General features: G+C 36.4%; 2 protein-coding genes across 2 annotated transcripts; both read left to right on the forward strand.

The window, feature by feature from the left end:
• The first annotated feature begins 18,567 nt into the window (after nt 1–18,567).
• Nucleotides 18,568–19,497, forward strand: LOC111903683 (uncharacterized). Its single transcript, XM_023899435.1, has 2 exons — nt 18,568–19,045; nt 19,121–19,497. Exons 1-2 carry the CDS (start codon nt 18,568–18,570, stop codon nt 19,495–19,497), a joined length of 855 nt encoding a protein of 284 aa, XP_023755203.1.
• Nucleotides 19,498–24,650: 5,153 nt separating this feature from the next.
• LOC111903682 (spermidine synthase 1) lies at nt 24,651–27,965 on the forward strand. The gene is made up of 9 exons (XM_023899434.2): nt 24,651–25,097; nt 26,183–26,259; nt 26,354–26,476; nt 26,589–26,693; nt 26,779–26,851; nt 26,920–26,991; nt 27,074–27,269; nt 27,348–27,477; nt 27,554–27,965. Exons 1-9 carry the CDS (start codon nt 24,941–24,943, stop codon nt 27,620–27,622), a joined length of 1,002 nt encoding a protein of 333 aa, XP_023755202.1. The 5' UTR covers nt 24,651–24,940; the 3' UTR covers nt 27,623–27,965.
• The last annotated feature ends 44,124 nt before the right edge of the window (nt 27,966–72,089 follow it).

Genomic DNA, 72,089 nt, shown 5'->3' on the forward strand with positions numbered 1-72,089 from the left:
AGATCAAGTACCACCCAGGCAAGGCCAACGTGGTAGCTGACGCATTAAGTCGGAAGGAGTACTCTAATCGTCGTGCGAAAACTCTCTCGATAACCATTCAATCTCATTTGGCCACCCAAATTGCAGCAGTCCAGTCAGAGGCCATGAAGACGGAAAATAGAGCAAGCGAAGCATTACGCGGGATGGAGAAGAACCTAGAGGCAAGGGAGAATGGAGTATACTACTTCATGAACCGAATTTGGGTCCCTAAAATTGGAGGATTTAGGGAGGTTGTTATGAAGGAAGCCCACAAGACACGATACTCCATTCATCCCGGTTCAGACAAGATGTATTTGGACATTAAACAACACTATTGGTGGCCTAACATGAAGGCGGAAATTGCGACCTATGTTAGTAAGTGCCTTACGTGCGCCAAGGTAAAGGTGGAGTACCAGAAACCCTCAGGATTGTTACAACAACCGGTAATCCCTGAGTGGAAATGGGAGGGGATTTCTATGGATTTCATGACCAAGCTACCCAAGACGTCGGACGGACTGGACACCATATGGGTAATAGTCGACCGACTGACGAAGTCTGCCCATTTCCTGCCTATAAAAGAATCCTACAAGATGGAAAGATTGACACGATTGTACATTCGAGAGATCGTGAGACTCCACGGAGTACCAGTGTCTATTACCTCGGATAGGGACAGTAGATTCACCTCGTGTTTTTGGCAATCTCTCCATAAGGCACTATGAACTCATCTCGATATGAGCACCGCGTATCACCCACAAACAGACGGTCAAAGCGAACGAACCATTCAAACGCTTGAAGACATGCTTCGCGCATGTGTGATAGACTTTGGGAAGTCATGGGATACCCATTTACCTTTAGTCGAATTCTCGTATAACAACAGTTATCATTCAAGCATTAAGGTCGCTCCTTTCGAAGCACTGTACGGGCGTAAGTGTAGATCACCGTTATGTTGGGCTGAAGTAGGTGACACCCAGCTAGCAAAAGCACTCACGACGAATCAGGCGCTAACGGGACCGGAAATCATTCGTGAAACCAGGGAAAAGATCGTTCAAATCAGAGCTCGACTGCAAGCATCGCGCGATCGACAAAAGAGCTATGCCGATAAACGGCGAAAGCCCTTAGAATTTCAAGTCGGAGATCGAGTACTGTTAAAAGTCTCGCCCTGGAAAGGAGTTATTCGTTTTAGGAAGCGGGGAAAATTGAACCCACGATACATTGGACCTTTCAAGATCGTCGCCCGAATAGGTCCGGTAGCATACAGACTGCAACTACCCACGGAGCTAAACGGTGTACACCCCGTGTTTCATGTCTCTAATCTGAAGAAGTGCCTATCAGATGAAACCCTCGTCATTCCTCTTGATGAAATTGAAATCAATGAGAATCTCCTGTTCATTGAAGAACCAATTGAAATCATGGACAGGGAGGTGAAGCGTACTAAGCAAAGTCGCATCCCAATCGTGAAAGTACGATGGAACGCAAAGCGTGGGCCAGAATTCACATGGGAACGCGAAGACCAAATGAAGAAAAAGTACCCTCACCTATTTTAGCATTCTCAAACCTAGCTTTCAAACAGAATTTCGGGGCGAAATTCCCTCTAACGGGGGGATGATGTCACAACTAGAAATTTTGTGTCTTGTAATCACTATACTTAAGTAAAATGTTGAATCAAAAACTTAAGAGCATGTGAGATACCTATTATTATGACATCAAAAACTTCAATCAAATACATCATACAAATACTACTAATAGTCATCAAGCAATTGGAAACCCTAGAAGTTCTTGTTTAGGTCCATTTTGGACTAGGACTTCCTTATTAGACTCAATGGACCAATAAGCTTCCAATTTGACTATCATGGGCTTAAAACCCTTAAATGGGCTCTAATTGGACCCACATTAATTTATTTCAACATTTTGGGCCATATTGGGCCTAGAATGAAATAAATTAAAAGTTTTGAACCATGATTAACTTAAACTAGCCCAACAAAGTGTAAAAATCATGTTATATTTCTTTTGGGCCAACAATCATCAAACTTAGCTATAACATGGGCTTAAGGGCAAAAAGCCCAAAAATCTCCTCACACCCTCCTCATTTTCGGCCCAAGCCCAAAAGAAGAGAGGGTTGACTTTGTGAGTGACACCTCACCATTACCCAAGGGACTTCCATGCAACATATCACATACCTTCATGCATGTATCACCTCAAAGGTCCATTTCTTCTCTCCCTCTCTCACTCTCGGCCGAATCACACACACACACATAATTCTCTCACAACTCTCTCTCAAGAAAACTCCCTCCATCTTTCATCAAGATCTCGAAAATTAGGAGGTTTTCAAGAGGATATTTCCACAAACTCTTCATCTAAGGTAAGGTTATGCTTGGATCTATGACGTAGATTCTTTGTTTTATCAAAAATCTCTTCCTAATCCATGCAAAAATCATGATCTTGCATCCTAGAATCACCTCAAACTCGAGATCTTCAAGAAAAGGGTGCTAAGGCCAAAAATCACCAAGCTTTCTTCCATCTTTTCTTCAAAAACCGAAACCACACCCTAAGGTGAGCTTCATACTCCTTATTTTCTGTTTTATAAGTTTTGTGGGGGGGGGGGGGGGGAATACAAGTAAAAGTGTAGATCTATATGTGTTTTGTATGCCTTGTATGATTTCTATGCTTATATGTGTGTTTTGGTGTGATTATGATGTTGGATCTAGCCATAAACTCCTAAAAATCGAGATATATTTTATGTTAAATGATATTAGCATAACTTATATTATTACATACAAAGTATTCCAAGAAAAATGGCTAAGTGACTTGATAACATCTTCTTTGGGCTAAAAACTCAATTTTTGGACACAAAATGCTAAAAATATAAAGTTAAAGGGCCCAAATTGTCATATTACGAATTCTGATGGATGAGAGGAGTCAAAACAGTTTTAATAAAATATTTTCTGGAAATATACTGAATTGGAGGGTTAAAAATACAAATTTCAAGCTTAATGGGCTAAAAATGACATTTTCGGCCCAATAGGGCCCAATATGCGAAATTTTCTATTTTGGAGGGCTGAAACTGTGTTTTTCAGTAAAACAGTGGACTATTAGTGCTATAAATCCTTTTCAAGGGTTAAAAATGCTTTTCATAATTAAAAAGGACCAAAGTTGCAAAATTTTTCCAATTTGGGCCAAAGGTGTAAAAATTGCGAAAAGAGGGGGTTACAACCGAGAAAACTGTATTTTCAGGGACTAAAACTGTTTTCAACTAAAAATATACTGAAAAATATCAATTTCAATAAGTTTTGGTGTTCAAATGTCAAGAAAAATGGTTTAAGGACCAAACCGGAAATTTATTTATTTAAAGGATTGAAAAAGTAAATTTACAACAAGAAGAGGGGCTGTAACAGAAAAGTTGAAATGTTAATTCAATACATCCGTTGTGATCAAACACTGGCACTACGACTACCGACGAATTATATTACACAACAACACCAAAAATCGTTGTCAAACGAATTGATTCGGTCTCGAATCAATAACAAACCCGAAACTACTAACATGACGATAACTCGACTCATACACGGTAAATTTGGGAAATCATTACACACGTGAGAGTGCAAAGATGTCGACGCACCACCTTTGGGCCCAAAAGTGTAAAATCTTGTTTGTTAGGCCTAGCTAGCCCAATGACTTGATCTTTAGGCCCGAAGACTTCAACCTTACGAGTTGTTGGGTCTTACATGATCCAACACAACGTAAAAGGACTTTCAATGGCTATTAAACTATTGGTCCCCAAGGGTCCTTTGGTACTGCTAGTAAAGTCAGTTATGCTAATGCGAATCGGGTCAAGGGCCCTTCGCACTCTTTTTATCCCCAATCGACCAACGGAGTTATCGAGGTTTTTGTGCCCTCTTTCTCTTCGGACGTGGGACTACAAGGAGTCAGGGCGGTTGGATTACGTGAATAGTACGGACGACGCCTATGGGATCGTTAGTATAGTTGTAAACTGGTCGTTTGTGTAACGCGTGTTTATAGCAATTCACCATGCGCAATAATCCGACATCGCCTGGAATCAATGACTTCACACGCCGCGATGGTTTTACAACTACATGGAATTCAAAGTGTTAGGAAAACATCGGGTTTTCCTAGGGTTTTTCAATACATACGGTTTTCAAAATGTACACAAGTTCAATGAACAATTTTTACGACCATAGAAATAAACAAGCATACTCATGGATCTTCACAAACTTTTTCATAAACCCTTTTCAGAAAATATCGGATTTTTTGGTAGTTTTTCAAAACAATACAAAACATTGCTTTTCAAATACCGCTTATGAACTCACCAACATTTCATATGTTGACGTTTTTCAAAATACTTGTATTCTCAGGTAACAAGTGAACCGAAGGAAAATGTACTCAGTGATGGCTTGCAGTTTGTTTATCTATGAACCGAACAATTTATTTTTGGGAATGTAACGCTAAAACAATGTACTCAGTGTAAACTTAATCAGTTGTTCTATATTAATGCATGGTGATGAATGATATTATGTTTCATATATATTCAATGTTATGGTATTCAATTAAGTCACGGCAGCCCTCGGACGTTTCCGCCGTCTGGTTCGGGGGTGTGACAGAATCCCTCAAACGAGGGCTCTGATACCAACTTGTAACGACCCAAATTTCACGTCCAAAAATTTCGTTTTAAAAACATTACTTTAGAAAATATTAATAGTTAAAAACATCGTTTGATCAAACCATAACAAAACGTAAACCATGTCTAAAAGTCAAATCATACAACCATCAAAATATCAGAGTATAAATCCCAGAGAATCTCGTAAGTGCGGAAAACAGTGTGTGTGCATGATGTGCCGCTACCGCGCCGGCTCCTTCCCCTTTGACGAAGAGGTACCTGAAACTAAAACTGCAAACTGTAAGCACAAAGCTTAGTGAGTTCCCCCATCGTACCACATACCATACTAACAAATAACACGCATACTGCCAGGCTATTCTGGGGTGCCGACTACCCGTGTCAAGCTATTCTGGGGTGCTGACTACCCATGTCAATCCATTTTGGGGTGCTGACTACCCATGTCAAGCCATTCTGGGGTGCTGACTACCCATCGGTCCTAACAACCGACCCTCGGGGACTAGTCCCCTCCTACTACCACTATCGCAAATAACATAACAGGCCAACATGCAAACATATCATCACGTACTGTCAGACATTTCTGGGGTGTCTGACTGCCCTCCGGTCCTAACAACCGAACTCTACTATTATCACATATAACGTATCATGCTAGCATATAACATATCAGATAGTAGCAACCTAGATGATATCACAAAGACAATCATCTAACATATGACTTCTACTGGTGGGTCGGCATTGTGGCCGTAGACCCACCGCTACTGGAAGGTAACTCACCTCGAAGTAGCTGCTGATCTGAGCGGGAACTGACTGTCTACTGCTGCTGCTGCTGCTGCTCCGGAAATCCTCCGGGTGCAATTCCCACAACATACTCAATCAAACACTGCTAACTGTCCTTTGGGTAAAATGACCATTTTACCCCTGATCATGAACTAAGTCAAAATCAGAGTCAACTTCCAGTTGACCCGACTCGTCGAGTTGGCTTTCCAACTCACCGAGTCCCTACCCAAACGTTTGCCCTGAATCCCGTTCCTGCTCGTCGAGTTAGGCGACGACTCGACGAGTTCTCCTTCTTAACAGATACTCAAGTCCTTCATCCTACTCGCCGAGTTGTATGAACAACTCGTCGAGTTCATCTTCATCCGATGAACACTTATGCTAAGACTCGCCGAGTTGTATGAACAACTCACCGAGTCTGTTCTTGATCTAAGGAGATTGCCTTGAACTCACCGAGTACCTCCATAGATGAGTTCAGCTTCCGACTCACTGAGTCACATCCCGTGACTCACTGCTCACTCGACACTACGAAACGGGGACAAACTCGGAGACTCGCGAACAGCCTCGCCGAGTCACATGAACGACTCGCCGAGTCGTTGCCATGCACCCACTAAATACACAGATTTGCTCGATTCCAGTCCATGCCATTTACAGATCTGGGCTTCTAGGACACGAATCACACGTAAAGTTTCCAACTTTACGTGTAGATATTCACCAATATGGATTTTAGGGTTCAAAATGCCTCAAAAGGATAGATCTAGGGTGAACAAGCAACATGGGTCCGTAAAGCTAACAGATCTGAGCTCCTGGAGCTCAATATTGCCTAGATCTAGAGGCCAATCAACTTATTACGCACCCTCAAGCATACACAATCTTGGAAATGGCTCAAAAAGGACTTTAATGGAGCTATAAGGGACAATAAGCTTAGAAACAGAGGGGAAACGAGCTATACCTTAGGGGAAACGTTGGAATGACACAGAGATGCTTGGCCTCCTTCTCCTCTTCTTGATTCCCTCTTCTTTTCCCTCAAAACTTCAAGAATACCACAAAAACACTTCAAACTCACAAGGAAGCACGGCTAGAGAAAGATACAGGGCTCTGAGGGTGAATGGGGACGAGGTTGGGGCGGATATGTTGTTTAAATAGGGTGTAAACCCCTGAAACTTAGGGTTTCATCCAACAGCTGTGACTCGCCGAGTCCAGGATATGGACTCGCCGAGTCGACAACTTAAACGTGTCCCGCGTCCCGCATCTAGTCGGCGAGTCGGACCTGTGACTCGGCGAGTCCAAGGCTAAAAGAAGAGAAATACTCAAATAAGATTTACGTACCAGGAACCAGGTGCTACAGATAGACTTTGGGAAGACATGGGATACTCATTTACCCCTTGTCGAGTTCTCCTACAATAACAATTATCACACAAGCATAAAGGCTACTCCGTTTGAGGCTCTCTATGGCCTGAAGTGCAGATCCCCTCTGTGTTGGGCTGAAGTGGGTGATACGCAGTTAGCTAAAGGAAGAGTTCCTGACAGCACTCTCACATGTCCATAAATTATTCGGGAACGACAGAGAAGATCATTCGGATTCGTGAACGATTGAAAGCTTCTAGAGACCGACAGAAAAGCTACGCAGACAAGAGAAGGAAACCTTTGGAATTCCAGGTCGGTGACCGTGTTCTATTGAAGGTCTCACCCTGTAAGGGCTTGATATGCTTCAGAAAGCGTGGAAAGCTAAACCCAAGGTACATAGGGCCTTTTCAGATTCTCGCTAGAATCGGCCCTGTAGCTTACAAACTCAAACTACCTCAAGAACTTAGTAACGTACACCCTACCTTCCACGTGTCGAACTTGATAAAGTGCCTATCCGATGAGACTCTTGTTATCCCACTCGACGAGATCGAGATCAATGAGAGCCTCAACTTCATTAAAGAACTAGTAGAGATCATGAACCTAGATGTCTAGTTAACGAAGCAAAGTCGTATCCCGATAGTGAAGGTGTTGGGTTTTAAGCAATCTAACACTTCCTAAGTGTGAATGCAACCCTAATAAACCTTGGATCTATGTTTGTCTAAATACATGCAAAATAATAATTTTCCAAGGTTCATAACCTATCTAACATGGCATGGGGTACTTTTAAACATAAAAGAATTAGATAAGATTACATACCTTTTGATGATGAGTTTGATTCCTAAGGAGTTTGAGGGCCAAGCACCAATAGTGTGAATGCCTCAAATGGAATCACAAATCACCACAAACTCTTGGAAAACTTTGAGAGAGTGTATACACACATAAAAATCAGCCACACACACAAAACCACACTAGTGTCACTAGTGGCTATTTCATGCAACATAAGCATGCTTATATAGTGTACATGATTAGGGTGAAACCCTAATAACCCATCACCTTTCCTTTTCCAAGGATCCATGGGTAAAAAGCTCCATGGATCATCCATGGACTTCCATCCAAGCCTAGCACATTAACAAATGAGTGTTAGCCCACACCATATAAAACTAATAGCCCATAATCTAATTAGTCTTCCTTTTAATCTCTAAATTAATTCATAATTAATTTAAGACTAAAACTAATTAAATAACATAACCTCATATTAATATATTATAGCTTATAATATATTAATAAACATATGTGTATAACTCTCATAAAATTATCCATAAATAGTTCGGGTGAGATGCAACCCAAATGGACCATGCCGGGTCGGGTCAAGTATATACCAAATAAGTTATGGACTTAGACACCTTATCCAACAGACTCCCACTTGGATAAGTCTAATAACTGTATTTGCCTATATAACTTCAGGAACCAACCAGCAATCGTAGCTCTCGAAAACTCCGTTGAACTATGAAGCGCCATTTTTAGATAAGTGATCGTATAATCCTCTGTTCTCATGATATCAGCCGGACAAATACATGGAACAACGTCGTACTTATTGTCCAGCCGTTTGTTTCCCGACTTCCGATTTGTTTGACAAAGAACTTAATTGAACACAACAATTTAGTTCTGACCGCCTGTACATAGGTCACAACAAAATCATCGAGGGCCCCAGATATCGCTTCTATTTCTAGAAGGAACAAATAAACTTCGACTCATATGCTTGTTCTACTACTTGTTGAATTGTACACAAAGGCACGTTTTATAAAATCAAGTTACTGATGCGTTTACGTGCAATCAATGCACAACCAACTCATAGGTAACAACTCATATCTCTAGGTTTGAAGATTTATATGATATTACCGTCTCACGATCACTCGAGATAAATTCCATGAAGTGATACAAGTGAGCGTGGGTTTATTCCAATACTCATAACTTATGAGCACTCATGAATGTTGTAGCAACCATTGCTATGACTAAACCCATTTAGCCATCTACAAACTCGATTCATGACAGTCTTGATTCATACCTACTTCCAACATATGGACGACTGTGGAGTGTTTAAATAACTTAGTCATTCGGAAAGAATAACCTAGCTATTTAGGAAGTCAAAACATGCAAAGTGAAACACAATAATAATCGAATCCAATATGGTCTCAGAACCCTTTTGAATATAAATAGAACCACCTTTTATTTATCACCATATTGATTACACATTATTCATTGTATAATGTTTCAAACAATCAACTTAAGACTTGAATAAAAACAACAGTCGTCCCATGCTCCTAGCATGTACACTTTGTTTTTCTAAACAATAGTTATGCCATACTCCAAGTATGCACACTATGTTTGTCTATGATCCTTACATTGTGATGTAGATCAATCGAACATGATTCCATTGATACTCATTTCACAGTCCCAAATCCTTATTGTAAATGTGAGAATCCCTGATTCCTATCATTTACCAAAAAAATTGTTAGATTTTAAACTTTTATGCAATGTTCCTCTTGTAATGATTATGCACAAAGTCACCAAAACCTTGTCACCAGTCATTACAGAGTATTCCAAAGAAGGTCAACTTCTATGGAACGAAAGTCTCATATTCAAAGTACATTGCTTTGAACATCCTTCTTGCATTAAGGTTTTTTTAATCTTACATAGATTGAATAACTTCCACCTATGGAGACATTTCCATAGTCCCATTTTGACTATCACTTCCGAACAAGAGTTACTTCTTTTCAGAATATGTCAATATGGTCCTTTCCGACAACTTACATCATACTTCCAACTGTCCATCAGCAACCAATCTTTGGCGAACCTCAGATTTGTCCTCGACAATTGCTTAATCACTTTAGTCATATCCAGTTCTAGACTTTTCCCTTCTCCATGCCTTAAGCATTTGGAAAATTTAGAAAAGATGAATATTATAGCACATGCAATCGATCCTATATCCGAAGCATATGGGACACGATTCATGATGTTTGACATAAAGACATGATACTAGACCAGTCTTTTGCTACAATATTTTTTTAATTTGCCATGTTTTTAAAATTTAACTATGAAGAGGGATGCCGTAATCATAATCAAATTTTGAAAACGTAATATATATAGAATTTCTTCAAGTTTGAACCATTCCAACATAAAATTCACATATATATTCTCGACTAAAGATGACTAAAATCTCAATCTAAACTTTAGAATTGAAATGAAGTATAATTTCCTCTCCCTTAATTATAGCAAAACAACTTTTCAACCCCTGCAACTTCACGAATTGAAGCTTTGTTTTCTATAATTAACCTTGCTAACTTGCAACACTAAACGTAATAATCATGCTCCCACTAACATGATGATTATCGGCATAACACTTATGCTCCCACTAGCTCTGAAATATTTCCAGAAATCTGATGGACTTCTGAAATTTAGATTCATACACCCTTTCTTAGATAGTTTACATGTGTGTCTAAACGATTTTCAGAACTATGAAAAGGGATGCCGTAATCATTGTATCCATTGCTTAGGCATTTGCCATTTCTCACAAGTCCATGTTAGTGTGCCGGTTAACCACACGCGCTCCACTAACGACTTTTGAAAATGCAAATAACACAATTGATATCTACGTAAAATCTACTTAGTGAAAGCGTTTCCTCACCATCATTTTCATGAATCGAAGAGAAACCTTATGACACTTAGATTTTATAGTGTATGAGTACCTATCCATGTGAATTTGTTAAAACCATAATCACAAGATAAGATTAGTGACAAATTCAGCCTTACATGGATTAAACTTGTTCAGTCTTAGTTTCTTGTCACCTTGGTAGCACAAGGCCCACCAATGCTTCCAAGTTGAACTCTTATAACTCACATGCAAATTCAACTTATTTGAAGTAGGTACAGAAATAAGAATTATGTCAACACAATAGGTTGCAAACCTTAAGTCGTGTGCTAGTGATAAATTACAGGTTTTACTCTTGATTAAATGTTGAAACTCTTTCAGGATCTTTAAGGCTCCCACTGTCCCCTTGACATATAAGTTTCCCCAGTCAAGAACCATTCCTTGACAAAACAAATATTCAAGGGATAGTGCGGATTCTTATCAAGACTAACACTTCACACAATTGGTCTTAGTTGGTCTTTGTCTCATCTAATACATCACAACTTACCAATCTCAAATGTACAAGAGTAGAAAACATTTTACTCTTACATTTGACTAGTGTTAATAAATCTTCCTTTATGTCACTCAATGTTACAATCTTGGAGTATGACTCTAAGAATTGTTTTGGAACGAAGTATGACTCATCTTCTTGATTTTAACCAATCCAACAATTCATGACCTCTCTTCTTCGCCATAACAATGCACTAAGACGTCCTTAGAGTATGAATTTGTGATATGGTTTCATAATCATTAAAATGATCATGAAATATGATACTAAAGTACTCTCCCATCCTTTCAGATTTGAGAAACTTTTATATTTCTGCCTAATTTGATTCTTCTCATTTGTTTTGTCATACATTGTAACCTTTCCAATGTTACAGAATTATACTTAACCTCATAAGTTAATCATATTTACTAATCTTTAGTAAATCATGACAAATCAATCTTTGTGGTGGACCTTGACCAGCGCACACCCAGTGTACCTAATTCCTTAGTCCTTTAATTGACTCACATATACATGTGATCAAAGAATTAGTCTTAATTTTCAGAGATGAAAATTCTCATTCATCATACAATACAACTTGTATGATTCCAAGTTTCTGTCCAATCGATACTTGGGTGATGAAAAACTTTCTTCATTTGGTAAATTCAGACACTACCACAAATGAAGGAATCAAATCCACTTTCCAATATTGCTATTACTAGAAATATATAAGCAACAATTTTCCACAGATGCCATTGTAAGGATATTTTTTTAAAATAAATAAAATTAAAACCCTTTTTTTCTTTTATTTTAAAACTTTGCGGAAAAACTTATCCTTACAATCCACATGAAAACCTTGTTGTTATCTATTCATAAGCAATATATTATAACTCTTAAGCAACAACTCAAAATTCTGATTACTGAACCATGCGATCGAAACCCACCTTCGCAATCAGAATCAACTTTAAGCTTCCTATCTTTTCTTTGATTCTTAAAAACATCAACATGTGACCCATTCACATTATGTAATAAGAATCTCCAAATAGAAACTTAATAGAGTTAGTCAGTGGACTTTAACTGAAGTAGAGTCAAACTTTTTGACTTGATCAATCTTATGATCTTTCAGGTAAATATGGCAGCTTCGCAATCAGTGTCCCTTCCTTTGGCAACAAAACACATGGACCCTTTGGTAATGGCACATGAGACTATCTCATACTTAGCCTTTCTCTTTACCATTTGGTCAACCGAGTTGACTATGGCCGATCCCTTTCCATTGGGAAGAGAAATGCTTTTCTAGATATCCAATGCTACCATTGTCCATGTCCATTTAAGACTTGGGGAGTTGTTCTTTTAATCAAATTTGCTTTACTGGTGTTCCAAATCATTGTTGATTCCATAAAACCAAGCAAATAGATAACATCATTAAGGGTCATGTCATAGTCTGTCTCATAGTAGTCCCAAAGAGACTCACTATGTTACTAAGAAAGTGATTGAACATCCAACCTTCACGAGACTTTGACACCCAACTCTCCCGGCTTGTCAATATGTGACTTTATCTCCAAGATGTGAGCACACATAGACTATGCTTGCCAATAGGGATTGAGTGACTTTAAACTTTTCAAGAACTTGTGGGTGAGGGAGAATAATTAGAGGAGGTGGAGGAAGTGAAGCATGATGTTGAGGGACACCATCTTCAAGAGATTTGGGAAGATCATAGTTGTCTGAACCAGACATCTATAATGGGAGAAAATCAAGTTAGTTGATTCAAAATCCTTAATATGACACCCAATATGAAATATTAAGGCTAGGACCCAACACAATATTTTATAATTTGGAAGAGGGATGCCGTAATCCAAGCTATAAAATATGTGGAGGTAGGCGAATGACGATTCACCAATTTCCACCATGAAAAACGAAATAATTTATTAGGTTTTAATTGGATTTGATATTCCTAGATCTTTTGAGATTCATTGAACTTTTCAATGACATGTTTCAATCTCGAGTGTGCCCTCTCAAATTTTATGACTGAGATGCCGAGGATCACAAAACAAGGTGTGAATAACCATACCATTTCACTTGGTACCCTTAATATTATCACATAATCAATGTGTCGGTTAACCACACACGATCCATTGATCTATGACAAACATTAAGTCACCCTTCGTGATCCTTTCTAGTCCAAGTTAGTGTGCCGGTTAACCACACACGCTCCACCAACGACTTGGTAAGGTACAAAGTGTGACTTCCATGGGCTAGCACCAAATTCACATTTTTCCTAAAGTAACTAAGATTGGGAATTAAATAAAAAATATTTAGTTACTTTATAATATTCATTATACTTTTAATGAGAATTTAAAGTCATTGTCCTACCCGTTCGGCTAACGACCCTCCACCGATCAAGCAAGCGGTGGGTGAGAGTGGACACCCATTAAGTCGCCATTTTATAGGCAACAACCTTATACCCACCTTATAGACCGGCTTCGTGAATGAGGCCTACTAACGGTAAAACGACTTGTTCTTATACATATATATAATAATTAACCATTAATCTTATAAATAGTATAAGGGTAGAATTTTAACTTTTAAAACTTCTAGGGTATGGAATTAAAGTTTGTGTGAGACTTTACACATTCCAAAACTTGAGGACAAGTTTTGTAACTATCCAAGACTTTTCATTTCATAACTTATGAATTAAAGGTTCATAAAAATGAAGACTCTTCATTTTCATGTAACTTATGAGTTTAAGTGTGTGTTAAAGAAAAGTGACCTTTGGATATCCATAACTTGAGGACAAATTATGGACTCCATTAAAACACATAAATGATCAAGAATTAATTCTAAACAATTCAGCAAATAATTCCTATCATCTTCTAAATTCATAAGAACATGAACATGATCATCAAAATTTCAAGAATTATATGAACACATAAAAACATGGAATTTTGATATATGCTATTGTAAATGGATTAGAACAACCATTACACCAACTAAAACAAGTTTTAAAACACCAAAACAGTTTAGGGTAATGTTTCTAGTCCATTTCCAGCAACAAAAGTCGAAATTCTGCACTCTGATCATTCTACTTGCCGAGTGCACGAACCTACTCGGCGAGTAGGATGAATTTTGCCTTGTACTCGGCGAGTCCCCCCATGGACTCGGCGAGTACATCAGTCAGACAACAACAATTTCAACTTTTTACTCTATTTTGCATCAAGTATCAAACAAGCAAGCCTAGGCTCTGATACCACTGTTGGGTTTTAAGCAATCTAACACTTCCTAAGTGTGCATGCAACCCTAATAAACCTTGGATCTATGTTTGTCTAAATACATGCAAAATAATAATTTTCCAAGGTTCATAACATATCTAACATGGCATGGGGTACTTTTAAACATAAAAGAATTAGATAAGATTACATACCTTTTGATGATGAGTTTGATTCCTAAGGAGTTTGAGGGCCAAGCACCAATAGTGTGAATGCCTCAAATGGAATCACAAATCACCACAAACTCTTGGAAAACTTTGAGAGAGTGTATACACACATAAAAATCGGCCACACACACAAAACCACACTAGTGTCACTAGTAGCTATTTCATGCAACATAAGCATGCTTATATAGTGTACATGATTAGGGTGAAACCCTATTAACCCATGACCTTTCCTTTTCCAAGGATCCATGGGTAAAAAGCTCCATGGATCATCCATGGACTTCCATCTAAGCCTAGCCCATTAACAAATGAGTGTTAGCCCACACCAAATAAAACTAATAGCCCATAATCTAATTAGTCTTCCTTTTAATCTCTAAATTAATTCATAATTAATTTAAGACTAAAACTAATTAAATAACATAACCTCATATTAATATATTATAGCTTATAATATATTAATAAACATATGTGTATAACTCTCATAAAATTATCCATAAATAGTTCGGGTGAGATGCAACCCAAATGGACCATGCCGGGTCGGGTCAAGTATATACCAAATAAGTTATGGACTTAGACACCTTATCCAACAGAAGGTTCGTTGGAATGCCAAACAAGGACCTGAATTCACTTGGGAGCGCGAGGATTGATCAAATGAAACTGAAATATCCTCATCTTTTCCCTTAGTTTATCTGTATTTGCTTAAACTCTAATTTCGGGACGAAATTCCCTTTAATAGGGGGATGATGTGACAACCTGAAATTTCTATCTTGTAAAGTCTATCAATTAAATAAAAAGTCAGACTCATTTCTACTATCTTTTAGCATTGTTAAGGGTCTGTTTGAGTGTTCTAAATCCTAGTACATTCAAGGTTTGTTTGCTAGGATGTGTTAACTTAAGTTCGTTAAGTTGAAATCAAGCCAGAAACTCCATCACAAGGAGCTCATGACCGCAAACTAGGGTTTACGGCCGTAAACCCACAGCCAGCCGTGAACCCCTCCCTTAAGTATCAAATTCCTTCATTTCTTCCTCATTCCTCACATCTTCAAGGCTGAAACTCGAAATTCTCTCTCAAATATCATCAAGAACACTTCCATTGTTCTTCATAGTTGTAAGTATTTCCTTTATTTTGAGTTAATATCTTTCACATTCAAGTGAAACCCTTTGATTTCTTCCATAAATCCAACTCTTTTGACATAGATCTTCATATCTTCATCCATTTTACCAAGAACACCAAGAACACACACTTGTTCTTGGTGACCGTGAACCCCCCAAAGGCTCCCCAAATCGTGAGTATCTCTTCTATCATCATGTATTCATTAGAAACACTTACTTTCCAACCTGAAATCAAACATATAGTTCATGATCTTCAAGAATTTACGTCCATAAACCCTTCATAAGATCATGGTGGCCGTAAACACTTCAAGTGTTCTTGACCGTAAACACACCTATGGCCGTAAACACTCATAAGTGTGGCCGTAAACTCCCTTTTCCAATCATATGTGATTGATACACTCCATTATGAGTGATTCCTAGTTCCTAAGGGTGTTTTCCATACATGATTAGTTGTTATGTACACTAATGTACACATATATGTGTTATTATATGTTTAATAGGATTTGTTTGTGCTCGGGATTTCAATGGGAATACTTAGCATCTTATATCAATCCTTCCTTCGAACCACTCACTATAGGTGGGTTTATACCCCCCACAATCAACCTTTTACATGTTATAAATGTTTTTTTTTTTGGGGGGGGGGGGGGGGGGCGATACAAGTTGAAACACAATAGAATTATGTTTAGTTTTACATTTGAATTCTTGCAAACATAAGAACCTTTCTGTTTTCAAACACTGCTAAACTTCATTTTCAAAACCCTTTTTAAAAATTACTTATAAAACCCTTTTTACTTTCAAAATCATATTCATATAGATATTTAAGTATAAATATGATTTAATGGACTTAGGACTAATGTTAAGAACCTTGACTCCTGTTCCTTATTTGGTTGTGGGCTTAGGGTAGGATTCACTTGTCCGACTGTCGATTAACTTATACTTATACATCCTAAGTACTTATATGAATATTAAACACCATTTTCAAGGATATATTTAACTTAATCATTTATGATTAACAAGTGAGTCTTTCAACATGTCAGTTATACAACAAACATGCTAGTAAACTATAATAGGCATTAGTTTAGAGAATTACTATTTACTATTCTCGCACAATGAAACTTACATGAGTCAGTCCATAACATGAGTTAGATCATTCATACTATAACAAGAACAGAAAGGAAAATATACATTTACAAACAGGAACATATACAATTACAAAAGGAACATATACACTATAACTAGAACAAGATAACAATAATGTGAGATACTATTTCATGGCACAACAATACAATTGTTGTGTCATGTTTTTTAAGCCAGAGTCTCCTTCTAGTTTTCTCTCAAAAGTCATAAGAATTCCTCCGAATCTTCAAACCATATTCATACAATACTCAAATCTTCATATTCACCAAGAACATCTTCAACCATTTTCCCAGAAAGCAAAATCTTCAAAATAGTTATTAAGAATTTGATTTCGGATATTTCACGTGTTTTAACACGAAGAACATCACTACCACATCGTACACAGTCAACAACACACCCGAGGTGAGTTCATACCCTTACAGTTTTCACAATTTTTATATGTTTTAGGGGGGGATACAAGTAAAACACAAGATAAATTGTGTTAATATACAAACCGTTACATTTATATTTTTAATAAATATAAATATACATATGGCTACAAATTTGATATAATAAAACTTTAACCATTTTGTAACATGTCGAGCAAAATGGTATAATTACATAAATAAACTTATATAATTATTTTATTCCAATTTATTATCATGGTAAATTTGATAATAATACAAATGATTCACCATTTCAACAAAACATTTATATAAACTATAACAGGTATAGTTTATGGAATATACACAGTATTTTACCCGGTTGGGGGCACAAAAAATAATTATTTAAAAGAGTAATTATTTTTCATACTATGTAAACATTTACATACAAACGTTACAAGAAAAAGGAATTTCACTACACTATACGTAAACCATTAATATAGCTCTGTGAGACATTATCTTCAAGTACTTACCCAAGTACCAATAAAAGTCTTGTATTATAACCAGAGTCTCATGGAGGGAGAGTGTAACACTTGTGTATAGATCTATATGTGACTGACAATCTTGCACCTAAGTTGATTGCAACAGCTAGACCAGCAGGTGTGGGGTGACAAATGTCGTACCGATTCCGACGCCTGAAGAACGTCGTACATGCCATATAGGTCATTAGCATGGTTATAATAACTCACAATTTGGTATTAACAATATGTTTGGTTTACGACCACATACACATCTTCAAATGGTTTTATTTATTTAAAACTACATTACGTTACTTTTCAGTACAATACAGTTTACAATTCTGTAAACATGCATTCAAATAGTTTTATAAAGATATAAAACTATACTATATTACTACAAAGTACAAGAATACTTATACATTTTGGTCTTGGAACAATTAAGACTACATTACATCTAAGAGAAAATATTGGATTTTCTGAAAGAACACACTATCATTTTCAAGGAACAAAGACATACATTTCTCATACAAATACTTATGAACTCACAAACTTAGTTGTTGACACTCTCTTTTTAAAACCACTTGTATTCTTAAGAAATTAGTAGACAGGTACCCACACAGGTTTTGGTGAAGACGGAGCTCAGTAGACAGGTACCCACACAGGTTTTGGTGAAGACGGAGCTTAGTATTGTTACGTCTTATATTTTGTTGTATGCTTTTGGAGTCAGACAATGATTTAAATAAAATGTAAATACTAAATTATCAATACAATGTTTGTAATGCTTTGATCTCTATTATGAAATTGCTATGATACTGTACATGATGTCATCCGCCCCTGGACGTTTCCTGCGTTTACTCTAAAGGAATTTTTAAATAATTCCCGTCTTATCTTATCTTTAGTTTAGATCTCTTTTATCTTTACCAATTGTTAAGGCTAGTTTGTTATTTTCTTTTCCTTGATGTTATTTATACCCATCGTGGGATATCAATGAAGATGAGTTTTTTCAATCAATCAATTCCTTTATGGTATCAGAGCGGACGATCTGGCCTGAAATCGAAACTCATTAGCGATGGGTACTAATGATAAGGAGAAGGACAAGGCAGAGAGTTCTGGCAGAGATGGAGGAAACCCAATCGACTCCAATTCGGCATTCTATCTACATGCATCAGATTCACTGAGACAAATGCAGGTGAACGAAGTGTTAACAGACAGAAATTATGGGGATTGGTCGCAGGAGATGGCTAATTTCCTGTTTGCGAAAAACAAAATGGGTTTTGTAAACATATCCATTAAGAAACTGGAAGAACACGCAGACAATTACATGATGTGGATGAGATGTGACGCCATGATTAAGGGCTGCCTCACCATAACCATGGAGAAGAACATTAGATCCAACGTAAAATATGCAGCTACATCAGCAGAGATGTGGCACGATCTCAAAGAGCGTTTTGGGAAAGAAAGTGCCCCACGTTCCTATGAGTTGAAGCAGACGCTGACTATCACACATCAAGACGGAGCATCAGTCTCGTCCTATTACACTAATATGCGTACTGTTTGGGATGAGATTCAATCAGTGAGTCCATTACTCCACTGTACATGAGGGCTTTGCACCTATGAAATAGGAAAAAGGTTGAAAGAAGGTAAAGAAAAAGAAAGGCTTTATGAGTTCTTGCTGGGCCTCGATGATGTGTACTCTACAGTCAGAACGCAAATTCTGACCTCAAAGCCCACACCCACCTTGGGAGTAGCTTATCATCTGGTTGCTGAGGACGAGCAGCAACGAGCGATTTCAGCGACAAGAAAGCCCTCCCACGAAGCTTCCGCCTTCCAAAGCTTTTCTTACAAACGAGATACCACCAATAATGGTGCATCACAGAAAAACAAGTTATCCAGCAAGGAGGCGAATCGCAATACACAAGAAGTGGAGCAATGTGTTCATTGTGGCAAAAATGGGAATAACAAGGAAGGGTGTTTTAAAAGGATAGTGTACCCGGATTAGTGGCCAGGAAAAGTGAAGAAGGAAGCTCCAAAGGCAGCTTTCGTAGAGTCTAGTTCAAGCCCAATACAAGGGCTAACAGGTGAACAATACCAATTGGTTCTGAAACACCTCTCTATCAACACGCCCAAGTCTGGAGACACAGAAGATTTAAGTGCTAATATGGCAGGTAATAAGCACAAAAATAAGCCTTGGATTGTTGATACAGGTGCAACTGAACATATGACAGGGCACATTGATTTACTTGAAAACAAAGTGAATTGTAGTCATGAGAACCCAGTCAAAATACCAAATGGTGCCCTGGTGCCCGTTGAGGGAAATGGAAGATCGACACTTCCCAATGGGATTCAGATCAAAGATGTTTTATATATACCCAAGTTTCAGTGCAATTTACTCTCAGTAGGTCGTTTAACAGATGATCTCAATTGTGTTGTAACTTTCTTTCATGGTTTCTGTGTTGCTCAGGACTTAGAAACGAGGAACTTGATTGGAGTGGGTAATCAGGAGAAGGGGCTGTATCAGATGGATTCGGAAGTAGGGAAGAGAAAGGCTATGCTGGTTTCCACTGATGTAGAGGCATGGCATAGAAGACTTGATTTTTTGAAGAATTTTACTTTTGATTTAAGAAATAAAATGTGTGATTCATGTGTAAAGGCAAAGCTTACTTGATTGCCATTTTCCCTTTCTTCTATTAAGACAAATGAATGTTTTGACTTAATCCATTGTGACATATGGGGTGGGTATCGTACCCCTTCTATTTCTGGTGCACGTTATTTCTTGACCATAGTGGATGATTATAGTAGGGCGGTTTGGGTCTTTCTTCTCAAGCACAAGTATGAAGCTAGCGTGTACTTAATAGATTTTTGTAAAATGGTAAAGACAAAATTTGAAAAGAAAGTCAAAAGAATAAGGAGTGATGATGGTGGTGAGTTTGTTTCCACAATCATGAGAGAATTCTATTCGACATAAGGGATTACTCTTGAAACATCTTGCGTCAAGACACCACAACAAAATGGTGTAGTTGAGCGCAAGCATCGCCATCTACTTGAAGTTGTCCGTTGCCTTCGTTTTAAAGCCATGTTACCAATCAAGTTTTGGGGTGAGTGTGTTCTTGCAGCCACATACATTATCAATCGATTACCATCAAAGGTAATTAGTTATAAAACACCATTTGAACTCTTATTCAAGCAGAAAACCAATTATGATCATATGAGGGTCTTTGGTTGCTTGGTGTATATTAGAAATACAGAACAAAAGGAGATAAATTCAAAGTGAGGGGGAGGCCTGGAGTTTTTGTGGGTTATCCACACGGTAAAAAGGGATATCGTGTTTATGATCTTGATGACAACGAGATCATAGTATCGCGAGATGTCAAGTTTGTTGAGAATAGTTTTCCCTTTAAAGAAAACAAAGACAAACCACAACCATGCAATGCAGAACATAATTTCAATCTAGGCGACCCACCTAAACAAGAAAGCATGTATCAAGCAAAAGATACACCCACAGAAACAATGCAAGAAATTCTAGATGTTGTTCAGACACATGTCGAGGATAACACAATTCCTGACAACCAAGAATCTCAAACTCAAGGCGAACAACCACGACATCATGTTGAAGAACCAAAAGCTCCTGAACAGTTTTTTGGAAAGGAATCAAGAATTAGAACTATGCCTAAGAAATTCAACGACTTTGTCGTCACACTCCCTCCCTCGATAGACAACTCGATGTCAGCAACCACACAGTCCTTTTCCACGGACCATCCAATAGCGAATTACATTTCGTACGAGAATTTTTCTTCAAAACACAAGGCCTTCTTGTCTACTGTGAGCAGTCACGAAGAGCCCAAATTTTTTAAACAAGCTTCCAAGGATGCAAAGTGGAGGGAAGCTATGCAGAATGAAATTCGAGCCTTAGAGAAAAATGGTACTTGTACGCTTGAACACTTACCACCGGGAAAGCGAGCAATAGGTTCCAAATGGGTTTATAAAATCAAGTATAAACTGAATGGTGAGATAGAATACTATAAAGCCAGATTGGTGGCGAAGGGTTTTACACAAATGGAAGGGGTTGACTTCCATGATACCTTTGCACCAGTGGCAAAACTTGTAACAGTAAGAATTCTTCTTGCTATTGCAACTAAAAGGGACTGGGTTGTTCATCAATTGGATGTGAACAATGCCTTTCTACATGGCGACCTTGATGAAGAAGTATACATGTGTATTCCGGAAGGATTTTCAAAGGAAGGAGATCATAGAGTGTGTAGGTTGAGAAATCGCTCTATAGACTGAGGCAAGCCTCCAGGAATTGGTACCAAAAATTTACCGTAAGTCTCACTCATTTACAATTTGTGCAATCTCATGTAGATGCTTCTCTCTTTGTGTACAAGAGAGACAATTCATTTGTTATGGCTTTAATTTATGTGGATGACGTAATCATTGCTGGCAATGATTTAGACAAAATTCAAGCAACAAAAGACTATCTTGACAAGCAATTTAGTATTAAAGATCTGGGCCCATTGAAGTACTTCCTTGGAATAAAAGTAGCTAAAATAGCTGATGGAATAGTGTTGAGTCAGAGAAAATATACACTAGATATTTTGGAAGATAGTGGGATGCTTGGTTGTAGGCCTAGTTCTTTTCCTATGGAACAAAACTTGCAACTTGACCTTTATATTGATAGTGAGACGGTTGATGCTAGCCAGTATAGACGTTTAGTAGGGAGACTACTTTATTTGCAAGCTACACGACCAGACATCGCGTATTCAGTTAATATGCTCAGTCAGTTTGTTGCAGATCCTAGAAAACCACACATGGATGCTGCATTACAGGTCCTCAGGTACTTGAAGGCAACACCAGGGCAAGATATTTTTATACCACGAGATGGTGGTTTGGAACTACAGGCTTACTGTGATTCTGACTGGTTGGGATGTGCTTACACTCGGAGATCACGTACTGGTTACTTATTGCTTTTGGGAGGTGCTCCCATTTCATGGAAAACCAAAAAGCATACAGTGGTGTCACGTTCTTCAGTCGAAGCAGAGTATAGGGCTATGATAGTCACAGTTAGTGAAGTTTTGTGGGTACGTTGGTTATTGAAAGTGTTGCAGGCTCCTCAAGATCACCCCACGCCTCTCTATTGTGACAACCAAGCTGCACGAGACATATCAAACAATCCTGACTTCCATGAAAGAAGAAAACATGTTGAGATGGATTGTTATTTTGTTAAGGAAATAGTTGAAACCAAAGAAATTCAACCTGTTCGTGTTGACACTAAACTACAAGTTGCTGATCTTTTTACCAAGGCTCTAGGAGCAGAACGACTTCGTATTCTGTCAGGCAAGCTGGGCATTCGAAATCTGCATGCTCCAGCTTGAGGGGGAGTAAAGGAATTTTTAAATAATTCCCGTCTTATCTTATCTTTAGTTTAGATCTCTTTTATCTTTACCAATTGTTAAGTCTAGTTTGTTATTTTCTTTTCCTTGATGTTATTTATACCCATCGTGGGATATCAATGAAGATGAGTTTTTTCAATCAATCAATTCCTTTAGTTCGGGGGTGTGACAGTATCTTATGTTGTTTAACACTTTTCTATACATATTCTTTTTACAACGTATGCATCTTTGTGTAAAAAGACATTTTCTTACTTAGCTAATAATGCTATGTTTCAATGCTTAATCACATAAAAGAAACCAACAAGTCAGCGACTAATAAAAGAAACCATAGGGAATGCATGTATGTTTTTGTTTTGACAACTAACATGTGTTTGCATGACCAAATCATTATTGGTGACAAACTACTACAGATGATAGATACTATACATGGAACAAATAAAAGTAAGATGTTACAAAAGAAAGTAAAATTTATACGTTTTTTACATCGGTCAACCCGACCACCGAACGTGTATAACGCTAGTTGAAAATGTCAACAAAGACCCGATCAATTCAATATTCCCTGAAGTGACTCGTAGGAAAAGACTTGGTCTCCATGAATCTCAAGAAAGAAGATTATGCTCGATTTGTAGCTAGATAATTGTTATCCATTATGAACACTCATGTATAAATATGGAGCTATCCTTACACAAAACACTCACTGCTAATAACACACAATAACTCTCATTCTCTCTACACCACTAGTTCTCTTATGTAACCTTTTTTATTAATAAAATACTAGAGGCAGTTTGACTCTTAAGGTATTATGCCGAAGATCTTAGCCAAGATCAAGGCATTTCCTCGTATATCATGTGTTGCATTTTTAATCTTTTACTTTTATATGTTACAAACATCTTAAATTTTTAGCATTTTCGTATTTTTATGCACTTTGAACATCTTAGTATTTTAACATATCTCAATTGTCTTAAACATTTTATGTACCTTAAATATCTCTTGCAATTTTGCATATTTTGAAAATTTTGAGACTTTTCTAACATAATTAAGATATTTCAAACATTTTACGCTCTTTGTCTATTTCTTATAGTAAAAGTATTCACAACAAGCTTTTTCATTATAGATATAATTAACATTCTAGATATATCAAGTAAGTATACAAAACCAATGGGGGGTATAGATATAATTAACATTTTAGATATATCAAGTAAGTATACAAAACCAATTGGGGGGGGGGGGGGGGTTGTTTAGAGCATGACCCAAATTTTTTATTATATATTTTTATTTAAAAATACAAAATTATAATAAAGATAAGGACCATTTTTTTTTCTTATTCGTCCTGGACCTTTAAAAATATTTTATTTTTCAGAATCGGTCTGACAAAACCTTTAATATATCTGTTTGCATCTCTCCTTTATTCCTAAGTATACATTTTTCAACATCTTAGGCATTTTCAACATCTTAAGCAGTTTTCAATTTGTCTTCCTAAAATTTTTAAACAAAATATCCCACCTCACACACTAATTTAGTTACAAAATTATTATTAAGTAGATTTTTTAACATTAACATTACGGATTCAGGAGTCCTTTTATGTGATTTGATGGTTATTTTGCAAAATACGATAAATTGATGGCCATGTTGGTATATTATTAGACAAAAAAATAAAAATTATAATTTTAATTACATTTTTATATTGTCGACCCATTTGATAATCCATTTGATCCATTCATTTTCCTTTTGACGTAAAACATTTCACATTGGATCGCATGGTCACAAGATGATGAAACGACAAAGATATTCTTGGGCTGATTTTTCTATAATAAAATTTTGATTTTTAAAGCAAAAGATCTGACGATTTTCAGAGACCATTCAGAAAAACCCTAATCGAGTGCCATATCATTAGTTTTCATGTTTTTTTAATCCCCCAAAAGCAGAAAGATATCCATGCGTCTTTCTTAAGCAGAATCTTCATCTCTCTGTTCCTTTTTCATCCATTATTGTTTACGTTTGCGTCTCTAGGGTTCACAATTGCACTGAAAGTTTCATAGAGACGCAAAAACAGACATGACTGAACAGAACGTTGCTGCCATGGCTGATTTGCCGATGAAAAAGCCCAGAGAAGGAGAAGAGAACGGAGCATCTGCCAACGCCGCCAATGGCGGTGGAAACATATCGTCAGTCATTCCTGGTTGGTTTTCAGAGATTAGTCCGATGTGGCCCGGTCAGTTTCCTACAATTTTCGTGAATTTTTTCTCAATATTGTTTGTTTATGTTTATATGTTTACCTACAGATTGTTTACAGAGTTCCCCTGTTCTGTTTTTCTATACTATACTAACTTTCAGTTTTTTAGTATTCAACAATTCAAATTCCTCTCAGTCGAAAAGCTACCATGGTTATAATTGTTTGTTTAGCGGAATTTCCATGTAACCTGTATAAATCTGATGGGTTTTCATTATCATTCTCATAGATTACTTTTTCTAAAACAGTTTTCAGTTTTATTTTAGTCTGAGTTTATTCTAAAGATTGTTAATGACTTACGAAAGATGCTCTTTATGGTTTCATTATCATTTAGTCCGGTTTTTTTCCGAATTTGGATACTTGAAAAAAAAGGAATTTATCAATTACATATTTGTGCATCTGTAATCGATAGTAAAAGTGAAGAACCACGTTGCTTATGCACTAACATATTGGTTAATCAATTATAGATATGTGGATGCTAGTAATGATGTAATAGATATGCTAATGGGAACTTCTAACAAATCGATAAGCCTTTAAAGTTTTGTGATCAATTTTTCTGTTTTTCATTGCTAAAAATTGGTTAATGGGATATGCTAATTTTGGGGGATTATAATTTGAATTTCATCATCTATTATTTATATAAACAGTGTGAGTACTTCTGGATCTTTAGTTAATTTTTGTGTGAAAACCCTGATTCGTGTAAGATTTATTGATCCTATTTCGTTTAATTTCTTCATGATGGTTTTTTGCTTTCTACTTTTTGTTGGGTTGCAATCATTTTTTTTTTTTTTTAAATTTAAAGATGGAAATTTCTACACTTGGGTGTTGTGATTGTTGTACAGCATAATGTGTGTTACACATATGAATGGAAAACAAAATTGTCAATTCAGTTGAGCATGTGCATAAAGTTATACAAAATTAATCATTTATATTGTCTGGTATTCACTTTATAAAGCAAAAAAAAGTCAAATATCTGACTTTTGCAAGTCTAATAGAATGATGAAGTTTGTATGAATTACTTTGGTTTCTTGAAACCCAAAGTGTTAATAGTCTCCACATTCATGCAGGAGAAGCACACTCTTTGAAGATTGAAAAGATACTGTTTCAGGGGAAGTCTGATTACCAGGATGTGATGGTTTTTCAGGTATTTTTTTTATTTATTTATTTAAAATAATTATTAACTTACAGAAAGAGATGAATGTGATAAATATTAGTATTTGTGTTTCTGTTTGTTTCAGTCTGCAACATATGGGAAGGTTCTTGTTTTGGATGGTGTAATTCAACTTACAGAAAGGGATGAATGTGCATATCAAGAAATGATTACTCATCTCCCACTTTGTTCAATCCCTAACCCTAAGAAGGTTTCCCTAGCTATAACTCTTACAAACCATTTTATTAAAAAATAAAATAAAAAAAGCTTCATAGAATATAAATAACAAATCACCAAAATTTTCTGATTTTATTAATCCGCAGGTTTTGGTTATTGGAGGAGGAGATGGTGGTGTCTTGCGTGAAGTAGCTCGCCATTCTTCTGTCGAGCATATTGACATTTGTGAGATTGATAAGATGGTTGTTGATGTGAGTCATCATCGCATTTTCCACATCATTTTATATTTAATTTTTATTAAAACTCAAACTGATTATCAAAATTTAATGTTTGCAGGTTTCTAAAGAATATTTTCCTGATGTAGCGGTTGGATACGAAGATCCCCGTGTCACACTCCACGTAGGAGATGGTATATATTATACATTTAACACAATCTTATTTTTATGAAAAATGTAATAATTTGCAATTGTTTTTTAGGAGTTGCATTTTTAAAGGCTGCTCAAGAAGGAAGTTATGATGCTGTTATAGTTGATTCTTCCGATCCAATAGGTAGGTATTGTAATACCCAAGTTTAAAAAAAAAATTAAAATGAAGTTTGAAAGGTTAATTTGGTAAATTCACATGGTGTCAGGTCCCGCACAAGAACTGTTTGAGAAGCCGTTTTTTGCATCGGTTGCAAAAGCACTTCGTCCAGGTGGCGTTGTTTGTACTCAGGCTGAAAGCATTTGGCTTCACATGCATATCATTGAAGATATTGTTGTCAACTGTCGTCAGATATTTAAGGGATCGGTTAACTATGCGTGGACCACTGTCCCCACATATCCAAGGTAAATGACCATCTTACCCTTACAAACAATATTATTCATCGTGGAAGGAAAATAGGTAATCTGGTTTTCATTTTTCAGTGGGGTTATTGGATTCATGCTATGTTCAACTGAGGGACCAGAAGTTGATTTCAAGAACCCAATCAACCCAATGGATGAAAATGAAAGCCAAAACAAGTCTATAGGACCCTTAAAGTTCTACAATCAAGAGGTAACTTTTAAACATATTATTAATTATCCTGCAGCTTTTTCATCATTTTTTTTTTTATAACTTTTTCAACATACAGATTCATGCAGCTGCTTTCTGTTTGCCTTCGTTTGCTAAAAAAGTGATTGAAGCCAAAGCAGAAAAATGAAATATATGAGAAAACAGTTAGCAAGAGAAGGCAGAATAGCTCGCTCATGTAAAGTTTCACGGCTTCCAATTGTTGAATGAAGAAAGGTTCGAGCATCTTCAAGATGGATCAGAATAAGAATAATTTAAGGTTTTTGTTTCAGTCGCTATTTTCTTATTTACTTTTCTGTAGTATTTAAAATTTCAGTTCATGAGATGATGCATATCAAGCATCACTTAAATTTGTGCACAAGTTGTTATCTTTTAATAGATTTTATGTGGAATTTTTAATGTTGAACGGAATCTTTTGGGCTTCCATTCCTCTTAATCTTTATGGGTTGAAATGGATAATTTTGTTGGGCTTCTATGCACCCTTTTTACTAACTATTTTACCTAGTATATAGATATTTAGTAAAACTTATTTTTGATGAAAAATCGGAAAACCAGACCTTCAATTCTAAATCAAATATTACATTTAGATGAACTCGCTTATAGACTTGGTTGGATCTTTGATAACAAAGACTACCATAGACGATTTCATTTCTGATAACAATTCGAAGATAAGCACACCAAGGCATTGTTGTTATTCATGATGTGAAGACTTCAGGTGAAAAAAAAATAAATTACAAGACCAGTCGGGTTGATATTGTTTTAACAATAAATCTTGAATGAAAGTACTTTTTAGAATATCTGTTGAGATATTTAGACTAGACTACAATCCATGTAATCCACTTCCAATATCAACCTTTTTTTTACAACATTATCCTAATTTAGTGTATAGATTTGATATAGAGTATCATGTACTTAATTTGAATTAATCTTTTAAGTAATATTACTTATATTAAGATTATCATATATATATATATATATATATATATATATATATATATATATATATATATATATATATATATATATATATATATATATATAATCAGGTTCATACATTGCATGTTATCAAATATACATTTAACATATATTCCAGTCCGGATAATAAACATTTAATTTCACATATAAACATTCAATGAATATTTAATACTTTTAATAATTACTTGTATTAAAATTATGTTTATGAAAGTAATGCCCTCAATTTATTGAGGTAGAAGACTCATGGGAAAATTCAACTTCCTAACACTTTAGTTTTCCCTTTTTAATGATGTGGCACTCGATATTCAGGTATGAGTTTTATATTTTCAAACCTTATGAATTTAGTGGTCGTGACATGGTGATGTAGGATTACCATGGTGTGAAACGTATGATAAAACATGCATTCTTAAGTTACAATGACGTGGTTATTTATTAGCCACGACATGGTGACGGTTGGGCTCACAACCCTAGATATCAGGCATTGGGCCCTATTTAAAGGAGGTGATGGCTAGAGTTTCATCAACCTTCAGCCTCCATCACCTCCAAGTGCCTTGAAGGAAACCCTAATCTTTTCTCCTCCATTTTAATCCTTTTTTGGTGTTCATGATCTTTTGAAGGAAGAAATGAGTGTTATGGAGCAAAAAGATTAGCAAACTAACATCATTCCAGCCTCCTTGGGTATATCTTGTAACTTTGTAAGTCTACAAGCTCATATCTTTTGTTCTACCTTTCTAGATTTAGGTTTTTAAGCATATTTCTTCATATTTGAGTTGGTTTCAATAGATGGATTAAATAAAGTTGGCAACTTTCTTGATCCAGGAGGTCCCTATGAGGTTAGATGCTCCAGATTTGAACTGTTATGAAGTTTTGTGTTCATACATGGGTTTTTGACCCTATTTCTCACACTTTGACCTAATTTGAGTGAATGGCATACATTGGACATGCACGTCCATAAATTAACGCTTTTATGGATCTATGGAGTATAAAGAAGCCTTTTGGAAAGTTTGATCAAACGACTTAATCGATTAAGTTGTCAAACTGCAGAAACCACGACATGGCAAGATGCTCGCCACGACGTGGTGAAGGAGGGTTTCTTGACTGTATTGTCATTTAGCTGCTATGACGTGGTCATGTATTGGCCATAGCTTGGTAAGCATTGACTGCTGACTGTTGAATTTTTGACCTGATTTAGTTTTTGGTCAAGTGAGTAGTTTTTGATGGTAGACTAAGGTTTGACCTTGTATGTTGCATTATGTTGTGTGTAACACCAACCTTTCGATTGTACGAGCTTTGGTATTTACAAATTCTATTGTGAGGTGTATCTTCTCACTATATTATGTAGGATGCTAGAATGTCTTTGTGAATCTTGCATGGAAGGCCAGGATCTGACACATGGGAATTATATGAAAAAACCAGGATATGACCCCTGGCTATTGTATGGATGACTAGGATTTGGCCCCTACAACTTGTATGTAAGACCATGATTTGGCCATTAGCATAGCAAGGAAAGACCATGATTTGGCGCATGATAGGAAGTGATTGCAAGACTATGATTTGACCTATAGCATTCACATAGGGTTAAAAAAGATCGATGACTTTATGTGTAGTATGTAGTATTTTGAGGGAACTCACTAAGACTTGTGTTTATGGTTTTAAGTTTATTGTTTAAGGTAATTATTGTTTCAAAGGGAAGCGCTCGACTTGATTGTATATCATCCACTGGAGTTTTTCCACACTATCAATTTTATGACTTTAATATGATGTTTTGAGAATACATTTATACTCTGATTATCTTTGAATGAATGAACAAATGGTTTTGGTTGTTTGAAAAATGAATTTTTTTTACCTTGAATTTATATGACATTACAAGTTGGTATCAAACGCTTAGTTTGAGGGATTCGTGCACACCTTCTAGTGAACCTGGACTCAAACTAAGGATTAATAAAATATTTTTTACGAAGATTATTTTTCTCAAGGTTATTATAAAGAAAGGGTCACGATGCATGCAATTAGTCAAAGCTCAAGTAAGTATTTCCTAAAATACACATACATTAAGCTTCTGTTTTAGTATGTTTATATATGAGTTGCATGCTATTATAGGGCTAAGGATCTGCTCAGGAATGAATGATAGAATGCTTGTTATGAGTGATGCCTTTATTTTCCTGTTATATGATTAGGTGCTTTAGAGTTTATGTTGTCACACCCCAAAACCGGAACGGCGGAAGCGTTCTTGGGTGGATGACGTCATGTCAAGTATCACAACACATGCATTATAGTAATCGAAGTACAACAAAACATTGCATTAATAGTAATAGTTTTACATGGTTACATTACAACAATTCAAGTAATACAAGTAATAGAATAAATACAGCATGGTACTAAGCTATCTTCATCAACAGCTCCGGGATGTACCTGTCTAATGCTAACCTGAGAATACAAGTTATTTGAAAAGCGAGTATCAACATTTTTACAAATGCTGGTGAGTTCATAAGCATTTAGTGACATTTCATTCAAATAACTTAATAAAGTAATAGTTTAAGAGGTTTCAGTGTATTAGAGTCCTTTCCAGAAAATCCTATATTTTCTTTAAATAAAGCAGCCTTCTACCAAGACTGGTCAGTGATGTGTGGTAAAAAGTAGTTTTCCCTAAGTTGCTATCATTATCAAAATACTGAATTTGAATATTAAGGAAAGCAAACGACATCAGGGAATATCATATGCCTCAGTAGTGAGGACTGCTGACTAAGGCAAGAAACCATAGACTCCAGGAAGGTATCAATCGAATGATACGCCTGGTTCAGTCTAACAAGTGGAGACACAGACCCCAGAAGGTACCGAATGAAAGGTACAACTGGTAAGGTCTAAAACTGTGAATACAGACCGCAGACAATATCAAATGAAAGATACGTCTAGCAAGATCTAAAACAGTGAACACAGTGAATACAGTGAACACAGTGAATATAGTGAATGCAATGAATACAGTGAATACAGTGGATTCTGTGAATACAGTAGATACAGACCCCAGACAGCATCAAATGAGAGATACGTATTGTAAGGTCAAAACAGAGGAGACAAACCTCAGACAGTATCAAATGAAAGATACGTCTTGTAGGGTCAAAACAGTGTAACTCTGAAAATGAGTTACCAACATATAGTATAAATTGCCGGCGAAATACCGTTACCTTAAGGCCATGAATTATAAGGTAACCCGGGATACTCGTAACCATACTAACCGACACTAGAGTACCAGACGCCCTACAAGCGCCTATATAATGTGACATTTGTCACCCCTTGGCTTGGTGAGCCGTGGACTGTAGCTAGCAGTCAGGGTGCGGGGGTGTCAATCCCGTATAGATCTATACACACAATGTCCGCTCTCCCTACAGGAGACTCTGGTCACCAACTAGACGACGAAGAAGGCCGTATCCTGAAGATGCATCCCAATTAGTGGGTTTCTAATGAAAGTGCAGAACTAGAGGTAGAGACTTCCCAATAGTGGGTTTCTAATGTAAGTGTAGACTTGAGGTAGAGACTCTTAACTGAACTGACTGAAGTAAACCCGTATGTCCATGCTTGTCTACATAATATATAACTAATGAATCAAATGAACTTTGGATGGACATCCGATCCCACCAGACCACATCTCTACGAAGAAAAGGAAATAGGGCGGACAAGCCTTCCTAAGTCCTTCAACCATTATTTATATGCATCTATACAAGCACAGACATACATCTAACTATGCTTGAGTGGGTATCAAGTAAAAGTGATTCTCGTGAAGTAGGAGTGTCTAACAAGTGAAGTAAGAGCGGTCGCAAGTGAAGTATAAGTGTCGAATAAGTATAAGCGTATCGCAAAGTGGAGATGACAACAAGTGAAGTAAGAGCGTATCGAGTATAAGTGAAGTAGAGTCGATCTCAAGTATAAGCGAAGTAGACTCGTATCACTAAGTAAGGGCGTGAATAAGTATAAGCGTCATCAGGTATAAGTGACTTCAGTTATAAGTGAAAGCGTTACAGAGTAGGAGTATAAAATAAGTATAAGCGAAGCAGCAGTAACTAACAATTAAAAGTATTCATGAAAACCTTTGAAAACTTTATTACTCAGGAAAATCGCATTTGTATTCTTTGATAAAATAAGTGTGAAACCCTTTAGAAATCTTTGGGAATCTTTTATAAATCAGTTTGAAAATGAATCTTTGATGAGCAATAAAAGTAAGAACTTGAACAATTGAAAAACCCTTTTTGAAAGCCATTTATAGTGTCCTACTCGGTAAAACAGTGTACAGTGGTAAAATCTTGTGCATGCGGGTTATCAATCACATGTGATTGGTTATGATAAATGGCATGTTTAACTTGTATTCCCCCCTATAAAACATTTAAAAACATTTAAAAGGTTCATTCAGGGGTATGAACTCACCTGGTGTAAGTAGGTCCGACGAAGGTGTCGTTTGGGCGTTCGGGGTCACGCAAGGACTTGAACACACACAAGGACCTATTTTAACATATGATAACATATGTTCACATGCAATTAGCATATAATATACTAATTAAACAACTATACGCGCTCAAAGGAGTGGAAAACACTTTGGCTAAGTGTTTGGGTGTCCCGGGTAGCGTTTAAGGGTGTGTGTGGCTAAGAAATGGAGTTTGCCATGCGAGAGTAAACCCTTATCACCTAGTTTACGGCCCAGGGACTCCTCACCATGAGTTTATGACCGTAAACTCATGGTGATGGGTTCTAGGGTGTTTTAAGGCTTCTACTAGCATCATAGAATTATTCCAAGCACTTTTCCTAAAAGGCATGAGTGGATTTGAGGCTTCTAAGGGCTTTATAATGGAGTTTACGGCCTAGGAACAACTCCTAAACGAGTTTACGGCCGTAAACTGTAAATCATTGAGTTTTGTGATGTTTCAAGCCCCTATTACCTTTCTAGCAATTTCTAATGAAGTGTGATGCTATTTTGGGGGATTAAATCTAACATTTGCATGAGTTTTGGGGAGTTTACGGCCTAGGTACTTGCTTGGGCCGTAAACTCCAAGTCACCCCATATTTCCTTGTGTTTAAGGCCTTAAATCCTTCCTAGCATTTTATAGAAATAGCCTATGGTTATTTGGGGGGGGGGGGGCAAAAACCACATTTTGGGTATGTTTTGGGGAGTTTACGGCCTTGGTATAGACCTGGGCCATAAAATCCTTTTTGTCCTTCATTTTGATGTGTTTAAGTGGTCTAAACCCAAAGTACTAAGTCCCCAATTTATGTGTTAAGCCCTAGGGAGGTTTGGGAGTGTTTTTGGGGCCTTTATACAAGATTTTGAGGTGTTTACGGCCTAAGCTTGTGCTTGGGCCGTAAAATCTCCTTTGTACCCTAAATCCATGAGTTTTAATGTTTAAACACTCCTAGGCTAGATCCCTAATTAGTTTCCAAGCTTAAGGGCAAGTTTAAAGGCATGTTTGGCACCATTTTAAGGGTTTACGGCCCTAGAGTGTTCCTGGGCCGTAAACTCCCTATCCCATGCCTTCTTGGATAATTTTTGGGCTATAAACATGAATCACTATGTTTAGAATAAGCTAGGGTAAGCGGACTTAGAATTTGGAAGCGTTTGGTTGCGGATTCGGGGCGAAAACGGGTCTAGAGAGAGAGTATATAGAGAGAGAGTGTAAAAAGTCTCCAATGGACTCCACTCACCCTTATATAGGTTTCACAGTCGGGGCTCAGTGGAATTTTACCCGATACTACCGTTAAACGGGGCTTTTGGTCGCACCCGATTTAGTGGTCGTAATGATAAAACTTAACATTTTCCAAATAAATGGAAATGTGTGTCTTGTGTTTTATTTCCTTTTATCACGAATTAACGGTGTAACGCCCCATTCCTGGTACGTTGCTTCTGTGGCATTTATTTAGAAGTTTTTTAGAGGGACTCGGCGAGTCTATGGCCCGACTCGTCGAGTGGGGACGAGATTTCGAGCACGTGTTAGTCGACGACTTAGCGAGTCCATATTCGGGACTCGGCGAGTCTGCCTGCCAGGTAGAAACCATAAATCCCCGGGTTTGCACCCTATTTAAACCACCTTATGAGCCCCCAAACTCATCCCCTTCACCCTCAAAGCATCTTTTAGCAAACCCTAATCGTTTCCTTGGTTATTTGTGCATTTCTTGTGTGAATCTTGAAGTTTTGAAGAGAAGAAGGAGGCTAGATCCAAAGGAGAAGAAGAAGATCCAAGGTCTTGCTCCCATTTCAGAGTTCATTGAGGTATTAGCAGAATTCCTTCTGTTTCTATGATTGATTTCTCTTTAGCAAGCATATTTAGCCTCTTTTAGCCATTTCTTAGCTTGTTCTTGGTAGAGAGTCCACATTAGATTGATTAGCCTTCGGATCTAGCCATGTTTCAGTTCCAAAATCGTAGATCTATCACCTTTATGGAGCCATTTTGCATGATAACCCTAGATCTACTCTTCTAAGTGCCTTTTTAACCTTTATCTCCTTTTTCATGTGGATGTACACGTAAAGTTGGAAACTTTACGTGGTAAATCAGCCTTAGGAACTCAGATCTATAATTTGTATGCGGTGGTGTTGAGCAGAATCGAGTTTTTAGGATCTGCATGCATGTGACTCGGCGAGTCGTTCTTCGGAATCGGCGAGTCCGGTCGCGAGTCCCCGATCTTTACCCCCCTTTGAGTGATTCCGAGTGGAGGTCAGTGAGCAGTAGGATGGACTCAGTGAGTCGGAGGGTGGACTCAGTAATGGTGGGACTCGACGAGTTGTTCATACAACTCGGCGAGTCCAAGGCAATCTTCTTAGATCGAAGAACAACTCGTCGAGTTGTTCATATGACTCGGCGATTCGGATGAAGATTGTCTGAGTTCTTGGATCGAGAGGGTGCTCGTCGAGTCGATGCCATACTCGACGAGTAGCCACGAGTAGGGTTGAGAAGTGAGACTAGAGACTCGGCGAGTTGGCGGTCCAACTCGGCGAGTCAGGTCAACTGTGGGTTGACTTTGACCGAGAGAGTTGACTTTGACCAAGGGTAAAAGAGTCATTTTACCCTAGTGCAGTGTTTAGCATTTGATTGAGTGTGTTTATGGACTCGTAGCCGGGGAGATACCGGAGCAGCATCAGTTAGCTTCCAGAGCTATTCACATAGTAGCCAGTTCATGAGGTGAGTTTCCCTTCAGTAGGAACGGGTCTAAGGCCACAATGCCGGCCCGTTCAGTTAGCCGTAGTTTTGGGACTTCGGTCTAATGCAGTAGCTAGTATGTTTGACGCCTCCGTGGCTCAGACAGGAGTTATGTGTTTATGCTAGTTGATATGTTTATGCTATGTCAGTTTCGGACTTCGGTCCGATGTAGGGGACGGAGGTCCCAGTCAGCTTCGGACTTCGGTCCGATGTAGGGGACGAAGGTCCCAGTCAGCTTCGGACTTCGGTCTGATGTAGGGGACGGAGGTCCCAGTCAGCTTCGGACTTCGGTCCGATGTAGGGGGCAAGGCCCCAGTTAGCCCGGACTTCGGTCCGATGTAGTGGGCAAGGCCCAGTATGTGCTTTATATGTTATTTTGTGGTATGTGGTAGTTTGGGGGAGCTCACTAAGCTTCGTGCTTACAGTTTCAGTTTTGGTTTCAGGTACTTCCGCAAGCAAAAGGAAGAGCTCGGGATGATGGCATCGCACACACCACAGCTTCAGTTTTGTCCTGGGTGTTGATTCAGTTTTCTTGATATGTTTGGATATAGTTGTGACACAGCTTTTCTCACAGTATTTATTATGGTTTTTGAAACATGCAGCATATGGTTTTATTATGTGATACTCAGTCTTGTGGGTTTTGTTATAATAAAAATCGAAATTTTTGGGTGGTATTTTTGGGTTGTTACAAGTTGGTATCAGAGCCCTGGTTTGAGGGATTCGGATACACCTTCGGGTGCATCTGAACTCAAACTAAGGGAAGGATAAAAAGATTTTCAAAAAGAAAAATGTTTTCGAATGAGATTTTGAAAAGCACTTAGAAAGAAAAGAATTTTTAAACAAGATAAGGGTGTGGTTCATGTGATTAGCCGAGCTCAAGTAAGTACTCCCAAATTACCAATACAAGTTTTATTATTATGATTAATTGTTCCAGTTTCAGTAGAGCAGCATGCTAGTATAGGACTAAGGATCTAGGAGGATGCCTTATGTGCCTGCCATATGTGTTATAGCTTTATGAGAATTGCATGCTAGTATTGAGTAGACATCAGTAGGATAGCCTGTTTAGGTTATGCCTGGTAGCGCGAGCTTAGCATTGTATGCTAGTGTAGTTTCTCGTTATGAGAATAGTTTTGCCTGAGTATGTTTCCTTTATCCGAATGCTGCTTGCTTTGTGCTTTGTGGGACTATGAGTGGTGGGAGTTAGCCATTAGGTGAATACGTCACATCACATGTGAGCAGGGTTGAATAATCTCAGAGTGCTGGATTTGGCCCTATTGCGCAGCTCTTGTCTGAGTCCAACCGTTGTAGGGACGAGTCTTTTACTCGAAGGATTATCCGAGCCTCATTGTATGTGATGGTATTCAGGTGGTGGCTAATTAGCACTACAAGGAGGCCTTCAGTAGCTGAGGACTGGTTTGAGTGGAGTCAGATATTTCCCTAGGGCAAGCCTAGGATGAGAGTAGCAGAGATCAGTAGTAGTAGATGTGAATTGGTGGAGTCAAGGCAGTTCTTGAGGAAAGTACGGATAGATGTGGAAGGTAGTATGGGCCTGTACTACTGAAAGCAGAGGATCCGTACTCGAATCAAGGAAGGCGAGACAAGACCAGGAAGCTAGTAGTAGTATCAATGATCCCTTGAGATATTTCAGTTTTCTGATATTGCTATGATGTGTTTCAGAATGGTGGTTTTGCGTCCGAGGACAGCAGCCGACAGTGGAGGTGCCGGGGAGGGATCAGGATCAGGCTCAGGGGACGAGCACATGGATGAGCAGACCAAAGAGTTTCTTTCTTCAGAGATTACTCGTATCATTTTAGAGCAGACTCCTGTGATCTTCGGTTCGATCAAGGAGGGTATCCTAGAGCTGATGGATGAGAGGTTGGGCACCTTCTGTGCCGAGGTAGCGGCCATGATGGGGTCGCGCACACTTACGTTCAGGGAGTTCAGGGCATGTGGAGCTCCAGACTATCACGGGGCGCGGGACCCCATAGCGAGTACTAGATGGTTGGCGGATGTGGCCAACGCGTTCCGCACTAGCAGGTGTCCCGAGGGGGACAAGGTCAGATTGGCGTCCTGTCTTCTGAAGGATAGGGCACGAGATTGGTGGGAGGAGGTCGGACATACCATTGGAGATTATGCAGCGTTGGATGCCATGACCTGGGCTGATTTCTCTACCAGGTTCAGGGCGGAGTTTGCACCAGTCATTGAGGTGCATCAGTTAGCCAGAGAGTTTCAGGACCTCACCCAGACTACAGAGACCGTGGCGGAGATCACCGCCAAGTTCAGGGAGAGGGCTCTTCTTGTTCCTCAGTATGCAGCCGATGAGGAAATGAAGAAGGCCCGCTATCATGAGATGTTGCGGAGCGATATTCACCAGTTTGTGAGCCGGTCCAGCTGTAAAACGTTGGACGACATGATTGCTAGGGCTCGAGAGAGAGAGAGATTGATCTCGAGATGGAGAAGAAGAGGAAACCGGAGGCGGTTTCGGGTTCAGGAGGTTCGGGCAAAAAGCCCAAGGTTTCAAGTCATAGATCCAGGATTCAGCCGAGCCACAGCCGATGTGGCAGGTGTGGGAAGATGCACGATGGGGTGTGCAAGGCAGGGAGTTCCGCCTGCTTCAAGTGCAGTCGGACTGGGCATTTGAGCAGGGATTGTACGACCCCTGCTACTGCCGTTGTAGCATCAGATCTGATTTGCTTTCAGTGCAATCAGAGGGGACATAAAAAGTCCCAGTGTCCGAGTTTAGCTGCAGTAGGGAAGGTGGCTGCACCTGCCCCTGCTACTTTGAGGATTACAGATGGCCGGCAGGGCCGAGCCGAGGCGCCAGTGGCGAAGAGTAGAGCGTTTCAGATGACAGCAGAGGAGGCGCGAGTGAATCCTGATGTGGTGACGGGTATGTATCTTCCCTTCATCTCTATATTATTATTGATTGATTATTGCTTATGATTGTATGTTTGATATAGGGTCATTCTCTGTGAACGACATTTCTGCTATGGTATTATTCGATTCGGGGGCTACCCGATCATTTGTATCGCTTGCGCTTAGCAAGAGATTTAGCAGAGCTCCAGGGGAGCTGGATTGTCCACTAGAGGTTGAGATAGCAGATGACAGGACCGTGAGGGTCGCCAGAGTGCATAGAGGGTGTTCTCTTCAGTTGTTTGACGAGCAGTTTTCGGTGGCCCTGGTTCCTATTCCCCTGTGAGGGAATAAGGTTATTGTAGGCATGGATTGGCTAAGCCCCAATGGGGAGGTGATTGATTGTGAGCTTCAGCTAGTGAGGGTTCGCACTCCCAGTGGGGGAGAGTTAGTGATTCAGGGCGAGAGGCCACAGCACGGACCGACCTTTTGTTCCGCCGCAAGGGCGAGGCGCTATTTTCAACAGGGTTGCGCTGGTTATGTAGCTTATGTCTTGGATGCCCGGGAGAAGAGCAAGACGACAGTTGATGATGTATTGATAGTGCGAGACTTTCCGGATGTATTTCCCGAGGATTTACCGGGAATACCTCCTGAGAGGCAGGTTGAGTTTGGGATCGACCTGATTCCTGGTGCGGCTCCGATAGCCAAGGCACCGTATCGCCTAGCTCCCCCTGAGATGCAGGAGTTGTCTACGCAGCTGCAGGAGCTGCTAGACAAGGGTTTCATTCGGCCGAGCAGTTCGCCTTGGGGAGCGCCGATCCTGTTTGTGAGGAAGAAGGATGGGTCGCATCGTATGTGTATAGATTACCGGGAGTTGAATAAGGTGACGATGAAGAACCGTTACCCACTTCCGAGGATAGATGATTTGTTTGACCAACTTCAGGGAGCGTCTTGGTTCTCCAAGATCGATCTACGCTCCGGGTATCATCAGATGCGGGTTAGGGATGAGGATGTGCAGAAGACTGCTTTCAGGACCAGGTATGGTCATTATGAGTTTGTGGTGATGCCATTTGGGCTCACCAATGCCCCAGCCGCGTTCATGGATCTCATGAATCGCGTGTGCAGGCCGATGCTGGATCGGTCAGTGATAGTATTCATAGATGATATCTTGGTATATTCCAAGACGCAGGAGCAGCATGAGGAGCACCTGAGGGAGGTGCTAGAAGTTTTGAGGAGGGAGAAAATTTTCGCAAAGTTCTCCAAGTGTGAGTTTTGGTTACGCGAGGTGCAGTTCCTTGGTCACCTCGTCAACCAGAAGGGTATTTTGGTGGATCCGGCCAAGATAGAGGCCGTGATGCAGTGGGAGGTCCCGAAGTCTCCATCTGAGATTCGGAGCTTCCTAGGGTTGGCAGGGTATTACCGGAGGTTCATTCAGGATTTCTCCAAGATAGCAGTGCCGCTCACCCGACTGACCAAGAAGTCGGTGGTATTTCGTTGGGGGCCTGAGTAGCAGGTAGCGTTCGAGACCCTCAGGCAGAGATTGTGCGAGGCTCCGATCCTTACCTTGCCAGAGGGAGTAGAGGACTTCGTAGTCTACTGTGATGCCTCAATCACAGGTATGGGAGCAGTGTTGATGCAGCGAGGCCATGTGATAGCTTACGCCTCGAGGCAGTTGAAGCCTCACGAGGCTAACTATCCTACCCATGATTTAGAGCTGGGGGCGGTTGAGTTTTCCCTCAAGATTTGGAGGCATTATCTTTATGGGGTCCGTTGTACTATCTACATGGATCACAAGAGTTTGAGGTACCTTATGGATCAGCCGAATCTGAACATGAGGCAGAGGAGGTGGTTGGATGTGCTGAAGGATTATGATTGTGAGATCCTTTACCATCCAGGGAAGGCCAACGTGGTGGCCGACGCCCTAATCCGCAAAGTGTCGGCAGCCCCTATCAGAGATTTGTGTTTGAGGATGACATTGATTACTCCGTTGTTGGAGCGGATCAAGGAGGCTCAGGTTGAGGGCCTCAAGGAGGAGAGGCAAAAGTGTGAGAGGATAGTGGGCCGAGTAGCTTCGTTTGATTATGACAGTCAGGGATTGCTGACACTTCATGGGAGAGTGTGGGTACCGTACTGGGGAGGAGTACGGCAGGTGTTGATGGACGAGGCTCATAAGTCTCGATTTTCTATCCATCCAAGGGCGACGAAGATGTATAGAGATCTTCGACCCGATTATTGGTGGCCATGCATGAAGCGGGATGTCGCTTGGTATGTTGAGAGATGCCTGACCTGCAGGAAGGTCAAGGCGGAGCACCAGAGGCCTCACGGAAAGATGCAGCCGTTAGACATTCTCGTGTGGAAATGGGAGGACATCACCATGAATTTTATCACCAAGCTTCCCAGGACCGCACGAGGAGTAGATTCGATATGGGTAGTAGTGGATCGGTTGACGAAGAGTGCTCATTTTATCCCGATTCAGGAGAGTATATCGGCAGAAAAGTTAGCCGATATCTATGTGCGTGAGATCGTGGCACGTCATGGAGTGCCGGTATCGGTGGTGTCAGACCGAGATGTCCGTTTTACATCCAGATTCTGGAAGCGGTTTCACGACGAGATGGGTACTCGTCTCCATTTCAGCACCGCTTTCCACCCTCAGACGGACGGGCAGAGCGAGAGGACGATTCAGACTCTCGAGGACATGCTCAGGGCATGTGTTCTAGACTTCGGTGGCAGTTGGGATACGTATCTTCCGTTAGCGGAATTTTCGTATAACAACAGTTATCATGCGAGCATTGATCGACTTCCCTTTGAGATGCTTTACGGGAGGAAGTGTAGGACCCCGATTTGTTGGGGCGAGGTCGGTCAGCGAGTCGTTGGGAGCACAGAGGTGGTGCTCAAGACGATCGAGTTGATTCAGCAGGTCCGTAGTAGACTGCAGACTGCGCAGAGTCGGCAGAAGAGCTACGCCGATAGGAGGCGTTCAGACTTGGAGTTCCGGGTGGGCGATATGGTCCTTCTGAAGGTCTCACCCTGGAAGGGTGTCATCAGGTTTCGGAAGAGAGGCAAGTTGGGCCCCAGGTTCATTGGTCCTTTCAGGGTTTTGGCCCGAGTGGGTCAGGTTGCTTATCGGTTGGATCTTCCTGTAGAACTTAGTCAGATTCACAACACTTTCCATGTGCCTCAGTTGAGGAAGTGTTTGGTGGATGAGTCAGCAGTTGTTCCCTTAGAGGATATTTAGGTTGATAGCAACCTGAATTATATTGAGAGACCGATCGCGATTCTGGAACGGAAGACAAAGACCTTGAGGAACAAGGCAATTCAGTTAGTGAAGGTGCAGTGGCAGCACCGGAAGGGGTCCGAGTGGACGTGGGAGACCGAGGAAGAAATGAGAGAGCACTACCCGGAGTTATTTGCAGATTCAGCCATAGCAGACTTCGAGGACGAAGTCTGAGACAAGTGGGGGAGAATTGTAACGCCCCATTCCTGGTACGTCGCTTCTGTGGCATTTATTTAGAAGTTTTTGAGAGGGACTCGGCGAGTCTATGGCCCGACTCGTCGAGTGGGGACGAGATTTCGAGCACGTGTTAGTCGACGACTCGGCGAGTCCATATTCAGGACTCGGCGAGTCTGCCTGCCAGGTAGAAACCCTAAATCCCCGGGTTTGCACCCTATTTAAACCACCTTATGAGCCCCCAAACTCGTCCCCTTCACCCTCAGAGCATCTTTTAGCAAACCCTAATCATTTCCTTGGTTATTTGTGCATTTCTTGTGTGAATCTTGAAGTTTTGAAGAGAAGAAGGAGGCTAGATCCAAAGGAGAAGAAGAAGATCCAAGGTATTGCTCCCATTTCAGAGTTCATTGAGGTATTAGCCGAATTCCTTCTGTTTCTATGATTGATTTCTCTTTAGCAAGCATATTTAGCCTCTTTTAGCCATTTCTTAGCTTGTTCTTGGTAGAGAGTCCACATTAGATTGATTAGCCTTCGGATCTAGCCATGTTTCAGTTCCAAAATCGTAGATCTATCACCTTTATGGAGCCATTTTGCATGATAACCCTAGATCTACTCTTCTAAGTGCCTTTTTAGCCTTATCTCCTTTTTCATGTGGATGTACACGTAAAGTTGGAAACTTTACGTGGTAAATCAGCCTTAGGAACTTAGATCTATAATTTGTATGCAGTGGTGTTGAGCAGAATCGAGTTTTTAGGATTTGCATGCATGTGACTCGGCGAGTCGTTCTTCGGACTCGGCGAGTCCGGTCGCGAGTCCCCGATCTTTACCCCCCTTTGAGTGATTCCGAGTGGAGGTCAGTGAGCAGTAGGATGGACTCAGTGAGTCGGAGGGTGAACTCAGTAATGGTGGGACTCGACGAGTTGTTCATACAACTCGGCGAGTCCAAGGCAATCTTCTTAGATCGAAGAACAACTCGTCGAGTTGTTCATATGACTCGGCAAGTCGGATGAAGATTGTATGAGTTCTTGGATCGAGAGGGTGCTCGTCGAGTCGATGCCATACTCGACGAGTAGCCACGAGTAGGGTTGAGAAGTGAGACTAGAGACTCGGCGAGTTGGCAGCCCAACTCGGCGAGTCAGGTCAACTGTGGGTTGACTTTGACTGAGAGAGCTGACTTTGACCAAGGGTAAAAGAGTCATTTTACCCCAGTGCAGTGTTTAGGATTTGATTGAGTGTGTTTATGGACTCGTAGCCGGGGAGATACCGGAGCAGCAGCAGTTAGCTTCCAGAGCTATTCACACAACAGCCAGTTCACGAGGTGAGTTTCCCTTCAGTAGGAACGGGTCTAGGCCACAATGCCGGCCCGTTCAGTTAGCCATAGTTTCGGGACTTCGGTCTAATGCAGTAGCTAGTATGTTTGACGTCTCCGTGGCTCAGACAGGAGTTATGTGTTTATGCTAGTTGATATGTTTATGCTATGTCAGCTTTGGACTTCGGTCCGATGTTGGGGACAGAGGTCCCAGTCAGCTTCGGACTTCGGTCCGATGTAGGGGACGGAGGTCCCAGTCAGCTTCGGACTTCGGTCCGATGTAGGGGATGGAGGTCCCAGTCAGCTTCGGACTTCGGTCCGATGTAGGGGGCAAGGCCCCAGTTAGCCCGGACTTCGGTCCGATGCAGTGGGCAAGGCCCAGTATGTGCTTTATATGTTATTTTATGGTATGTGGTAGTTTGGGGGAGCTCACTAAGCTTCGTGCTTACAGTTTCAGTTTTGGTCTCAGGTACTTCCGCAAGCAAAGGGAAGAGCTCGGGATGATGGCGTCGCACACACCACAACTTCAGTTTTGTCCTGGGAGTTGATTCAGTTTTCTTGATATGTTTGGATACAGTTGTGACACAGCTTTTCTCACAGTATTTATTATGGTTTTTGAAACACGCAGCATATGGTTTTGTTATGTGATACTCAGTCTTGTGGGTTTTGTTATAATAAAAATCGAAATTTTTGGGTGGTATTTTTGGGTTGTTACAAAGGGCATGCTAAATGTAACCCAATGGAATGTTTATTAAATTGACGCCCTCTAATTAACGGAACTTTTATACAGTGGAATATTCCGTTAACGGTAACGGGGAAATGTAACGGAACATCTTGGGTTGTCACATATGTTGATATTAGGAGTTATGCGATGAATGCACCAAGATGGTACATAGTTAAAACTAGTTAGTCTTAGAATGCTTGGTTCATCCTTATTGCATGTTCATGTTTGATGATGACCTTATGGTAGATACATTTATTCGAACATCTATTTTCTTGCAATTATGTATGACCCGCATTCATTGGATGATTATCAGTGTCAATAGAGACTTAATTGGCATGCATGGAGAGTAGAATCGTAGATGAGTCCAGGAAATATATTTATATGTTGTGTGTGATATTTAGCGAAGGAGTACTTATGTGGCTGGTCATAGGAGAATGACTTAGGAAATCTAAGACTATTCTTGAGGAAATTACAAATATGTGTTGAATGTAGTATAGCCCTGTACTATTGAAAGCACATGATATGCACTCAAATCAAGAAGAGTCACTAAGATTATGAGGAGTTTATAGTGTGTGACACGCTTTTAGTGTATTTTGACACTTTTGTTATGTTTTTCAAAATAGGGATGACTCGTCATGGAGGTGGTTTTGGTTTTGATTCAGGCTCTGGCGTTGGACCTAGTGATGTTGAGTTACACGAGTTTATAACATCACAGATTTTCCATTGCCAGCATGCGTTGGGTGGCAGATATGGAGTGTGCTTTTTGAACTAGCTTCTGCCTCGAGGGTTCGAAGACTAGGTTTGTTGTTTGTTTTTTTAGGGATGGAGCCCGTGACTGGTGGGATGAGGTTGGCCATGCTCTCAGAGCAGAGGCCATCTAGGCGATGACTTGGGCAGACTTTATTACTAGGTTCTAGGTAGAGTATGTACCTGCCATCAAAGCGCAACAGCTAGCCAAAGAGTTTTAGGATCTCCATTATACGACAGAGACCGTGGCAGAGATCACCCCTAATTTCAGAAATATGGCTTTGTCTGTTCCATAGTATGTGGAGGATGAGGAGATGAATAAGTCCATGTATCACGATATGCTAAGGGATGATACTAGGGTGTTTGTTAGTATTTCGAGCTGCCAGACCTTGGAGAAGAGGATTGACAGAGCACGTGAGTAAGTGATTGAGTTGTAGATTCTTAAGAAGCGGAAGGTAGCCCAGGTTCAGAAAACAATGGTTTTGGCAAAGAATTCCCAGAATTATGATTCTTGATCTAGAGTCTAGCTGGGTCGGGCACGTTGCGGAAACCGTGGTAAATCGCATGATGGGATTTGTCATAGCAGGGATTGTACTTAGGGATCGGGACTAATTCGCTTTCAGTACAATTTGGTGGGAAACAATAAGACCAATTGTTTGAGATTATCAAGCAGAGCGGTGGGGGCACCCGCCCCAGCTACATTTAGAAAAATCGATGGCCTTCAGGGTAAGATAAAGGCTCCTGTGGAAAGGAGCTAAGAATTTTGGTTGACGGACAAGGAGGCCAGAGCAACACCAGATGTTGTCACAAGTATGTATCCCTATTTTATTCTGCATTGCTTTTGTTATAAATGCTTTATATACTTATGTATAAGGATGTTTCTAGTAAATGACATGTCTGCTCTTGTCCTTTTAGGTTTGGGTGTCACTTGGTCTTTTGTATATGTTACTCTTATCAAGAAGTTTGGTAACGCTCCAGGAGAATTGGATTACCCATTGGAGGTGGAGATCACTGATGATTGTAATGTGAGTACTTCGAGGGTTCACCAGGTTCATGTTTTGGAGTTTTTCTGTGAGAAGTATTTGATTGACTGGGCCCCTATTCCTCTGTGAGAGTCGAATATCATTAAGGGTATGGATTGGTTGAGCCGAAATGGGGCTATGATTAACCGTGAGAATTAGTTGGTGAGGGTTCGAACCCAAAGTGGGGGAGAACTAATTATTCATGACGAGGGAGCACATTGTGGACCGACTATTTGTTCAACTATAAGAGCGCGGAGGTATTTTCAGCATGGGTGTTCCGGGTTCTTGGCTTATATCATGGATACTCAAGCATAAGGAAAGAAGTCGCATGAGGATGTGCCTATGTTCTGAGATTTTTCGGATGTATTTACTGAGTATTTTTTGGGAGTGCCTCTTGAGAGGCACGTGGAGTTTTGTATACATATAGTTCCAGGTGAGGCTCTGATAGCCAAGGCACCTTATCATCTTGCACATCCTGAGATGCAAGAGTTGTCCAGATAACTTTAAGAGTTGTTGGAAAAGGATTTTATCAAACCGAGTAATTCACCTTGGGGTGAAACAAATTTGTTTGTGAAAAATAAGGACGGTTCGTACATGATGTGTATTGATTACAAGAATGTGAACAAGCTAATGGTAGAGAACCATTATCCACTTCCGAGGATCAGCAATTTATTTGATCAACTTTAGGGGCGTCTTGGTTTTCCAAGATTTATTTAAGACCAGGTTATCATCATATGTGGGTTAAGGACGATGATATTTAGAAGACAACCTTCAGGACCCGTTATGCATGGCCATTACGAGATTGTTGTGATACCTTTTGGGGTCACCAATGCACCGACATATTTTGGATCGGTATGTGATCGTGCTTATCGATGATATATTGGTCCATTCTAAGACCAAGGAGTAGCATGGGGTGCATTTGTGGGAGGTTCTTGTGATCTTTAGGTAGGAGAGGCTTTATGCCCAGTTCTCAAAGTTCAAGTTTTGGTTGTGTGATGTGTAGTTTTTGAGTCAACTTGTCAATTGAGACGGTATTTTGGTCGAACTGACCAAGATCGAGGCTATAATACAGTGGGAGGTTTGAGGTCAATACCTAAGATTCTAAGTTTCCTTGTGTTACTAGGATATTATTGAAGATTCATGCAAGATTTCTCCAAGATTGCAGTTCTCTTGACTCGTTTGACAAAGAAAAATGTCACTTTTTAGTGGGTTCTTGAACAGTAGGCCGCATTTGGGGTTTTGAGACAGAAGTTATATGAGGCACCGATATTAACCCCCCATGAGTGTGTAAGTGATTTGTGGTGTACTTTGATGCGTCGATATTGGGTGTGGGTGTCGTGCTTATAGATATAACCCATGTTATCATGTACACTTCGAGGAAATGGAAGCCTCATGATATGGATTATCCTACGCATTAATTGGAGTTGGGGGAAGTGGTTTTCGCACTCAATATTTGGTGTCATTACTTGTACGAGGTTTGGTGTACTATTTACATGGGCCATAAGAGCTTGAGGTACTTGATGGATCAACCGGACTTAAACTTGCGACTCAATGTAGTGAAAGATTATGATTGTGAAATATTATATCACCTAGGAAAGGATAATGTGGTGGTTGATGCTTTGAGTCACAAGATGATTGGTGCTCCTATCAGAGACTTATGTTTAAGGATGATTGTTGTTACTCTACTATTGGAGCAAATCTGAGGAGCACTGATTGAGGTAATGAATGAGGAGCATCGGAAGAGTGCGCAAATTGTTGGGAAGGTTTTCTCTTTTGAATATGACTATCGAGAACTATTGATTCTTCATAGGAGGATTTGGGTTCCTTATCTGGGTCAGAATTGATAGACTTTGATGAAGGAGGCTCATAAATCAAAGTTTTTGTTTCATCCTGGTGCAACAAAAATGTACAAAGAATTGAGAATTGATTATTGGTGGCCATGCATGAAGCGGGACATAGCTTTATATATGGAAAGGTGCTTAAGTTGTTAGAATCAAGGTCGAACATCCGAGGCCTCACGACAAGTTGCATCCATTGGACATTCCTATATGGAAATGGGAGCAAATTACCATGGACTTCATCACCAAGCTACCTAGGATGACGCGTGGGGTTGATTCAATTTGAGTGATTTTTGACAGGTTGGCCAGGAGCGCTCATTTTATTCCCATTCAGGAAAGAATTTCCAATGAGAAACTAGTTGATATTTACATCAGGGGGTGGTTGCGCGATATGTAGTGCCATTTTCTGTGGTTTGCGATGGAGACATTCATTTCACTTCTAGGTTTTGGAAGAAGCTTCATGAGGAGTTGGGTACTCAGTTACACTTTTAGTAATGCTTATCACCCATAGACTGATGGTCAAAGCGAGTGGACCATTCAAACACTTGAGGATATGCTTAGAGCTAGTGTGTAAGATTTTTGTGGGAGTTGGGATACTTATCCACCTATGGTTGAGTTTTCCTACAACAACAATTATCACACCAATATTGATTGACATCCATTTGAGATGATCTAGGAAATTTAGAGTCGGACCTTGATTTCTTGGGGAGAGGTAAGTCAACGAGTTATTGGGATCACTAAGGTAGTGTTGAAGACTACATAGTTGATCCAACAGGTGCACGGTAGGTTGCAGACTGCACAAAGCCGTTAGAAGCGTTATAACGACCGATGTTGCGTTAATCTTTAGTTTCAGTGGAGATTTCATGCCTATGAAGGTGTTACCTTGGAAGGGTGTCATCCGGTTCCGGGAGTGGCACAATTAAGGTCCCAAATTCATTGGCCCTTTTAGAGTTGTTACCTGGGTGGGCAAGGTTGGTTATCAACTGGATCTGCTTGTGGAGCTTAGTAAGATCCATAGAACTTTTCATGACTCTTAGCTACGGAAGAGTTTGGTCGATGATTCCACAGTTGTTCCTCTGCATGACATTCAGGTTGGTGAGCGCCTGAACTATGTGGAAAGACCGACTACTATCCCGGACAGAAAGAGGAAGACCTTGCACAATAAGGTGGTGGATTTGGTAAAGGTGCAATGGCAACATCGGAAGGGTTCTGAGTGGACTTGGGAAACTAAAGGGGAGATAAGATAACATTACCCCAAGTTATTTGTAGCAATAGATTTCGAGGATGAAATCTTATTTAAGTGGGGGAGGGTTGTAACATCATGTGTTCAGGTATGATTTTTATATTTTCAAACCTTGTGAATTTTGTGGCCATGACGCGGTGATGAAGGATCACCATGGCATGAAATTTTTTGATAAAATACGCATTCTTAAGTGACAATAGTGTTGTCATGTATTAGCCATGATGTGGTGACGGTTGGGCTCAAAAAACCCTAGATCTCGGGCCTTGGATCCTATTTAAAGGATGTGATGGCTATGGTTTCATCCACCATACCAACCATCCCTTCCCTCAGTAACCTCACACCATAACCTTCATCATTTCACCTAGTCACCAATCGTTCTTAGCTCTCCTTTTCATTGGACAATCAAATCCTTGCAAGTTCACCTTTGCACCCGATGATGTACGTTGTCGTATCTACTGGCCACACATCCCCCATATCGACACCATCACCCCACACCCTTTGTTAACTCCAAATATCCTCTCTCTTATCTATAATCAGTAACAAACCCACAAAAACCAATCTGAAAATCAAACTCAACAATAAATATTCATGTATTCATGGATTTATCATCTGCAATCACTGATTCAAGGTAACAATCATCATTTGTTCCAAACTACGATTGATTCTCTTTCACTATTATCTAACATCTGGTGTATTTCATGAAAATTTCTATCCTCATTGATTCACCTTCTAAAACAGATTCTCTTTCATTGCATCCGTCTTTGGAGATTGGGACCAGAGGAGGACGGTATGGAGGAGATCGGGACTAGAGTTGGTGTTTAGCAGATCGATATTGATTTGCAAGTCTAGGGGTTTTCCAAGTTTTTCTTTATGGATTTGTGTTCATTTGTTATAGATATGATGTTTCAGGTTCAAGTGTTCGATTTGGGGATCTAAGTAATCAGGTTTCATTTAATGGAATTTTAAAGTCTTAGGATCTAATTAGATTTTAGTTTGTTTTGATTACATGTATCAGGAAGCAAAACATTTTGTTGGTTTCTAGCTTCTTTAAATTTGGTGACGTTCATCAGATTTGATATTAGTTTTTTTTTTCTAGTTTAACCGTGATTTGTTTCTATTTGGTTTTATTGCATTTGTTGCTGGTTTGTGGAGAAGAAGAATTATTAGACAGAAATGAAGAAAAGGGCGGGGGGTGGGCTGGGTTAGGCGAGTAAAAAAATTAGTTATTGTAAAATAGTATTTTTCATGTTTTCTAAGGACTGAAGTCATAACAAATATATATATATATATATATATATATATATATATATATATATATATATATATATATATATATATATAATTGTCTCTTTTATATAAATACTCCAACTAGTTTGATAAGAGATAAATATATAACATATAAATAATCATACTTTAAGATATTTTTCAGAAGTTGTTATTTCCTCAATAAGTATTATTTCCATAAATAATAAATTCTCAATTAGTAAAATATTATTTCTTTAAAATAATAATTTTCCAATTAAATACAAGTGTTGATATATTTATTTGTAATCAAATTACACTAACCAATAAGCAATTGATGGCAACTTGCTATAAGATGAAATCATATAAGATCATATGTTATTAGCAATACCATTCTATAATGATTATTGGGCATACTGATGGGTTTTGGCCATTAGAACATCCTATGTGCTCATGCAAACCCTAATGATTGGATCTAGATTTCTCTATTGTACATGCATTCATCCAAGACTTTAATATAACACGTATTAATGTGATTATCATATCCCAGTATATCCAAACATTATGTTATAGTTGTTGTTACAATGTTCCAATATCCAAATACTAAATCCAAATCAAAATCCCATTTCTAGAATAATAAGGTCATATAGTTGAAGTGTGACCACTCATACTTAGCTTAAAAAGAAAGACTTTATTAATGGGTTTGACTAAATTTAAATTGTGTGAATTCTGCGAATACTATCATCTCCATATTTGACTTTACTCTAGGTATAATTAAATATATTGGAGAATATGATTGGTGTTCTTTCCTGACACATAGTCTCTTAGCTTGATTAAGTATACTCTCGAAGTCGCACAAATTTATATGTGGTCCTTGAATGGAAGAAATCAAAATAGCTTCTCAATGAACTCATTCATCCAATCATATTTGACTTCAATCTATAAAGTAGTGTATTCTTATTTTGTAGTAGATTGTGACATTATGTTTTGCTTGGACCTCATTCCAGCTAAATTTACTTTTCATCCCACAATGAAGTCATAATCCAATTATAACTCATAATTATCTATATTTGTTTAGAAATCAAAATCATATGTATCTCTTTACATGAATATTTTATTCTAAACTAATTATCTCATATACATTCCCTTAGTTCTTCTTAAGTACTCTTAGAATGTTCTCATAGTCATCCGATGACTTAACCATGTAATCAATTTCTGTCTCATGATATGACATAAATAATGGATTAATTTGCCAAGAAAATAGATTATAAATCATTTCATCTAGCTCAAACCTATGTGATAGGTCCTTTTGAGACAGATTAAATAAGTTGTCTTGTGACAATGTCAAGACTCCTCTAAAGGAATCTTGTATCTTGACCTCTTTCAAGATATTATTAAATCATGCACAATATTTTTAAAAATTTAAACTTTCACATTTAAATATCTATAGATTTTACATTCCAAGAATGTATCTTGTTACTCCTAAGTCTTTCATTTTAGAAATACTTTCGAGTGAAGGGGAAACAGCCATACATAGTCGAATGTTATTTCAAATGATTAAGTATGTCTCATTCATACAAGATTAGAAATATAACTATGCTCCCAATATTTCTTAGTAAACACATGTGTTCTTTTTCATTTTGATATAAAATCATACCTTGTATATTCATATTAAAATGACTACTCTAACCTTAAGATGTTTTCTTTATATCCACAAATGGATCTAAAGCCTTACACATTTGGTTAGGATAACATGGATTAAGAAAACCTCCAGGCTAAGCTTTATAGATATCTTCTAGTAAATGTATATTAAGAAAAGTGGTGTTTCTTGAAATCTATTTGATATATCTCATATTAAGAATACGAAGTTATAGTAAATAATATCATTGTTGATCTAATCATAGCTACTTGTGAAATGTTCTGATCATAGTCAATGTCAAGAGTATGATAAGGACCATAGTAATGACATGAGTATGAGAAAATCCCTTTATAACAAGCCTTGCTAAATACGTATGATATCCATATATGTTTTCTTTCTAAAGGAATCTCTTACTCCTTATAGTCTTGCTATATAGAGGAAGATTAATCAAGACCATACTTGATTATTACATTTGGATTACATCTTAATGTTCACGACTCTAAGTCATCTATCAAATTCAAGATTTAATATAACATCTTGGTATTTGATGGATTTGCGAGAAACCATCCAGAAGAACTCATCAATGAGAGATCCCACATTTCTCAGGTCAAAGATGATTTCTATTATTAATGCGAACAGTTTGTGTTTGTGAATAGCTATTATTCAAGTTCAACAATTCCTTGTTGAAATTAGTGCCAAAAATTTCTACACCAGGCTATAGTTCTTGAGCTGCTTCAAGTTCCATGTGCCTCCTACTTGCTTTGTTATTAAAAACTTGCTTTTTACTAACTCAGCATTTAGAAGAATAAGAAAACTTATTCTTGGTGGGTTTGTATAATCTAAATGCCCTTTTAGAATATTCTATAGATATGTAATTTGTTGGTGTTTGCATTCAAGATCCAATTAATAGTGATTACGTTATAATCCCAAAAGCATAAAGGAAGTTAAGTTCTACCTATTAGAAAGTAAACTTTATCTTGTAAGGTCTAATTCATCATTTATTATCACTTAAAGCTTTAGATGGTGTTACTCGATTATATCTCAACCTTATGTTTGAAACTTCAATAAAGGTTTCACAATTATGCTTTATCTTGTAAAAGATAATTATAACTACTATAGTTGTTAATAAAGTTGATTGATATCTTGCATTAAATCTTAGACATTCACTTATAAAGGAAAACATACAACACACTCTATAGTTCCTTAATAATTATTTCATCTACAGATTAGTGAAAATATGATTAAGAATCTTTTATATATAAGTAGGATTCATATATATCAAATAAACTACATTATTTTCCTTCATAGATCCCTTTTGAAGTTGGAATATATGTATTTCATTTATATAATAAAGATAACAATGTCATAGATAACTTTGATTCAAAATAAGTTTAAGTCAAAAGTGCTTGTATATAGAACTAAATTTTATTTATTAAAATTTTGAAATTTACTTTATAATTCTATTAAGAGATCTAGTCTCATAAATAGAAGTTGGTAATTTTAGACATGCTAAATTTAAAAACATACATTATTCTGAAATAAAATTTGTTTTATATTACAAATAATTTATGTTCTAAGCATAAATAATTAACTAAACTCTGAGAGTGTAGTTCCAACTTGCATGTCCTCAGCTAGTTACTGTTTTGTAAATATCTGCAAACAAGTTACAAATATTAAATTAACAATTAAGTACCAAGTACTTGAGTGTTATATGAAAAGTACAAGTTCTATCTAGTAGATACTTGAAGTACTAGTCTCTTCCAGACTTTCCATTCATATAAGAGAAGCATTTCCTCTTCCAGTTTCTCCACAAAAGAAAGAAGATCAAACTATGTGGGCCTTCTTGGATTTGTTGATCTTAAAGACGTTCATAAAACATGGGCTTCTTAGATCACACAAAGTGACTCTCTTTAGCCTTGCATTATTCCATTGTTTGAACAAGTTTAAAACAAATATCACTGTACTTATTAGAATATTGTTTAACCTGATAATTTATATATATATATATATATATATATATATATATATATATATATATATATATATATATATATATATCATTATTATATATGAAAACCCTATTTTTCATATAGCGCGTGTGTCGCGTGAGATGTCTTCAGTAGTCTCCACATTTCTGGTCATAGCAGATTGGATCATCACACCCGTTGGGAGACGTTACCTACCTTTAAATGACGCCACGAAGGTCAATGTTTTTTTCACACCGCTTCATGTTCACGATTTATTGTTTTTAATTTCATCAAACACACAATACCACCATTGCCTTTTCTATGTGTCTTTTCGTACCTCTTCCTCATCGTCGAGACCTCCAAATTCATCCACAACGCTCCATGTTTCACTTTCCTCAATCCCCCGGATCTATCAACCATTACATATTCTTCATCCACAGCACACGACCACTCCTTTTTCTCCTGCCGCCTACATCGTTTTTATAGTTCCTAGGACACACCACTTCACTCGGGACGCCAATAAAATTGGATGTACATTGCCTTATACTCAACTTTCCTGTGTCGGAGCGACACCATGTAAAAGTAGATCCACACCGCTTCCTATTCGATTGATGCTTTGACATATGATATGTACCGCTCCATCGCTTCCCTTTCTATCCACTGTTTTATTATTCTGATACCGTTTATGTGTCAAATTGGAATCCATTGTGTCTCTACATATTCCGCGCTTCAATCTAGAAGGCAACACTGATATCATTATCCTAAGTTTCATTTAGGTAACTTATTTCCGTTTGTTTTCCCTAATTTTTCCTGATTCAGGTTTTCAGTCTAATTATGGTGATCGATTGGCAAAGACTCACTAGTTTCTCAATAAAATATCATAATCGATGGCTACAGAAATCCTAAAATGGTTCTGGTACTGCCACGATACTTTGGCCCAAAGTTTATATCATTACGTAGTTGTATTCAGTTTAATTAAAGGCAAACTATATAACTCTACATTGTTGATAAATGGATTTTTTTTTCTTGGGCGCTTTGTAGACTCAAGATGTAACTATCAATGAGATTTGTTTGTATAATCATGTTCTACATTGTATATAGAACAACTAATTATCATGACTTCAGTATGTAACGATTTTACATTACTATCTGTCTGTCTATCTCTTCCATTGCTGAAAATTTCAATTTTATTCAGGTTTGATTCACTCCCCAAATAGCAAATGGGTTTCTTTGTTCAATAATATTTCTAACTACTAACTATTCACGGGATAATTTGATAAACATCAAATTGGTAGAGATATGAGATGGCTAACCTGTTTACCCATGGTATATGTTTTGAACCCATGTCAGTGGCATTGGTTGACGAAGTTTTAAGAGTTGTGGAAAGTACGGTTGGTTTTATGAGATTAAGCATGGTGGTGTAAAGAGGTTTGAAAACTTAGAGAATATGATAATATAATGGTTCTCATCTATCGACCTCAAAAAAGATTTGGTGGATTCTCCGGCACTGTTTTAAAGATTTCGACTTGTAGAGGTACCTTGTGATTTGAAAGCCACCGTTCTAAGACACCCTTTACTTATAACCATGTTGTTTCAAATTAAAATTATTGAAATAGTTATTTAAAGTTAAGGAATTTTTAAGAATTTTGAAATAGTGCTTAAAAATAAACTCATAACAACCATTTAATTTTGCTCAATTTTGAAATAGTGTTTAAAAGTAAACTCATAACAACCATTTTAATTTTGCTCATTTAATCTTGTATGCACATGAGGTGATACCAAAAACTGATTTTTTTAAATGATGCTTAAAAATATTTCACTAATTTTGATCTTTTTAGGTATATTATTTAAATGGCGTTTAAAAGTTAAAGAACTTTAATGCATTTTGATATTTTTTAATGATTTAATCTTGTAAGCATTGTGTGGTGATAACCCAAAGTTTAATTCTTGTAATGGTTCGGTTCCTAAAATTTGGAAATTGGAACATGAAGTGAAGGAATTTGATCCTCCTTATAAGGTTAGTATAGTCATCGATCCAGGTTTCACATACAATATGGGAGGCCTTCTGTTTGAAAATACCAAAAATCAGTTGCTAAATGCACTTCAAAATGGAATTATGAGAATATACAATTTGAAATCGAAAGCCTTCATCAAATGCAACAGATAATCCGATTTAAATATTATCACAGATAACCGTCTTTTGTTGCATTTTCTCAAGTTTATAAAAAATTACATGGATTCGAGCATTAGTTTGTCATATGGATTAAATTTTGAACTATTATGGCGATCGAGATCATGTGAATCACTTGGTGCCACCAATGACGAGCATAGAAGACAACAGTGACGAATATGCTCCATGATGGTGCAAACAGTGAGATATGATATATTCCAAGGAATTGAGCATTTCTGAGCCGGAATGATTAATCATAATTACAAAAAAATTATTATTTGATTGGAATCCACATTGATTTTACTGCACTTGATATGGAAACCAATCCCAAGAATTGTGTTTCAAAATACCTTATGGTTATTTTACTTGAACAAACAATAACATGGATTTTAGATATATTTTGTAGGTTTCAATTGTTACATGAAAACCTATTATAACGGACTGTTTTTTCCCTCTTAAATAAATATTGTTTGGGTAAACTGAAGTCTAGATAAATGATTTTTAAATTATTTGAAAAATATGACAATATCACAAAATGGTATGGTGAAATGAAATAGAAGTTGAAAGTGGTTTTTATTTTGATAAAAATTGTTAACGGACAAACGTTTCAAAGTACAATGATGTAACAGGAATAAATAAAAGTAGAATGTTGTATTTGGGTATATTTTATTTTTTAACTGTTATTGCAATTTACTTTCACACTCTTAGCAGTAATACCAATTCACTTTCAATGGATATCTCCTCCAATATCCACTATAACTAAAGTCTTACGCCAGTTATGGATCGTGCTTAGCACGGGCCTAAAAAATTCCTAGTGTATATATATATATATATATATATATATATATATATATATATATATATATATATATATATATATATATATATATATATATATATATATAAAAGACAACCTTTTATATAATAACCTACAACTAGTTTAATAATATATAAATATATAACTTATAAATAATCATACATTATGATATATTTCATGAGTTGTTATTTCTCCAAAAAGTACTATTTTCATAAATAATAAATTCCCAATTACTAAAATATTTTTTCCATGAAATAATAATTTTTCAATTAAATACAACAATGATATATTTATTAATAATCAAATTATATTAATCACAATACAAAGTACATGATAAAATCATTATTTTTATAAATAATAAGTTCCCAATATATAAAAAGCACTATTTTCATAAATAATAAATTCCCAATATAATGACGTAACCCACCAAACGAACCAGTTACTAGAACATGATAAAATCACAATACATTTTACAAGTTCTATTCATTAATGATTAAAGCTCTAATCATAAATGAATATCATTGTGGTGGCTACGCCAGAAATAAATTATGGACTAGAGGTTTAACTTTTGGTATCTCTTAGCATTTTCCAACATCTGGGATTATAATGCAAACGACTTGTAAGATGAAAAAGAAGAAAAGAACCAAAATACATCGTTTCACTTTACTAAAATTGTATGTATAGATCATATTTCAAAGCTTGAAACCATAGAGAGAATCAATACCAGGCATGAACACCCATTTACCCGATTCCCTCTTTTATTAATCTTGATGCTTTGTCTCTTATTTTCCAGCCCAATGTTGATACTATTTTTACATTTCCTTTTTATTTATCCTGATGGACTTGCTGGTGGCATGCATTGATAAGAGTATGGAGATGATGGTGCTTGAAGAAAATGAAGGTTAATGATGGCGTGCAGGAGGTGTTGACTGTTGCTGGAAGAAGACGGTGAACAAGGTTTTTATGGAGAGGATCTGGTATCGAGTTAATGAAAGCTGATGAGCATTAGACAATGACAATAATGTGCAATGACAATGGATGGATGATGGTCTTGTTGCAGGTTATCTCCTATGGTGTTGCGGTCTTGAAAACAGGGAAGAAGACGAACATCATGAACAATAGAGAAGATGATAATGATATGGGTTGTGTAGGAGCGATAGAAGAAGATGGTGATGCAGGTGGTGGTTCGGGCTGTTATGTAGATGATGATGGAAGAAATGGTGTTGATTCACTACAAACAAAATGACATTTAGTGACATATATTCGATGTGCCACTATATCATGTTTTTAGTGGCATATTCTATGTGCCACTATAAATATTAATGGATTTAATGGCATTTAAAATTTTATGACACTAATATTCATAAGTATTAATGGCATAATCTTTTAATATGCCATAAAAGTTCTATTTTATTAAAACTTATTATATAATTTGATTATTTTACAAAAAAAAAATTACAATTTTACCCTTTCTTTGCTTTACACTTTACCCCTTCCATTCTTAAAACCATTCCCATAATTCAAACAATCAATACAACCGACTTTGAAGCTATCACCATCGCCCCATGCCCCTGCTCCATCGCCACCATCATCCCTGCTGCTCCATCGTTGTCCTCGCATTCATCCACCGTCCTCATTACATTCGTCTACCGTTGCCGGTCTTCACTTAATTTGGTAACATAGATAATAATTAAGCTCTTCTAGTTCTTATACACTGAGTTGATTTTTCATCTTCTACTCCTAGATTCACCGTCCTCATTGCATTCGTCTACGATCCATTGATCTGGTAATTTCTGCCAACTTTAAATTCACCATCGCATATAGTTACAATTTCAACATAATAGTTGTGAAAGTAAGTAGTTACGACCCCTAAGGATTTCAGTTCAATTCTCGCTGGAGGCACACACAAGTACACTCAAATCCGAAGAAATTATGCCCTAAATCCTCCCAAATGTCTGCATATGTTTTCTGCAATTGATTCTTTGTCGCAGTCCATACCCTAAATTTGAAGATTTATTTCATATATATATATTGTGATTCAGGTAAGTTTCTTTCACGTGTTGATTTATTTACACATATAGAATCATAGACGCAGATCCAGAAGTATATGAAATCGATGTTGTTGTTCTGATTGTGATATATTGTGGGTCATATATCTTAATTGAATATATATTGTTGGTCCTTTTCCATAAATTTACATCTTTGATCTGCAAGCATATTTATTTTTAAGTTTATATAGCATCTGTATAAGTATTAGCTATTGGTCATACCGGTTATGGTGAACATCATCTTTTTGAATAACCTTGGATATGGATTAGTTATTTGCCTAGGTAAGCATGGGATTCAGAGATCATTCTTTCAATATTACCAGTTGTTATCACACAAACACTAGTGGAATGATAATTAGCGTATTAAACATTCAACATTTGGATACATGGGATTATTTTATGAAGTTTCTGCATAATGATGTTTCAATTGTTTCATAGATAGTACTTTATATCCTCCAAACATATGGCTACATTTAGACTTTATGTCAAAGTCTTGACTGAGGGAAGAGTATCAGAATGTAATTTTTTCCCACTATAAATTAAGTATTGTACGCATCCTTATATTGTAGAACTAGAACTAGCTTTCATGATATGATTGAAAACAAACTTTAGTGGTTGACTAATCCGTTTCCATTTTGATAGGAATATTGCTATTTCTGAAAGCAAGGTTGCAAAGTCGAGTTTGTAATGTCATCTTTGGATATGTTAGGAATTTTTCTATTTCTTGTGTTTATCCATATTTTTAATCATAAAGTTGTTTTGTGCAGTAATCTTTGTTTCTTCTGCCCACCAGATGCTCGACATAATGTCTGATTGTACTTTGTTTGACCTCAAAGCAGCTTTTTGTGCCAAAGTATGTTTCTATTTATTTTTTCACTAACTCCATGGTTGTATACTTGTATTCCATTGTTCAATACGTTTGAGGTCCACTTCCAAATATATCCAATCTCGAATAAGATTTGTGTGGAGTGCTCTAGTGCCATAGAATTAATAAACACAAGGAGTTGGAGTTCACCAATTTGTAAATGTTAACTATTGTGAACGCATGTCATATAAATTAGGGGAGAACTCTAATGAAAATTTCGTATTTAATAGTTATTTTTGTTCTTATTTTATTTTTTATTTTTTATAGGTGAAACAATTTCATCATCATGATGTTATAAAGAGTGATCATGGTAATTTAGATACAATGATTCGATGTGTCATTCAAGCTGTGAGGTAGATGATTTTCCAAAGATTTAGGTTGGTAATTATTATCAAGAAACTTCCTATGATGCACGAGTTTCTTAATATTTTTTATAAACTTTTTAACTATATAAAGATCTAAAAATGTAATTGTTGAGGGATACTCTTCAAAATCTTGATTTTTTTTCCAGGTGTTATCCGATATTAGCAAATCATACGTTATTGAAAAGGCATGTGAGTGCTTGGGTCTTATGTTTAATACATGTTTTGTCATTTTTTTCAATTTCATATTTTCTAGTCAAAAGTATAGATCCTATATTCTAATTTTGGGTTTTGATATGGAATTGTAGGTAATGTCTAGACCCTTTTGATGTTCCGAAATGTGAGACATTTGACATCTTTGTAAGTGAGGTTTTGATAAGAAATTGAAATTGTAAGAACTAAATATGCCATGCATTGTTGGCAAGAAATGGAGTGGAATTCAATTCCATTCTTTTGTTGTTTTTTATTTGTTTAAAATTTTTTCGAATTAATTCGAATGAATATTATATTAAATGACCAAAATACCATTTATTGATTTTTTGTGCAGGTCCTTATTCTTTTTTGTAAAGGCAACATGGTAGCTCGTCATATCTTCACATTCAGTTCTTCAATAGGAACTGCACATGCAATGTCTCAAGGTTTGTATATAAAATTTATGCAACAAAGTTCCATCTTTTTCTTAACTTATGAAACAAAGTTTTACTTTTTTCCTATTTTATTCAACAAAAAAGTGGTTTATTTTTCCTAAATTATGCAACAAATATTACCGGTGAAATATTGCATGTTTTGATCTTAAAATGAACTTTGGTTTTATCTCTTTTAACAAAAAACTCAGTTTGTTCCATAATTTAAGAAAAAAAATGAAAGTGTTGCATTGATTTGTTTTTAATTATATATAGAAGTAATTAGAATAGTTGAGAAAACAAATCTAATAATCGTTGGTATTTTAAAACATACTCTTCTAAAACATGTACTAATTTTTTAGATCAGATCTTTCTTGATCTAATTCATGGTGAGGGCTATCAGCTTGTAGTCGGGCAGTGCCTTAGAAACTGCATTCATTATGTAACACCATCTCAAAGGATTACTCTACAGGAGTTACTTGACTGGTTTACAACCATTTAACCTTGACTCCTCAACATCTAAAAGAGAAAATGAAAAAAATGCATATAGTTTATAAATCAGTTAGCTTTTATTTTTTTGTGATTAGGTTGCTATACTTTCAAAGCATAACAACCAACTTTCAAAGTATGTTGCTATTATTTTGAAAGTGGGATATATAGTTGTTATGTTTTTTGCTATTGCTATTATGCAGGCTTTTATTTTTATTTTTTGTTGTTATTATGCAGGCTTTTATCATGCAGACTTCCCTATGAGTCGTTGTAAAAGATTCCTCAAGTACCCAATGATCTATAGATGATTTAAAAAAATATATATTTAGCTGTATTTGATATTTACTTAGATATTTGATTAAAAAAGTTTAAAAATATTGATGAAAAACAATGGAAATTTTATTATTTTCTACGTGCTATAATTCAACTAGTTATTTTATTTTATTTTGTAGATACAAGTTATGTAGATATAAACTTAAATTATAGACACCCATGAATATTTATCAGTGAAAAATGTGCCACAAAACATTTTTTTTGTACTGTGACAAATAAAAAAGTGCCACTAAAAATCTTAAAATGTGTAACTAAATGTAATAAATTTTTTTGAATCATATGAGCTTTCAGTGGCACAAAATATGTGCCACAAAAACTTTTTCATATATTATGACAAATAAAAAAGTGTCGCTAAAAGCCTAAAAACCTGCAGCGACAAAAGCAAGAAGTGTCACTAAAGGGTTTTAGTGGGAGTGTTTCTAGCGACACTTATTATATGTGTCGCTGATTATCTAAAAAACCTTTAGTGACATTTTTTTGGTTTTTAGTGACACTTTTTGTGTGCCACTAAATGACATATTGTTTGTAGTGATTTAATGGTGGTTGCTAAAGGAGAATAAGGTATAAATGAAACTCATATACTGTAAATGAATATGTACATAATCTTCTAAAAATAAACAGCTCATATTAAGGAATCAAATGAAGTGTAATTCCATTTATGCCCTTAACATTTATTTTTCATTTACATTTTCAGCATAATGTTTCAATAATTTGACATAAATGGAACTATGTTTCTAGCCATTGATCTGAAATTTTGGATGGTTGTGATATGTTCTCGCGTTCTCAACCTTTTAGGTGTTCTATATTCAAAATATATATATATATATATATATATATATATATATATATATATATATATATATATATATATATATATATATATATATATATATATATATATATATATATCTTAGGTTTGTATGACAAAAATGCCATTTTCCTTTACAACATAAGGTAGCTAATCACCCCTTATGCAGAGAAGGTGGTTGAAAAAATGATGCATAGTGGAAGACATAGCCCATAGAAAACACCACTTTTGAATTACATGATTATAACAAGACTGATGCTTTCAACTTACAAGATAAGACTTGCATATATATATATATATATATATATATATATATATATATATATATATATATATATATATATATATATATATATATATATATATATATATATATATATATATATATATATATATATATATATATATATAATATGCATGCTTTGGTGTAACATGTGGTCATGCCACAAAGCCACTAAAGTAAATAAGACTTACAGATTGTCACAATTTGGTTGAGACTTTTCATTACGGCACCGAGCTACATACATAGATGCTATACATCCTGTTCAAACTTTCTCTAAATGGGAAACACCAAATCAGGTGATGGTCGTTAAACTAGCACTCATGGATAAACGCTAAGTTGGACAACCATGAAACCATAAATATGTTCCATGTTAAGAAGAGGGTGTGGTGCTCAGAGCTTTCAATAGATGCCTAAAGAAGTGAAACATCTGCCTGACGTGTCTATATACAATGTTTTTTGATTCGTCAAAGTCGGTATCCTCAAGTACGAGTAAGTGCAAGTCTAATATGAATGTTAATCACGCAAATCATCAACAACATCCTACATTTGATTTAAAAAACATGTAAAACTGTATGTTTTTCAAACCAAATGGTTATTGATGTTTACACATTCAAGGCTATTCATATAAAATTATATCATACTTCAAACATTACACTCTTCATTTAAGTAAGACGAATACAACATATTAATAAGAAAAATTGATAACTTTCATTTAAATAAAATGAAATGAAATACTTTCATTTAGATAACGAAATACAATACAACTTTACCCTAAATAGGCCTTGGAAAACTCAATGAAGTTGGTGACTTAATCACCGAGGATGTGTAAGTTAGGCCAGGAATGGTCATGTGTGTGCACCATAACCCTTTGACTCTAAAACCCAAACCATAGTTCCTAAATGAATCTCTCATGTTCATCGCATGTGCATCAAGGTCTACGACCAAGATAATTGAAAAAAAAACATCACTAACATAAAGACTTTATTAGATTATTTCCTACATCTACATTTCTTACATTCATTCTTCAACTGTTTCCGGCATAAATCAACAAAAGAAAAACAAACCAAGCCATATTTCTTATGCTTTGAGAACTCGATCTATTCCGAAACTTCTTATAAACATGCAATAAAATACTATTACATGACGCTAAAACACTAAGAAAATATGTATTTACCTATATAGTGGTACAAAAAAAATCTAAAATTATACTACAAAAACTCGTTATATTTCTATAGGCATTATAAGTATGTCCGAAATAAGAACATATTTGAAATCGGAAACCCGAATAGCATTTTCGAAATCCACATTTCGGACATAAAAACCGTTTAAGATCACTATAGATCACTATATTGGGCCAAATCCATGAAGCATAAAATTATGTATATATAAGGTTTCTTGGATAAAACAATAAAATTGTAGCATTTGAGATGAAATGTTACGTGTTGAGGAGAGTTATACAAAAAATTAAACAAAATTACTACAAGTGAAGTAATTTTGATATTAAACATTTTTCTAAATATTTGATAAAAATAAGTAAATATACACATTATATATCATCAAAATCTAAGAATATATCCATTTTGGAAACGGATAGTCATTTCGGAATGTGATGTTTTTTGTAATTCTCCACAATGATGCGACTATCTTTGTGATTATCCCGCGTGGAAACTAATTCCTTGTTTAACTATAAACTAATAATATAATTATGATTATTTATTTGAAATATGTATACTAAAAATTAAAATTAACTAGAGAAACGTTAACTTAATGTTAGTTATAGGGAATTTCAGAGTATAGATTTATATATCTGAAATTACAGCCTGTACCTACAGTTTTAAAATATAAGTTGAATTCAGTCTGTCTAGATATTAATTCTTACTGTATCAAATCATCAACAATATATAATATTTTTAACTTAGAAATAGGGGCGTGATAAAAAAACCATAACCAAATAACCAAACTGAACCCAATGATGTTTTGTTTGTTTGGTTCACGTTATTTGGATTTCGGTTAATTGAGTTGGTTAACCGAATAAGAATATCTTATTCGGTTTGGTTTTGGTTAAATTTTTATTATTTTAGTTAAACCAAAAAATATATATGTATAATAAATTAGTTATGAATTTTTTAGTAACTAATTTATGAATTTTTTTGGTCCAAGAAGTAACATTTTTTAAATAAATTTATATTAAAAACATCAAACAAATAGTGAAATGTCAATTAACCTTTAGTAATTTATTTTATCTTTATACTCCATAAATCTGTATTAATCTATTTCTATGTCTATATCGACTCTTCAAGACAATACATCGTGAAAGATTGAATATATAATGTTATATATCAGTGTATTTGTAAAATTTAGTAAGCGTTTTCTTTTAGTTTAATATTTATATTTACATGTGAATTTTATTCGACTTAACCAGTAAATTGAACAGAATAAATCAAAACCAATTAAACGGAACCTTATTTGGTTTGGTTATTAATATTTAATATTAATATATATATATATATATATATATATATATATATATATATATATATATATATATATATATATATATATATATATATATATATATATATATATATATATATATATATTAAGGAAATGAAAGTTAGGAACAGTAAAGTTCCTAACCTTTTGACAGAAATGGTTCCCTCATTATGGATGATGTTACAATTCTCTTTATTTTCTTTTACCTTTTAATTTTGTCACAATACTTTGTGGCTTTGGTAGCTTTCGTCACTCTATTTTTTTTTTTTTTTTTTTTTTTTTTAAATTAAAAGCGGGAGGACTTAGGAATACTAAAGTTTTGTCCTTCAAACTTTGACCACAATTGTTTGTGATGTTAACATTTTTGGTCCCTTATTCTTTTATGTTACACGATTTGGCTACAATATTTTGTAGGGCTTGACAATTTTGGTACATTATTTAATATTAATTACAGTATCTCCTATATCCACAAATCAAAAGAATTGGTTTTGCTATCCAGAAAGGGCTAGCGGCACAGCTTGTTGCCCGTTTGCCTTCAATCGATATGTATTAAACTTTCTAAAAAAAAATTACAATAAGCCACAATATTTTCTACAACTTGACAGTTTTGGTCCATTCTTTAATTTTAATCTTCGTTTTTCAACATCTAACCACCATAGTTTATATATTTTGTCAACTTTGGTCCCTTATGTATATTCTAAAAAATTGTCCCATAAATAAACACGAACTATGAAATTTGAAACAAACAAAAAAACAATAAAAAAAATTCCCGACCCGTAGCAACGCAAGAACACACCCTCTAGTTGTTAAATAAAGAAAAAAAAAGAGTTCAATTAAACCGAAAACCAAAATAACCAATCGAAATCACCCCTACTTAAAACCAGTTCGATAGGGCCCGATAAATGTTTTATGCATATCAAAAATGAAAAGCGTATGCTTTATGCTTAAACTCGTTATGTTATATACTACCATCTGGCTTCTTCCAAAAGCTTATTATTTTATAAATAAAAAATATTAAATTAATATGGTGTCATTATTAGGGTTTGTGCTTTGTGGGTCCAATCCATTTTCACAATCCTGAAAAATGGTTGAAAAATTGTTTAGCCAAAGTTTGACCAAATATCATGAGTTGATGTACAACACACAAAAAGCTAACATGAGAGCCTTCCTTACATTAATCATTTGTACCAAATGTACAACACCATGTAACCATTTTCACATGTATATCACCACCTTTCAACATCAAATTCTTACTTTATAAGTGTTATACTTGATATATATTGTGTATCAAACAAATTATCATAGTTTTTAAAAAGATCTAATATATATATATATATATATATATATATATATATATATATATATATATATATATATTAATGAACTTTTGTTAACAAAAGTTCAAAACTAGTGTATTGTGAAGATATGAGAAAAAAAAAAAGAATTATTGTTCTACAAACAGAAACATTTTCTTCTTTTGAATAGAAAGTTCTCATGACATCTTTTTATGTATAATGTTTTTTAACGATTATAGTTTTCATGAATATAAGTGCAATATTCAAAGTTAAAATACGATAACTAACTGCCAAAGAAAAAAGTATAGATAATAGGATGGGAAGAAAGCCTAACATGATAAGGGTTAAGTGGGGTCCGAAGAGCATAAAGATATCGTACCTAATTAAGGTAACTTGTTTATGGTCATATACCCAATTCATGGTTTATCTTTAGGCTATCGAATATTGACTATTGTTTTATTTATTTACTAGTTAATAATCCGTGGTAATTATGGTTACAAAATAAATTAAACTATTATAGTGAGAACTCAAAATTATCAATCAATAATTTCAAATAGATTATTAATTAAGAGATATTTTTTTAGTTATATAAAATTATAATCATTAATTTAAATAAATATGTGAAATTATATCACTTTATAATTTGTATTAATTTTAATTTAATTTTTATTCTAATGTAATTAGAGTGAGAAATTTAAAATTTAAAATTGAGAATTAATAGGTTGATAAATGGCATGCATTAATGATAAAGCCTAATAGGGTGACACATGACAAAAGTAGAATAAAATATGCATTAATTAGGAGGTTTAATAGGATGTCACATGTCAAAAGGAGATTAAAACTATTCTTTTATTAGAATAGATATTTTCAAAGGGTTCTTGTTAAAACTCGTAATATTTCTAATGTAATTATGAAATTGAAAAACAAACAAATAAACAAACAAAATGGTTTATAGAAGTTGTCTTGATATCGCTTAAACCACGATATAAATCTAGTATTTTGCAAATGAATTCGATAACCAGTTAGACATTGTAAATGAAGCAAAAGTTGATCTTGATTTGAAAGTCATAACTGCAACCTATATATATATATATATATATATATATATATATATATATATATATATATATATATATATATATATATATATATATATATATATATATATATATATATATATATATATATATATATATATATATATATAGGGTTGCGAACTCATAGTTTCCCGAGAACCATAGAACTAAAAGTGGAGCGTTAGATCAAAAGTAATTCATTAAGGACATGATCGTCATCTTACCAATCTCATTTAATGTTTAATTTTTTTTTTTGTGTTATTTAAGATATTGATATAAATGTCTAAAAATTTAAATAAATCAAATTTTCATATTTTTTAAAAATAGTATTTGTGGTTTTTTTTAAATGCAATTTTTTTTATAGAAAACATGAATTTTTGAAAAAATATTTTTTTTAAAAAATTGTAATTTTTTCAAAAAAACTGCAATTTTTTTAGAAGTAAACTGCATTTTTTTTTACAAAGCTGCATTTTAAAAAGTTACATTTTTTTTTTAGAAAAAACTGTATTTAAAAAAAATTGCATTTTTTTTAAAAAAGTAAATTTTTAGGTGCATATGTGCATATTTTCTCAAATGCACATATGTACATTTCTTATACTATAATATTCATAAGTAAATCACAACAAATCTTATATTTATTATTTAATCTATAAACATAATAGTACAAGTATTTTATTCAATACAAAATAAAATATAAAAAAATAAAAAATGCTACAAATTTCAAAGCGTTTTCATGTCTCCGTGTCAATATTTCTTTATTTTATTCAATTTGTTATTTTTCACCTCTTCAATATTCACCACAAATTTCTTCCAAATTTACAAGAAAATTAAAAAAATTATTGATGCGAAAGCACTCACAAAAATACATATGTGATTTTCATGTGATTAACATATGAATCACATGCAATTTACATATGAATTATATTTACATATGACATCATATGTAAGTAACATGTGATTTATATGTGAATCACATGTGAATTACATGTGAATCAAATGTGATTCACATGTGAATCACATATGATTTACATGTGAATCACATGTGATTTACATGTGAATCACATGTAATTTATATGTGATTTACATATGAATCACATGTAATTCATATGTGATTTACATGTGAATCACATGTAATTCATATGTGAATTATATATGATTTACATGTGAATCGAATATAATTTATATGTGAATTACATATGAATCACATGTAATTCATATGTGATTTACATATGAATCACATGTAATTCATATGTGAATTATATGTGATTTATATGTGAATCAAATGTAATTCATACGTGAATTACATGTGAATCACATGTAATTCATATGTGAATTACATGTGTTTTACATGTGAATCACATGTAATTCATATGTAAAATATGTTTACTATTGGAAAGTAATTAGTATTCTTCAAGGTTGAGGTGACTAATCTTGGAACCAAAGCAGAAAAAGGTAATTTAACCTTGATATGGTAAAATATGTTTACTATTGGAAAGTAATAAAAAAACATAAAAAGAAAATGATGAAAGAAATAGAAAATAATTTACCAGTTCAATGAGCACCCTGTAGGGAAAGCAATACCAACTTGTAGACCATTTTCTTGTATCAACCTACGAACATTATTCTCCAAGGTTTCACAGAGATCAACCATCAACATTCCAGGTTTTATAATGCTCCTAACATATTTCCTAACCTGTAAACAGATGAAAAAATTTCCATATATTATTAAGAACACAAGTAGTAATAAATATTCTATACTCTCAAAGTCAAAATATAATTCAAATCGAAACATTTGTAGCATAGTGATATCAAGTTGTTGCAGGATCTAATGCATTCTCTTCCTTACTAGGTAACCATTAACAATTTCCTTACACCAATTATTTATCTGAAGTTTGAACTAATAGTGGTTGTGAAATGAACAAAATCTACTTACATAATTGTTATGTCTTATGAAACTACAGTGAAGGGGGGAAAAGCAAGACAATTTCTAAAAAAATCCAGAAGAAAGAGCATTCATGTACCAAATTTACGAAATATCTTTGAATGCAACCTGAGTTTGACTCTTACCCATGATAATATTGTATATTATATATGTATATTATATTAATGATATATAATATGTAACAGCTCAAATATTTATCAACCAAGATTTTCCAATAGCCTCTCAACTGCAGCATGAACATTACCTGATGTTGCTGTCATCATGTTAAAAATCACATGATGACAATTGTGGTCAAACATAAAGAGGTTTCAAAGTATATTATTAAGAAATGGGAAATGAGAAATGAGAAGAATCTAATAATGTACGTAAACAAGAAAATTTGAATAGAAAACGATGATTTAAAAGAAATATGGAGTTAAACCTGATTAGAGGATTCATGTTATTCAAGGAACAAGAGGATTTCAGTAAGTCTTTTCACAAACACCTGGTGGGCATTTGGTGATGCTTATTAGAGACTGTTTGCTTGTTTGATATTCAACAGGTAAAACTAACATTATGTAATAGAACAAGTTGACATTTTCTGAAACACATAAAAGAATGAAGTAAGAATAAGAATGGAGTAATGTCGTGTCCTCATACAGGTCTCCTCCACTTACAGTGATTATTGTTGAAGTTGACGATCATTATCGTCGATTCTCAATCTCTACTGTTTGTGAGCGGTGGACTAGGGCAGATTATGGGATCGAGATTGACAGATCGAGAGATCAATTGAAATATGAATCGATCATCAAAGATAAGGTTAAGATGCAAATCTGTCATCAAAAAATGAGGTGGAGATCAATCGTCGGTTTATCATCGATGTTATCCCAGGCGGAGGCAACACCATCTCAAAGGTGGAATGCAGACGCAGTGAAGACGTGTGTGTGAGAGAGCGAGAGAGGGGGGGGGGGGGGAAAGAGAGAGACGATGAAGAATTATGATAGAAAGGGTTTAATTAAATTAATTAAGTTAATTGTTAAGGAATAATATTATTAATGCCTAATATGCCCTTGTGATTATTTTTAAAATGTCTAAAATAGATTTAAAGTTCTTATTTACAAATTGTGCCACTAATCATCTAAGCCATAAAAATAAATGATCCAACGTTCCACCTTTAGTTCTCGGGTTCTCGGGAAACTTTGAGTTCTTAAATGATCTTTCCTCTCTCTTTCTCTCTCTCTCTCTCTCTCTATATATATATATATATATATATATATATATATATATATATATATATATATATATATATATATATATATGGGTGAAATCAGTTGAACACTCATAGTTTCCTGAGAACCCGAGAACTAAAAGTGGAGCGTTAGATCAAAACTAATTCATTAAGGGCATGATCGTAATCTTATCAATCTTATTTAATGTTTAATTTTTTATGTTATTATAAATATTAATAGAAATGTCTAAAAAATTACATAATAAATCAAATTTTTAAATAAAGTGGAAATCACGGTGTGTGCGATGCGATCATCCCGAGCTCTTCCCCTTAAATCCAGAAGTTTCCGAAACATAAACTGAAAATCATAAGCATGAAGCTTAGTTAGTTCCCAAAAATACCTCATACCATAAATATCAAACATACAATATGCCATGCCTAGCAACCAACAGGCCTCGCCATACATCGACCCCCGCTTAGAACAGATCTGTCTGTGTCATGTGATGGACCCCACCTAACTCACCTATAAGGCCCTGCGCGACACATGTAAGGCCACACAGACAAATAGCATGCAAATAACCATAATCCATGGTTCGAAATTTATGCCTTCGACCCGCTAAGAATTGGGAGGAACATACCTCAAACTGCTGAAAAATCAAATAAAAGCTCGGACTGTTGATTCAGTAAATCTCCGCACTAAATATCATCAAATAATACCCTAATTAATAATTAGGTCATAAACCATAACTTTGGTCCTAACTCATCATCCTTAACCTCTAGGGTAAAAGACTATTTTACCTTTTTCTTTACTGGTCCCTACTAGCTTGGTCCACTAAACTCTATAGTGGCCCAAGGCCCAAAAATGGTCCAACCCAAAATCTGAGGTCTAACTATGCGACAACAGATACAAAGCCCAAAATCCAGCTAAGGCCTAAATCCCAAAAGAATTCCAAGTCCAAAAAGGGCCTAAAACAAATAAAAGCCCACTGCTTAGCGTACGCCCCGCGTATCCCGTATGTACGTCCCGTTTATGTATGTTGACCCGAAAGCGGGCTGCTGACCCAATACGCGCAACGTACTAAAGAGTACTCCTGATGTACTGACCAGAGTCCCAAAAGCTAATCAAGAGTCTTAATCCATTAATACCTTAACGTCCAAACCTCATATCTACATCATTTTAAGGTCTTAACACGTAAAGTTGCCAACTTTATAGTTTTGCATGAATTAATGGGACCCAATACTCGTTTTTGACCATTAAGAACCATAATAAGAGCCGTAACTCATGCATGGTCCAATATAACAGATCAAGATAACATTTTTATGCACAAGGAACATCATAGAGGCTAATATCTAGCATTTCCTAGCTCCTAGAGTAGCTCATACTCCCAAGCATGACTTAAGGGACCATAAAGTGCGCAAAATCAAACCCTAAACTATATCTATCATAAAAAACCATCAAGTTAAGATCTTTATACCTCCAAATGCTTTCCAAGTTGGTGATTGTTCTGGATCCACAAGCTTCAACTACACCAATGCAACTTCCAAGAGCTCTTCTTCCTTCAAGATCACAAAAAACACCCTCAAAGGTCACTTCCAAGCTCAAA

The sequence above is a fragment of the Lactuca sativa genome, chromosome 4 (assembly GCF_002870075.4).
Source record: "Lactuca sativa cultivar Salinas chromosome 4, Lsat_Salinas_v11, whole genome shotgun sequence".
Classification (NCBI taxonomy): domain Eukaryota; kingdom Viridiplantae; phylum Streptophyta; class Magnoliopsida; order Asterales; family Asteraceae; genus Lactuca; species Lactuca sativa.

Excerpts from the sequence above, each read along its gene's own strand:
- LOC111903683 (XM_023899435.1), top strand. The coding sequence starts at position 18,568 with ATGGGTACTAATGATAAGGAGAAGGACAAGGCAGAGAGTTCTGGCAGA. Across the intron at positions 19,046-19,120 it reads GTCCTATTACACTAATATGC|GAAAAAGGTTGAAAGAAGGT; the intron begins GTACTGTTTGGG and ends CCTATGAAATAG.
- LOC111903682 (XM_023899434.2), top strand. The coding sequence starts at position 24,941 with ATGACTGAACAGAACGTTGCTGCCATGGCTGATTTGCCGATGAAAAAG. Across the intron at positions 26,260-26,353 it reads AGGATGTGATGGTTTTTCAG|TCTGCAACATATGGGAAGGT; the intron begins GTATTTTTTTTA and ends TGTTTGTTTCAG. Across the intron at positions 26,852-26,919 it reads CACACTCCACGTAGGAGATG|GAGTTGCATTTTTAAAGGCT; the intron begins GTATATATTATA and ends ATTGTTTTTTAG.